General features: G+C 36.5%; 1 protein-coding gene and 1 non-coding gene across 2 annotated transcripts; one reads left to right on the top strand and one right to left on the bottom strand.

Moving 5' to 3' along the window:
- Positions 1-36102: 36102 nt before the first annotated feature.
- Positions 36103-36207, bottom strand: LOC134477109 (U6 spliceosomal RNA). The gene has a single exon (XR_010049003.1). It is a non-coding gene; the product is annotated as a U6 spliceosomal RNA (small nuclear RNA).
- A 3046-nt stretch (positions 36208-39253) lies between these two features.
- On the top strand, positions 39254-40192 carry LOC134476714 (vomeronasal type-1 receptor 4-like). The gene has a single exon (XM_063252404.1). It carries the CDS (start codon positions 39254-39256, stop codon positions 40190-40192), a length of 939 nt encoding a protein of 312 aa, XP_063108474.1.
- Positions 40193-72089: the final 31897 nt, after the last annotated feature.

Raw genomic sequence — 72089 nt, 5'->3', positions numbered from 1 at the left:
ATTATATGCGTGGGTGTAGGTGGATGGAGTTCTGTATGCCTCATACATCTGAATATCATTTCCTTTTCCTATGCTTGGGAAGTTTTCCTTAATTATTTCCATGAATAGCCTTTGTAGTTCCTTTGTTTGTAACCCTGCTTCTTCATTCACATTCTTTATTCTTAAGTTATAAATCCTCTTGTTGTGTTCTAGCCTTTATATTATTACTGCCTGTTTCCTTGTCATTTTTGAGAAACTTTTCCTTTTATGTTTCTACATTGCAAACCTATCCTCCAGTTTTGATAATCTATCCTGGTTTCTTCCAAGCAGTTTTGCCAGCTTTCAATGGAGTTTTAAATTTCCTGGTTATCTCTTTGAACCTGCTTTATGTATTCCATGTTTTCTTTATATTCTTCATCAAACATTTCTCTCCTTTTTTTGTGCTCCTCCAGTCTTCCATCTGTGTCTTCTTGCGAAGTGCTTAGCATTTATTAATCTACTTATATATTGCATTACTTTGTGAACTATTTCACTTTTGAACTCATCTATGAGGCCCCAAAGGTGTCTCTTTATGTGCACTAATGCTGTTTCTGATATCACATATTTGCTGTCCTCAATCTTTTTTGTATTTACCTCTCTTGGATCAATGGTCTCAGGGTTTGGGGCTGAGGAATTTTTCTTGTTACCTCCTCTTCTCATATTTTTTGTTTCTTCCATACAGGTATATAAAGGAGGCCCCAGTTTCTTTCATTGTTGGTTATGGTTCTTCTGAAGTGTACTGTGTAGGTGATCCTGCCCCCTCCAGTGTGCTATTGTGGTTCAAACAGGTGTGGTGTGTGCTGGCCCCTATCCTCCAGGTCAATCAACCTGCATAGGCCCTCACTGTGTTAATGTGTGTCGTGTGTAGAGAATTGGTTTGGGACAACTTATTTGATCTTACCAGGGGTGTGACCCAGGCCAAGCACACCTCACCAATCCCATCTGGGAAGGGAACAACTGACTGAAGTCACTGCTGTGCCTTGTTCTTGCCAGTTCTGCCTGGTTCCAAGATGTGGTCTCTTTGGAATGACACCCTTTTCTGTGGAAGGGTTTTATTCCCAACACTCACCGCAGGTCAATGCAGGTCCCCCACCAACTCACCTCTGTGTTGGGCCCACTGACTCCAGACCTTGGTGTGACTGCAGTTCCAATGAGTTGAAATGGTGGGAATTCAACCAATTGCTAAGTCATGGCCCTGTGAGTTTGGGCACTGCAGGGGAGCACTGAATCTTTAGCTTTTCCAATAGTAGCACTGGGACTGCATGTTTGATTGGTTTTGCTTACCATTGTTTCTTCCTGGGTGGAGAGGATCCATATCCCTCTGTCCAGGACTCCCTATGCTGTGTTATTTTGGCATCTAAAATGACTATCTCAAGGAGAATCTGTAATCTGATGTTATCTATCCACCATCTTTACTGGAACCCCCTATAATAGCAGATTTCAGAGCAGAAATTCTATGGGTCAGAATACCATGAAGTGATGTATTTTATTCACTGAATGCAAATAACTGCAAAAATATGAAACTATTTATACTAAATTAAGCATCATAATCACAGAGAAAAGGGTTCTCAACAAACATCTAAAGTGAAACAATTCACATCCACTAAATGTAAATTACAGAATATATTAAAATGTTTTCTACACACAGATGGGGAGAAAGATAACCACAGTGGAAAGAGCACAGTGAAAGTATAATTTTCATCGAAGAAGAGATGAATGAGAAGTACAAAAGAATGAAATACAATACTTTCAATAAAGCATGCAAAGTGTAAAATGGGTAAGGAGAAAATGAACGTAAATTATTCAAAATGAATCCAAGAAAATGAACCCTAAAAATGACTAGAAATAGGGTACATCTTTCAAATAAACCCTAAATGTAAATGCTTTCAGTTCTTCAGTTAATGGATGAAGAGTAGCTGATTAAATTATAAAAAGAAAAAGAAAAAATTCTTTGGTTTGTGTGGTGGATTAAAAATTCTTCATCTTGTAATCGTCACCTGCTGAATTGAGTCAGTGTGGTTCTGTGTGTGGAAGTCCAGATGAGGATTATTGCCAACACCATAAATAGAGAACTGGAGAGAAAGATTAAGCACAGTTGATTTTCCTGGAAAAGCTTGTCACATTGGGCTTCCTGCTATGAACTCAGCTGTTCTTGTCACTGGAGCAGCAGTCATCATCCCTGTCTCTGGAGATGGCTGTGGTTTTTTTCAGGGGAGCTCTGGTCATTACTTTGAGCATGGCTTCCAGGCTCCAGTGCAGATCCCTCAGCTTGCTGGCACAGATTCTTCAACCAACTGGCACTAACTCTCTAGCTTCCACCACTGGCCTTTGGGCCTTCACAGTGTAGATTCTTATACAGACTTGCAAGAGACATTTTTATGGTATGGAGAACCACTTAGAATGCTTCAAAGCTTAGGAGTGTCTAAAGGACATATGATACCACAGGCAATTCTGGGCAACAAAGGCAAGGCAGGAAACATCATAATCCTTGACTTGAAATTATACTTCAAAGTGTTAAAATCAACATGACACTGGCAAAGAAACAGACCTGAGGACCAGTAGAAATGATTAGAAGATGCAGACACAACCACAAACACACTCAGACAACTTAATCTTGGACAAAGTGGCCAAACATGTTCACTGAAGAAAGATACCCTCTTTGGTAAATGTTGCTGGAAAAAATGGCTCTCTACATTCTTAAGCCTAAAATTAGACCCATGTCTACCACCATGAACAAATACACATAAAAATGCACCAAAGATATGAATATTAAAACACAAACACTAAGTCAACTGAAAGAGAAAATAGAAAGAAATCCTTGAAGACATAGGTGTGCACAGAGAGTACATGAACAACAAGCAGTATGCACGGGAAACAATCCAAAGAATCAACAAATATGATTGTATCTTATTAAAATGCTTTTGCTTAGCAAGAGATATCACCAACCAAGTGATAAGACAACTCACAGAAAGGGAAAAACTTAGCCAATTGTAGCTCACACAATGGACGTCTATCTAGAACATGAAAAGAACTAAAATGTTGAGACTGCCTCCAAATTCAAAGACCCTATCCAAAAATCGAACATCTGATATGAATACACCTTCCTCAGATGAAGAAATTCACATGGAAAATAAATACATGAAAAAACAGCATTGGTCATCTGAGTGATGCAAATTAAAACAACACTGAGCTTCCATCTTACTACTTAAAAAATGACTATCATCAAGAAATCAACCCTAACAAATGCTGGTTGAGCTTTGGAGAAAAAAGAACCCTTCTCCACTGTAGGTGGGAGTATAGACTGGTACAATGATGTTGGAAATCAGTATAGAGATTCCTAAAACCATGAGAATTACAGTTCTCATTTGACCCATTATTTCACTTTCACTTGGGTATCTTCCCAGAAGTTTTAAAACATCACATGACAGCAACATATGTGTATCCTTGTTTTTAGCAGCACAGTTTATCATAGGTAAATCTTGGAATCAAATCAAATGTCCATCAACAAAAGAATGGATAAAAAAGAGGTGACATTTTTATATGATGCAATACTATAAATACTATCAGCTATAAATCTATAAAGATAGAAGACATATTGAGTCTTCTATAAATTAATGAATGCGAATTGAGAACATATTCTTAAGTGAAGTAAGTCAACCTCACATACGTAAATACTATATTGTCTCATTAGTGTAAGAAACTGAAAGAGTAAAAATGATACAAAGTCTTCAGTAAATATTGTTAAAGAGTGAGGAACTGCTCATGAGGAAAACATAACTCATATAGGGAAAAAGAAAAAAGAAAGAAGAGAAATGAAATAAGATATAAATTTGTATATATACATATAAGAATACTAAGATGACTGTGCTACTAATTCTGTTAGTTCTTGGAACAAAACATAACATCCTTAGGATTAGATAACTTTTTAATAACTATATCTGGTAATTCAAATAAGATTTATGAAGATAATTACGCAAAAAACAAAAATTGGTATGTTCCTACTACCTTGTTTGGGAAATCCTACATTGTTATTGTTTTGGGATCTTAGATATAGTTACTTATTTGTTGTTTTGTTTTTTCCTCTAATACAGGAGGGATAGCTGTATGTGTATATGCTTATACATGCCTAGAACTTCTCCTAAAGATTTTACAAGAATTGATCTCAGTGTATGTCGTAGTATGAACAACTACACTGAAGAAAATAGAACACCATGGTAGCCATTGGTGATTTCTTATCCTTTTGATTCAAAAGCCAATAATGCTTTTGTTCTTGGTTTTAATTGGTTTTAGTGTGTTTTCAATAATTTGATTGCAATACGTATGAAGATACGGACTGCTATTTTGAAGAAAACAAGACACATTATGGTAGCCATTATTGACTTCCTAGTGTCTGATTTTGAAAGTTCTTAAGGCTTTCATTCTCGTGTTTTCATTGCTCTTATACTATTTTGATGTGTATTAACTTACTGTGTGTGAAAGTAGGGAGAACTATTTTGAAATAAGCAGGAGACACTATGGTAGCCACCGTTGATTTCCTGCTATGTTCTTCTGAAATCCTGTGTTATTTTTATTGTTTGACTCTGCTCTACTTTGTTCTGTTTTGCTTTGTTTTGTTTCATACTCTTTAAAATGAAAAAACAGGAAGTTAAGGGCATTTGCAAGGAGGTGAGTAGGGAAAAGAGGAATCAAGATATATCACGTACAGGTACAAATTCCATATGGTAATTATCAGTATATATATATATCTAAATTGTACTTAAATTTCATAAAAAATGAAAAAGAAGACAATTGGAATGATCACAAGAAATTATTTGACTTTTTGAAGTGTTTCCAAACACTAGAGATCTCATCAATCAGAGCCTGCACACATATGAAGCCATACTTAACAGGACTGAGCAATCAATGTGTTGTGTGTAAATGTAATTTGCATCCTAATGATTTTGCCATTATGATGCTTGTATATTAGTCATTTACTGAGTGCATATTTAGGTACCCCCATGCAACATATGTTTCCACAATGCTCAGTAAGTGAATTGAAGGCTTGTTGAGTTTAACAAAGGTAGCACTGAAGATTCTGCGCAGGCAAAGAAGCTGCAATACCTTGTGGACCCTTGGTTCACATTATTGGTCCCCTTGGTCTGGATGAAATGTCATTTTGGCTTGTGCAGGTACATAGATGTTGCCGAGTTTTCTTGTTACCTCAGCCTTTTGAATCTCAGTTCTCTATATTTGTGTATACTACTTTTCACAGTGCATGTTTCTTTCACAGATGAGTTTCCTTCTTGCCATTTGAAGCACCTTCTGGGCAGACAATGCTCAGTATGTGAGTTTAAGCCTTGCTGAGATTGAAGCTTTCTTTCCCTGGAGCTTTATCTTCAGCCTGGTGAAATATTTTCACTGTTTCTTAAAGGTTTCTGGCACAGCAAGAACCTTCTTTCTCATTTCTTTGCCACCTTCCATGGTTCCAGTTGCAAGAGAGGATGCATGTTTATTTTGTGAAAAATGTTATGCTTCAGCATTTAATAATTGAAATGCTGCCTATATTTATTTAAAGTATAATTTGTATTTCTGAATGTTCCTTATATTTTTCCTAGTCAGAACTCAAAACACAACCTTATGCCTGTGGCACATAATTTTCCTCTTATTGAATACTAGGAATATTCTTCTCTTACAGAAATAAGATGTGTAGTTGTAGTCACTGGATACTGTAGGAGAATAGATCATTATCATTATAAAACAGTATACTTGGGAAAATAGTTTATTATTTTTTACCAGCAAAAGGGACCCTATGAGTGTTAAGTGTCCTTTTCCAAGAACTAATAAATTAGTATTATAGTTTCCTTAGCGGCCTTAAATATATGTAAAAGTATATGACTTTTTTCTTGTCTCTTCATTCTTTCTACTTTTCCTGTCTGAGACAAGTGTCCCTTTTGAATGGTTTCTTTCACTTCAACAATATTTACTGAAGGTTTTGGATCTTATTTACTGTTTCAGCTTCTTACACTAGGTATACAATATTTATGCATGTGTGTCTGATTTATTGCACTCATGAGTAACATATTAAAGTGCATCCATTTACCTATAGAAAGCTTGATTAAATTTTTCTATGTAGCTGAAGAGTACTGCATTGTATAAGTCACCACATATTTTTACCCTTTCCTCAGTTGAAGGAAATTGGGGTTGTTTCCAAGATTGGGCTGTTGCAAACTGTGCTGCTATAACCATGTGCACACAGATATCACTGTGGTATTTCATGTGAATTCTTTCATCGATGTGCCCAGAAGCAAGATAACTGGGTCAAATTGAATCTCTAATACAAACTTCTTGAGGAATATCCACGTGGATTTCCACAGTGGTTACACCAGTTAATACTCACATCAACATGTAGAAACATTCTTTCATTGCCACATGCCCTACTGCATTTGCTATTGGTTGATTTCTTGATCCGGGGCATTCTTTTTGGAGTGGGAAGGAATCTCAGTGTTACTGCCATTTTCATTTCTCTAAGAATAAATGATGTTCACATTTATTCATATATTTATTTGCCATTTCCCCTTCTTCATCCTAGACGTTTGTATCCCTCTCAGAAGCCTCATTTTGAATTGCATTTTTGAAATTTTGGAATTGACTTTTAACAATTTTTTATATTCTGGATACGGGTTCTTTGTCTTAAAACAGTTGACTAATATTTTTTTCCTGATTCCTGGGTTTTTCCCACTTTGTTCGAGAATTCTCTTGACATGCAAAAATTTTTTTAATAAGATGAGACCCAGTTGGTGATTCTGGGAAATAATTCTTGTGCACTTTGATTTTTTTCATGACCTTTCTGCCTGCCTTTTTAAAAATTTTTATTTTACTTTATTGAGATTAAGACAAAAGAGGACACAAGAAATCAGATCAGAGCAGAACAGTGTAAACAACACTGTATTTCACCACAAGACAACCCGTAATTAAGAGTAAATACCATTAAGTCTCTTTCTTTGAAATAGTTCAGCATAACTTCATGTATAATAATACCAACCATAAGAAAATAATATAAAACCATTCAAGAGAATAAAAGTATTGCAAGGCATTCAGAAGCAAATAACAGTATGAACAATGGTTACTATATTATCGCATTTTCCACAGAAAATTTGTTTTTACTATCACACATCATAAAATCCAATAAGATACAATATGATAGAACCAATGGAAACAGAAGGCCAAAAGCATGGTAGGACTTCAGAGTAAGATTATATTAAATTGGCATTGATTATTATAATATCTTATTTTCTTCAAAGCAGCTGTTCATATTATCACAGATAATAAAATCAAAGAAACCAGGATAAAATATTCTGACTAATGAATGTAGACAATTTAAGGCTTAAAAGCAATGTAATGAGGAATTATGACTATCATAAAATCATATGCTCTCTTACTATTTCTTACACTATGGAGACTATACGGTATTTATACATGTGAGTTGGATTTATTTTGCTTATGATTATGATCTCAGGTTGCATCCATTTATTTATAAATATCTCAATGTGGTCATTCTTTATAGCTGGGTAGTACTCCATTGTATAAAAATACCACAACTTTTTATCCATTTCTCAGTTGATGGACACTTAGGTGGTTTCCAAGATCTAGCTATTACAAATTGTGCTGTTGTATGCATGAATGCACATTTATCACTGTGGTATGATGTTTTCAGTTCTTCTAGGACTATGGCTAGAAGTGGAATAGCTGGGTCAAATGGGACTTCCAAGGTTTTTGAGGAATCTCCAGACTGATTTCCACAGTGGTTGCACCAGTCTACACTCCTACCAACAGTGCAGGAGGGTTCCTTTTTCCCCACAGCCTTTCCAGCATTTGTTTTTGGTAGCTTTCTTGATCTTGGCCATACTTTCAGGAGTGAGACGATATCTCAGTGTTGTTTTACTTTGCATTTCTCTAATGACTAATGATGATAAAGATTTTTTCATGAATTTATTTGCCATTTGTATTTCTTCACCTTAGAACTGTGTATTCATCTCAGATGTCCATTTTTGGATTGGGTCCTTGAATTTCAGGGGTCTGATGTTTTTTAATTCTTTATGTGTTTTAGACTGAATTACTTTGTCTAAGGGACAGTTCACTAACATTTTTTCGCTGTTTATGGGTTTTATTCTCACTATGCTGTGGATTTCTTTTGACATGCATAAACTTTTTAATAAGACGTGATCCCAGCTACTGATTCTGGGAAGTAGTTCCCATCTGGTTTGATTCCAGTTCATCAATTCTCTAGCTACCCCCACATCTTCAAGAGTTTTACCTACTTTGTCTTCCAGCAGATTTAGTGTTTCTGTTTTAATATTCAGATCTTTGATCCATTTTGATTTTAGGTTAGTATATTGTAGTAGACATGGGTAGTTTTAGTTTTTGGCATATGTAGAGCCAATTTTTCCAGCACCATTTATTAAAGAGTCTTTTGTTCTTACAGTGAACATTTTTGGCTGCTTCATCAAAGATGAAGTGGTTGAGTGTGTTGAGTTATGGTTGTATCTTCTAATCTATTTCATTGATCTTCAGATCTGTATTTATTCCAGTACCATGTTGATTTTATTACAGAAGCTTTGTAATATAACTTCAAGTCAGGGATTGTGATGCCACTTGCCTTGCCTTTGCTGCCTAGAATTGTTTTTGCTAGTCTAGGTCTCTTCTGGTTCCAGATGAAGTTTAGGAGTGATTTCTCTAGGTCTATGAGGTATATTGATATTTTCATTGGAATTGCATTGAATATGTATAACAATTTTGGGAGAATGGCCATTTTCACTATATTTATTTTCTTTATCCACGAACAATGAATATCTTTCCATTTTCAGACTTCATCTTCAATTTATTTTTTCCTCTTTGCCTGGGAGCCAGGCTCCTCTGGCTCTCTGTTGGTCTGGTAAGACCAGCAGAGGCAGGGAACACCGCCCTAAGCCTGCAAACTGTTTTCTTTGCCTGGGGCAAAGGATCCAGCTTCCTGTCTAAATCAGTGAGTAAGGAGGGAGCAGGGACTTCTGTCTCAACCTGGCTGACCTCTCTAGTTCACTTGGAACAACACTTAAAGCGCAAAAATATAGGAAAATGAGAAAACAAAAGACCAAAATGCAGCCTCAAACATTCAGCCCATCCCAAGAAAGTCTAGGAGCCATGTGGATAGAAGAAAATATATGCCACATACCTGAAATGCCTGAAATAATACTAACTGAAATAAAGAAGCAACTCTGGGAAGCCTTAAAGGAAATCAAACCAGAAATAATATCCCAGGTAAAAGAAGAAATGATAAAAGAAATGAAGGAGATGTTGAATATATCTAAAGAAGACAGTTAAAAACTTGAAGAGATAAACAAAAAGATAGAATCCCTGGATGAATAATGTAAGAAACAAACAGAATATACAAAGCAGATGCAAAAAGATATACAGGAAATCAAAAAGTCCATCGAAAGTTGTAAAAACCGCCTCAGTGAATGTGAAGATAGAATTTCAGACCTCAAAGACAACATTGCAGCCAGTGAACAGGAAAGGAAAGATCTTTTAAAAATAACAAGAAATCAGGAAATAACATTTCAACACCTGCAAGATGACACAAAAAGGAACAACATAAGGTTAATAGGGATAAATGAAAAAGAAGGGAACAACATAAAGGATGTCAAGAGGTAATCTAGAGAAGTAATAGCTGAAAATTTCCCAAACATGAGACTGGAAACTGATATCAAGATCAGTGAAGCATATAGAGCTCCAAATAGCCATAATCAAAATAAAACTACACCCAGACACATAGCAATGGCCATCCCAGAAATCGAACAAAAGAATAGAATATTAAAAGCTGTAAGAGAGAAAAGACAGATCACCTATAAAGGAAAACTTATCAGAATCACAGCAGACTTCTCAGCACAAACAATAAAGTCAAGAAGAACATGGAGTGAAGTATTTCAGATTCTAAAGGAAAATGATTTCCAACCTAGTCTGATGTATCTTGCAAAACTGTCCTTCAAAATGGATGGAAAATAAGATACTTCCATGACAAAGAACAGCTGATAAACTTCATGATCACCAAGCCAACCCTGCAAAGAATACTGAAAGACAGCCTAGATGCATCGAGGAAAAAACCACTAAACAAAGAAGACAATTAAACAGAATCGAAAGACAAAGATGCAACAGTAGAAAGATAACATGTCAACAATAAACCAATATATAACAGTTATAACCATTAATGTAAATGGTCTCAATGCTCCAATTAAAAGAAACAGACTGACAGAATGGGTCAAGAAACAAAATCGAACCATATGCTGTCTACAAGAAAGCCATATAACACAAAAGGATACCCACAGACTGAAAGTCAAAGGATGGGAAACAATACTTCATGCAACAGGAACCCAAAAAAAGCAGGGGTGGCTATTCTGTTTGCAGACAATGTGAACTTCAAGCCAATAACGATCAGAAGGGATAAAGAAGGTCACTACATACTGGTTAGGGGAAAACTCCAAGAGGAAGAGATAACTATCTTAAATATATATGCCCCAATTCCAGAGCACCCAGTTATATAAAACAAATACTAACAGAAATGAAAAACCAAGTTAACAGTGACACAATTCTAACAGGAAATCTTAACACACCATTGACACCAATGGACAGATCAACCAGACAGAAAATCAGCAAAGAAATGAAAGAACTGAATTGCACTTGTGAACAAATGGACTTAAGATACATATACAGAGTATTCCACCCAACAACAACAGAATACACATTCTTCTCAGCAGTACATGGGTCATTTTCTAAAACTGGCCATATATTAATTCACAAAACATATCTAAATAAATGCAAAAGGGTTGAAATCATCTCTTACATGCTATCAGACCATAATGCTATGAAATTAGAAATTAAAGATAAAAGATACTACAAAACTCCCACAAACCTATGGAAACTGAATAACACACTCTTGAGTAATCAGTGGGTCACAGAGGAAATCAAAGAAGAAATTAAACACTACCTACAAAAATTGAAAACACAAATACAACTTACCGGGATCTGTGGGATGCAATGAAAGCTGTCCTCAGAGGAAAATTTATAGCACTGAGTTCACACTTCAGGAAAACAGAACAAATACAAATAAATAACCTGATGTTACACCTCAAACATCTAGAAAAAGAAGAGCAAGTCAAGCCCAAAGCCAAAAGAAGAGAAGAAATTATAAAAATCAGAGCAGAAATCAATCCAATAGAGACAAAAAAAAAAAATCAATGAATCAACGATTTGGTTCTTTGAAAGAATAAATAAAATTCCGGTGTCATGGCCTCTATTGCGTGGTTTGGGGTAGAGCGAGATATTTGCTTGAGTGCATTTTCTTACTTCTATTTTCTGTGGACTGCTTAGAAAGGACCTGGGAGACCTCTGAGCAACACAATGGTCTTGGCTCCAGTACTGATCATTCAGCCTGGTTGCACAGATCCTGCACCTCAATGGCATGGACTTCCTACCTTCCAATACTGAACTTTGGCTCCTCCGAGTTCACAGGCTTGATAGAAACTTGCATGAGACATTGGCAGTGCCTACAGACAGTGTGTAACAATGCCCTGTCTCTATGCTCAGCAGACCATCATGTCTTTGTTGCAAGCCCTCAATGCTAGTTAAATATTTTCTGGATAACTTCTTTTTGTCACTCTAGGGAGGAAGAGCAGAGATGGCAGATAGATAACAACTGGCTACGGAAGCTCCCTGAGATAGTAAACTTAGAATTCAACATAATACAGAGTGGGGAGCCTCAAATTGAGAGAGATGAATTCTCTAGTTCCAAGAAGAAATTAAGGTGACTTGCCAATCATCTGAAGTCCCACTGTGACTGGCCGACTCAGTGACTTTCTGGCGCCCCTGTTGACATGTGCTGAGAGGTCCTGCCATGACTTGCCAAGGCCCTGCTGTGACTGGCTGTGTTCTCACCGTGACTTGCCAGGGTCCCACTGTGACTGGCCGGGTTCCCACCGCAACTTGCCAGGGTCCTGCCATGACTGGTCGGGTTCCTGCCATGACTGGCTGAGTAATCCGATGTCCTGCACCTTTGACTCACTGGAGATGCATTTACATTGAGTTTGGGTGTCAGCAAGCCAAATGGAGGGCTGAGTTGGAAGGGATCCTACATCAACCTGTGGTTAATGATGGGAGTGGAGCCATTCTATAAATAGGGAGTCCTGGCAGACAGCATTCTGTGATTGGGCAGAACTGACAAGTACAAGGGGCAGCAGTTACTTCAGTAAATTGTTCCCTTCCTGAATGGGATTGGTGTAGTGAGCTAGGCCTGGAACACATGACTCTTCTTAGATCCAATAGGTTATCCAAGGTCAAGTCCCTGTAGCAGTGGCACACACTAACCACACTGGCCTAGTAGGGCCTCAGAGGTTTGGCTGATCTGGAGGGAGGTAGCACAAAGTAATACAGTAGTGCAGGCAATAGCAGCTTGACTAATCTGAGGGGGGAGGTGCCAGCATACACTGTCCCTGTATGCAATTCACTAATACCCTAAGTGTGAAGAAGGGTCATCTAGCCAGCGTGTTTCAGAAGAATTGTAACCAACAAAGAAAGAAACAGGGACCTCCTGGAAGAAGCAAAAATGTTGGGAAGAGGAAGCAACAACAAAAATTCCCCGAGCTCCAACCCTGCGAATATTGACCCAGGACAGGTAAATACAAAGGAGAATGAGAACAGCAAACATACAATATCAGACACAGCACTAGTGGACATAAAGAAATATATTTGGGACCTCATAGACAAGTTCAAAAGTGAGATATTTAGCCAAATAAAGCAAAATATAAGATTAATAAAAGAGATACTAAGCACCCCTCAAGCAGACAAAGACATAAGAATGGAGGAACTCAAACACAGGAGAGAACCATTTGGTGAAGAATATAAAAAAAATATAGAATACATGAAGCAGATTCAAAGAGATCACCAGGAAATTAAAAACTCTATGAAAAGATGGCAAAGCAGCTTGAAAAAAACTAAGGACAGATTATCCAAACTGGAGGCCAATTTTGCAATGTGAGAGTATGAAAGGGAAAACTTTTAAAAAATAACAAGGAAACAAGCAGTAACAATACAAAGGCTAGAAGATGACAAAAGAATCTACAACTTGAGAATAAAGAATGTAAATGAAGAAGCTGGGATACAAACAAAGGAACTACAAAGATTATTCACAGAAATAAATGAAAACTTCCCAAACATAGGAAAAGGAAATGATATTCTGATACATGAAGCATACAGAACTCCAGCCACCACAACCAAAACAGAGCTACACCCAGACATATAATAATCAATATCCCAGAAATTCAATATAAGAACAGAATATTAAAAGCTGTTAGAGACAAGAAACAGATAACCTACAGAGGAAGGCCCATCACAATAACAGCAAACTTCTCTCCACAAACCATCAAGTCAAGACCAGCCTGGAGCAAAATATTCCAAGCCCTAAAAGATAATAACCTCCATCTCAGATTGATATACCTACTAAACTGTCTCTAGAAATTAATGGAGAAACAAGATGCTTTCAAAACAAAGAGGAACTTGGGAAATTTGCAACCACTAATCCAACTCTACAGAAAATACTCCAGGGCATTCTAGAGAGAGAGAAAAGTACTAGAATTCCAGGAACAGTGGCAGAGAGGCCACAATGAATGGAGCAGTAAACAGAATGAAGAAGATAAGCAGACAACCGATGGCAAAAAAAGAGCATCACAATAATGAGACAGAGAAGATTTTATTCAAAACTGATTTGACTGATAGTATCAAGTCAGAGACTATAGGCAACTACACTGAAGATCACAAGACTTAAGGATACACATTCTGGTTTGATAACTGCCAGTTTTTGAAGTTCTTTACTATATGCAATGTTGTGTTTTTAAAATATTGTTATGTACTGACATATTCAATTATACTATGTCTGATGATACAGCCAATTCTAATGGAGATAACAAGAGACAACACAGGAACCATGATAGATTGATTTGTACAATGGTCTTATATGTTTATTTCATTTCATGTGTTTATAGGAATATGTTTTGTTTTGCCTTGCTTTGTTTTGTTTCTCCCTCTAATGTATAAATAATAGAAATACATGTTAAGACTCATGCATGAGTAGAATCTATAAGTAGCTTATGAGAACTGATCATATGACACATGATAAAATGAACAGATACTTTGAAGAAAAAGAGACACTAAAATACCCAGTGCTGATCCTGAGTGTCATAATGTGAACCCCAGCAATAATATTATTCCTTGTTCAGAGTGATATTAGGCTACTTGGGTTTATTCAGTCTCAGCATAATTGAAGGCATGGATAACTGCATGCATGTTTAAGTGTATAGGATCGATAACCATATTTCTAAGTTTTTGTTGGATAGTTGAACAGAACTGGTTGCAATCTCACTATTTGAATCCCAACTTTATAAGCTCCACTTTAGAATGTTGAATAACCATTTATAAGAAGACAATCTGTAATCATCAACTATGATTACTTACTGGTTTTTCGAAATTATGTATTATTTTGACCCATTTTCTGTTTTGTTGAAACTCTCTTCAAATTAAATTTTTAAAAAAAGACATCACAGGAATATTTCTGCAAGCAGGGAGGGATCCCGGTTCCTGAGGCACCTCGGCCTGTGCCCAGCCGCGCCTAGCCATCAGCGTGCAGAGGAGGAGCTGTGTGGATCTGGAGTGCCTGCAGAAGCCCCTTCCTTTGTCTGGAGGAGTGAATATTTCTGCAAGCAGGGAGGGATCCCGGTTCCTGAGGCACCTCGGCCTGTGCCCAGCCACGCATAGACATCGGCGTGCAGAGGAGGAGCTGTGTGGATCTGGAGTGCCTGCAGAAGCCCCTTCCTTTGTCTGGAGGAGTGAATATTTCTGCAAGCAGGGAGGGATCCCAGTTCCTGAGGCACCTCGGCCTGCGCCCAGCCGCGCCTAGCCATCAGCGTGCAGAGGACGAGCTGGGCGGATCCGGAGTGCCTGCAGAAGCCCCTTCCTTTGTCTGGAGGAGTGAATATTTCTGCAAGCAGGGAGGGATCCCAGTTCCTGAGGCACCTCGGCCTGTGCCCAGCCGCGCCTAGCCATCAGCGTGCAGAGGACGAGCTGGGCGGATCCAGAGTGCCTGCAGAAGCCCCTTCCTTTGTCTGGAGGAGTGAATATTTCTGCAAGCAGGGAGGGATCCCAGTTCCTTAGGCACCTCGGCCTGTGCCCAGCCGCACCTAGCCATCAGCATGCAGAGGAGGAGCTGGGCGGATCCGGAGTGCCTGCAGAAGCCCCTTCCTTTGTCTGGAGGAGTGAATATTTCTGCAAGCAGGGAGGGATCCCAGTTCCTTAGGCACCTCGGCCTGTGCCCAGCCGCACCTAGCCATCAGCATGCAGAGGAGGAGCTGGGCGGATCCGGAGTGCCTGCAGAAGCCCCTTCCTTTGTCTGGAGGAGTGAATATTTCTGCAAGCAGGGAGGGATCCCAGGTTCCTGAGGCACCTCCGCCTGTGGTGAGTGGCCAGCACAGTCTGCCCAAATCTCAGCCTGTTCCGGACCCCCCAGGCTTCTGGGTGCAGTGAAGTGGAGCAGTGGGTTAGAGGCCACTACAGCCGCCTCCCCATCCCGGCTACACCTGGAGGTCTGCGGAGCTCACCTGATGGGTGGGCCTACACTATCCCCTGAGCCCAGCCACGCCTAGCCATCTGTGTGCAGAGGAGGAGCTGGGCAGATCCAGAGTGCCCGCAGAAGGCCCTTCCTTTGTCTGGAGGACTGTGGATATCTCTGCAAGCAGGGAGGGATCACAGGCTCCTGAGGCACTGTGACCTGTGGTTAGTACCCTAAGCCGGCTGCGATTCAAGAGCTGTGGATCTACCAAGGGGAGGTGGACGCACAGTGTCCCTGAGGCCCAGCTTGTCTGGAACCGCGGAGTTCTGAACAAGCAGAGGAGGGCGATTGGTTCTGCAGGCCCAAAGGCCTGGGGTAGAGTGGTGCCAGAGTCTCAGTAGCTGCAAACATAGAAGGGGATTTTCAACAGATCCTGAGGAAGCTTTCAAATAACACTTGAAACACAGAAATATAGGAAAATGACAAAACGAAAGACCAAATTACAACCTCAAACCTCCAGCCCATCTCAGCAAACCCTAGGAGGAATGTATTTAGAAGAAAATATATCCCATCCTCCTCATATATCAGACACAATAGCTACTGAAGTTGACAAGCAACTCCAGGAAGCTTTAAAGAAATTCAAACTCGAAATAATCTCCCAGATAAAAGAAGAAATGATAAAAGAAATGAAAGAGATTCTAAATATATCTAAAGAAAACACAGATAAAAAATTGGAGGAACTGAACAAAAAGATAGAATCCCTAGACGAGCAATATAAGAAACAAACAGAATACATAATGCAGATGCACAGAGATATACAGGAAATAAAAAAGTCCACTGAAAGTTGTAAAAACCGCCTTAATGAAAGTGAAGATAGAATTTCAGACCTTGAAGACAGGACTGCAGCTAGTGAACAGGAAAGGAAAGATCTTTTAAAAATAACAAGGAATCAGGAAACAACAATTCAACAACTGCAAGATGATGCAAAGAAGAATAACATAAGAATGATAGGGATTAATGAAAAAGAAGGAGACAACATAAAGGATATCAAGAGGATATTTAGAGAAGTAATAGCTGAAAACTTCCCAAGCATGAGATCAGAAACTGACATCAGGATCAGTGAAGCATATAGAACTCCAAATAGTCATAACCAAAATAAAACTACACCCAGACATATAATAATCACCATCCCAGAAATCCAACACAAGAATAGATTATTAAAAGCTGTCAGAGAGAAAAGACAGATCACTTATAAAGGAAAACCTATCAGAATCACAGCAGACCTCTCATCACAAACAATAAAGTCAAGAAGAGCATGGAGTGAAGTATTCCAGATCCTAAAGCAAAATGATTTCCAACCTAGACTGATATATCCTGCAAAACTATCATTTAAAATAGATGGTGAAATACGATACTTCCATGACAAAGAACAGCTGAAGAACTTCATGAACACCAAACCAACACTGCAAAAAATATTGAAAGACAGTTTAGATACACAAAGGAAAAAACCACTAAGCAAAGCAAATAATTAAACGGAACAGAAAGATAAAGATGCAACAGCAGAGAGATAAGATTCCTACAATTAACCAACATTTCACAGTAATAAGCACTAATGTGAATGGTCTCAATGCACCAACCAAAAGAAACAGACTAGCAGAATGGATTAAGAAACAAAATCCAACCATATACTGGCCACAGGTCTGCAGAGGAGGAGCTGGGCAGATCTGGGGTGCCCTCACCGGCCTCTCTGCGTGTCTGGAGGACTCTGGATATCTCCGCCCAGACTGCTGGAGTTCCCCCAGGCTTCCAGGTGCAGTGAAGGAGAGAGGTCGGTTTGAGGCTTCCATATCAGCCTCCCCATTCCGGCTTCACTTGGAGACCTGCTGAGCTGCGGACGGATGGGCGGGCCCACACTATCAGCCTAGCCCAGCCTGTTTAGCTGCAGCGCCTGGCCATAGGCCTGCAGAGGAGGAGCTGGGCAGATCTGGGGTGCCCTCACCGGCCTCTCTGCGTGTCTGGAGGACTCTGGATATCTCCGCCCAGACTGCTTGAGTTCCCCCAGACTTCCAGGTGCAGTGAAGGGGAGAGGTGGGTTTGAGGCTTCCACATCAGCCTCCCCATCCCGGCTTCACTTGGAGACCTGCTGAGCTCCCGATAGGTGGGCTGGCCCACACTACCAGCCTAGCCCAGCCTGTTTAGCTGCTGCGCCTGGCCATAGGTCTGCAGAGGAGGAGCTGGGCAGATCTGGGGTGCCCTCACAGGCCTCTCTGCATGTCTGGAGGACTCTGGATATCTCCGCCCAGACTGCTGGAGTTCCCCCAGGCTTCCAGGTGCAGTGAAGGGGAGAGGTGGGTTTGAGGCTTCCACATCAGCCTCCCCATTCCGGCTTCACTTGGAGACCTGCTGAGCTGTGGACAGATGGGCGGGCCCACACTATCAGCCTAGCCCAGCCTGTTTAGCTGCTGCGCCTGGCCATAGGTCTGCAGAGGAGGAGCTGGGCAGATCTGGGGTGCCCTCACCGGGCTCTCTGTGTGTCTGGAGGACTCTGGATATCTCTGCAACGAGGGAGGGTCCACAGGTTCCTGAACCACTGCGGCCTGTGGTGAGTACCCTAACCGGGCTGCGATTGAAGAACTGTGGAGCTTCCAAGGGGCAGGTGGGTGCACAGTGTCCCTGAGGCCCAGCTTGTCTGGAACTGCAGAGTTCTGAGCAGGCAGAGGAGGGCCACTGGTTCTGTAGGCCCAATGGCTTGGGGTAGTGCGGTGCCAGAGTCTCAGTAGCTCCAAACATAGAAGGGGATTTTCAACAGATCCTGAGGAAGCTTTCAAATAACACTTGAAACACAGAAATATAGGAAAATGACAAAACGAATGACCAAATTACAACCTCAAACCTCAAGCCTATCTCAAGAAACCCTAGGAGGAATGTATTTAGAAGAAAATATTATCCCATCCACCTCATATATCGGACACAATAGCCACTGAAATTGACAAGCAACTCCAGGAAGCTTTAAAGAAATTCAAACTCGAAATAATCTCCCATATAAAAGAAGAAATGATAAAAGAAATGAAAGAGATTCTAAATATATCTAAAGAAAACACAGATAAAAAATTGGGGGAACTAAACAAAAAGATAGAATCCCTAGATGAACAATATAAGAAACAAACAGAATACATAATGCAGATGCACAGAGATATACAGGAAATAAAAAAGTCCACTGAAAGTTGTAAAAACCGCCTTAATGAAAGTGAAGATAGAATTTCAGACCTTGAAGACAGGATTGCAGCTAGTGAACAGGAAAGGAAAGATCTTTTGAAAATAACAAGGAATCAGGAAACAACAATTCAACAAATGCAAGACGATGCAAAGAAGAATAACATAAGAATGATAGGGATTAATGAAAGAGAGGGAGACAACATGAAGTATGTCAGGAGGATATTTAGAGAAGTAATAGCTGAAAATTTCCCAAGCATGAGATCAGAAACTGACATCAGGATCAGTGAAGCATACAGAACTCCAAACATTCATAACCAAAATAAAACTACACCCAGACATATAATAATCACCATCCCAGAAATCCAACACAAGAATAGATTATTAAAAGCTGTCAGAGAGAAAAGACAGATCACTTATAAAGGAAAACCTATCAGAATCACAGCAGACTTCTCAGCACAAACGATAAAGTCAAGAAGAGCATGGAGTGAAGTATTCCAGATCCTAAAGCAAAATGATTTCCAACCTAGACTGATATATCCTGCAAAACTATCATTCAAAATAGATGGTGCAATACGATACTTCCATGACAAAGAACAGCTGAAGAACTTCATGAACACCAAACCAACCCTGCAAAAAATATTGAAAACAGTTTAGATACACAAAGGAAAAAACCACTAAGCAAAGCAAATAATTAAACAGAACAGAAAGATAAAGATGCAACAGCAAAGAGATAACATTCCTACAATTAACCAGCATTTAACAGTAATAACCATTAATGTAAATGGTCTCAATACACCAATCAAAAGAAACAGACTAGCAGAATGGATCAAGAAACAAAATCCAACCATATGCTGTTTACAGGAAACCCATCTAACCCAGAAGGATACTCACAGACTGAAAGTCAAAGGATGGAAAACAATTCTCCATGCAGCAGGAGTCCAAAAAAGGCAGGAGTAGCCATTCTGTTTGCAGACAATGTGAACTTTAAACCAACAATGACCATAAAGGACAAAGAAGGTCACTACATACTCGTAAGGGGAAAACTCCAAGAGGAAGAGATAACTATCTTAAATATATATGCACCAAACTCCAGAGCACCCAGTTATATAAAACAATTATTAACAGAAATGAAAACTCAAATTATCAGTAAAACAATTGCAACAGGAGACCTTAATACACCACTGAAACCAAGGGACAGATCAACCAGATAGAAAATGAGCAAAGAAATAACAGAACTGAATCACACCTGTGAACAAATGGGTTTGATAGACATATACAGAATGTTCCACCCAACAACATCAGAATACACATTCTTCTCAGCAGTACATGGATCATTTTCTAAAATAGACCATATATTAGCTCACAAAACATATTTAAGCAAATGCAAAAAAGTTGAAATCATCCTTTGCATATTATCGGATCATAGCGCTCTGAAATTAGAAATTAATGACAAAAGATACTGCAAAAATTCCACAAACACATGGAAACTAAATAACACACTCTTGAGTAATCAGTGGGTCACAGAAGAAATTAAAGAAGAAATTAAACAATACCTAAAATAAAATGAAAATGCAGATACAACTTACCGGAATCTGTGGGATGCAATGAAAGCCGTTCTGAGAGGAAAATTTATTGCACTGAGTTCCCACATCAGGAAAACAGAACGAATACAAATAAATAACTTGATGCTACACCTCAAACAGCTAGAAAAAGAAGAGCAAGTCAAGCCCAAAGCCAAAAGAAGAGAGGAAATTATAAAAATCAGAGCAGAAATCAATGCAATAGAGACTAAGAAAACAATCCAAAGAATCAACGAATCAAAGAGTTGGTTCTTTCAAAGAATAAATAAAATCGATAAGCCCCTAGCCAACCTTATTTTAAAAAAGGGAAGAAAAAGCTCAAATTCATGCAATAAGAAATGAAAAAGGAGAAATCACTACAGACCCAATAGAAATACAGAGGATCATCAACACCTATTTCGAAAACCTCTACTCTCAAAAGTTTGATAACACAGAAGAAATAGACAGATTCTTAGAAGCATATGAAGTACCAAAGCTAGATCAAGAGGATATAAAACTGTTGAATAACCCAATCTCTGCTAATGAACTTGAAAATGTAATTAAGGCCTTACCCACCAAGAAGAGCCCAGGCCCAGATGGATTCACTGCAGAATTCCACAAGAAATATAAAGAAGACCTAATGCCGACACTCCTCAAACTATTCAATGAAATTGAAAGGGAAGCAATCCTTCCTAAGTCATTCCTGGAAGCAAATATTACTCTAGTACCAAAACCTGAGAAAGAGCCAACTATAAAAGAGAACTATAGACCGATCTCCCTAATGAACACAGATGCAAAAATCCTCAATAAAATATTGGCAAATAGGATCCAGCAAATCATCAAGAAGATTATACACCATGACCAAGTGAGATTCATCCCAGGAATGCAAGGATGGTTCAACATACGCAAATCAATAAATGTAATCCACCATATCAATAAAGCCAAAAATAAGAATCACATGGTCATCTCTATAGATGCAGAAAAAGCCTTTGATAAGGTCCAACACTTATTCATGATAAGAACTTTGCAGAAAATTGGAATAAATGGTCTTTACCTCAATACAATAAAGGCCATTTATGACAAACCAACAGCCAGCATCATACTAAATGGCCAAAAATTGAAAGCCTTTACTTTAAAATTGGGTACAAGACAAGGATGTCCTTTATCACCACTCCTATTTAATATAGTACTGGAAGTACTAGCCAGAGCAATCAGGCAAGAAAGAGAAATAAAAGTGGTAAAGATAGGAAAAGAAGAAGTTAAATTATCATTGTTTGCAGATGACATGATACTCTACATAGAAGACCCCCTAAGCTCCATTGAAAGACTCTTAGATACAATAAATAAATTTAGTAATGTGGCTGCATACAAAATCAATACTCAGAAATCAATAGCATTCCTATACACAAACAACAAAATCACAGAGAGGGAAATAAGGGAAACTGGACTATTCACATTAGTAAGCAAAAAAAAAATGAAATATTTAGGAATTACTCTTACGAAAGAAGTGAAAGACTTATACAGTGAAAACTATAATACACTGAAAAAGGAAATTGAAGATGATCTCAGAAAATGGAAAGACATCCCTTGCTCATGGATAGGAAGAACAAACATTGTGAAGATGGCCATTCTCCCAAAACTCTTATACATATTCAATGCAATTCCAATAGAAATACCATCAACATAACTTATAGATCTAGAGAAATCACTCCTAAATTTCATCTGGAACCAGAAGAGACCTAGAATCGCAAAAGCAATTCTAAGCAGCAAAGACAAAGCAGGAGGCATCACAATCCCTGACTTGAAATTATACTACAAAGCAACAGTAGTAAAATCAACATGGTATTGGAATCAAAACAGAGCTGAAGATCAATGGAATAGATTAGAAGATACAACCACAACTACAAACACACTCAACCACCTTATCTTTGGTAAAGGAGCCAAGCAGGTTCACTGGAAGAACGACAGTCTCTTTAATAAATGGTGCTGGAAAAACTGGCTCTCCATTTGCCGAAAACTAAAGGTAGACCCATGTCTATCACCATGTACTAAATTAAAATCTAAATGGGTCAAAGATCTGAATATTAAAACAGAAACACTAAATCTATTGGAAGACAAATAGGGTAGAAACCTTGGAGACATAGGAGTAGGTAGAGAATTCATTAACAGGACCCAAACCGCATGGGAAATACTTCCCAGAATCAATAACTGGGACCATTTCTTATTTAAAAGTTTCTGCATGTCAAAAGAAATCTCCAGCATAGTGAAAAGAAAACCCACAAACTGGGAAGAGATTTTAGTGAACTCTCTCTCAGACAAGGGACTCTTGTCTAAAACATATAAAGAATTAAAAAAACTCAGACCTCCAAAATTCAAAGATCCAATCCAAAAATGGGCATCTGAGATGAATACGCAATTCTCAGATGAAGAAATGCAAATGGCAAATAAATACATGAAAAAATGCTCATCATCATTGGTCATTAGAGAAATGCAAATTAAAACCACACTGAGATACCATCTCACTCCTGAAAGAATGGCCAGGATCAAGAAAACCAACAACAACAAATGCTGGAGAGGCTGTGGGGAAAAAGGAACTCCCCTGCACTGTTGGTGGGAGTGTAGACTGCTACAGCCTTTGTGGAGGTCTGTCTGGAGGTTTCTCAAAAACTTGGGATTGGAAATCCCATTTATTCCAGCTATTCCACTTCTAGGCATATTCCCAGAAGAACTGAAAGCATCATACCACAGGGATATATGTGCACCTATGTTTATAGCAGCACAATTTGTAATCACCCGATCTTGGAAACAACCCAAGTGTCCATCAACTGAGGAATGGATAAAAAGTTGTGGTATTTCTATACAATGGAGTATTATTCAGCTATAAAGAAGGATCGCATTGAGATATTTATCAATAAATAGGCGCAGCCTGAGACCATACTCATAAGTGAAATAAATCAATCTCGCATGTATGAATACCGAATAGTTTCCCTAATGTAAGTAATGATTCAAATATATAAAAATATGTGATAATCATGATTCCTCATTATGTGGCCTTGAAGCCTTATAAAATTTTCACTTATTAATTAGAAAGGCTTTATTCTGGGCTTCTTCATATGGAAATATTGAAGCTATAGTGTATGAAGTTTTATCCAAATATTTTAAGGAAAAAGACAGACACTATGGTAACTACTATTCTTTAAAAATTATTTAGCTATTTCTTATGTTTATTTTAATTAAGGGAAAAATTTAAAAAATTAGGATATATAATAGTAACTCTTTTCGATCTCCTATTAACTTGTTTTGAAGTCCTGTAATACTCCCACAATCTTGTTTTGACTGATTAGACTCTGTTCCATTCTGTGCGATAGTAGCAAGTCTGAGGGTACAGGCAACTAATTTGAAGGCAATAAGATTCACAAAGATGCCCATTCTGGTTTGACTATTGTCTCCTTTGGAAGTCCTGTAATGTTCACAATGCCTAAGTTTTATTGGTCTTGTTCTCTACTGTTTTTTCCAACTTTATAATATCTAATGAGATAGACAATTCCATTTAAGGAAACAAGAGACAACGTTGATAACCATTGTTAATAACCTTGTACTCTGTTCTACATCATGTGCTATGTCTATCCTTAGTTTTGACTTACAGCTTTGTTTTGCCATATTTGACTTTATTCTCTTCCCCCCCAAAAAGTAATAAGAACTAAGGAGTAATAAAATCCGAAATGTGTAAATTTTGTTGTAAAAAAGAGAGGGAGGAAAAAAAAAAGAGCTCTAACGGATATAACAGCAATTGTGTTTAGGGGTGTTAAATAGCTGACTATATTAATGTTTTTGGATCATTGAACACAGCTGTTTGCAGTCTCTCTGTTTGAATGTCTACTTTGTATTCTTTGATACTGTGATTTGAGCAGCTATTTCCAAGATGATAATGTGTAGTCTATTAACGGGTGATTTCTTACTGCAATGTTTTTTTTTTTTTTTTTTGTAGTTCTGTATTATGTGTAACCTTACACTGCTTTGTTTTGTTTTGTGTTTTTCTCTTTTTCCTCTTAAAAAAAAAGACATCACAGTACCCAGTGCTGATCATGGAGTGTCATGATATGAAATCCAGCCATACTATTATTCTTTGTTCAGAATGATTTTAACCTGCATTAGTTTGTTTAATCTAAACATAAATGAAGCTATGGATAACTGCATGTTTATTTAAGTGTATAGGATATTACTTAGGTTTTATTAGATAGTTAAACAGAACTTTTTTGCAGTCTCACTGTTTGAATTTCCACTTTACAAGATACATTTTTGTATCCTGAACAACTATTTGTAAAATGACAATATGTAAACATCAACTAGTGATCTCTTACTATTCATCTTTTTCTCTGAACATATGTATCATTACTACCTATTTTCTGTTTTGTTTAGTCTTTCTTTAAGTAAAAATTTAACAAAAAGAAAGACTAAATAAAATTGATATGCCCCTTTTCAACCTTATTAAAAAAAAGGGAAGGAAAAGCTCAAATTCATGAAATAAGGAATGAAAAAGGATAAATCAATACAGATCCTATAGAAATACAGAAAATCATCAACACTTATTTCAAAATCCTCTACTCTCCAAGGTTTGATAACACAGAGGAAATGAACAGATTCCTAGAAGCATACAAAGTACCAAACTTAGGTCATGAAGATGTAAAACTACTGAAAAACCCAATTTCTATTAGTGCAATTGAAAACGTAATTAAATCGTTACCTACAAAGAAGAGTCCAGGCCCGGATTCAGTGCAGGATTCTACAAGAAATACAGAGAAGACCTAATGCCAACACTCCTCAAACTCTTCAATGAAGCTGAAAGGAAAGCAATCCTTTCTAAGTCATTCCTGGAAGCAAATATTACTCTAGTACCAAATCCTGAGAAAGACCCAACTAAAAAAGAGAACTACAGACCAATCTTCCTAATGAACACAGACGCAAAGATCCTCAATAAAATATTGGCAAATAGGATGCAGCAAATCATCAAGAAGATCATAAACCATGACCAAGTGGGATTCATCCCAGGCTTGCAGAGATGGTTCAATATACGTAAATCAATAAATGTTATACACCATTTCAATAGAGCCAAAAGTAAGAATCACATGATCATTTATATAGATGCAGAAAAAGCTTTTGATAAGGTCCAACATTCATTCATGATAAGAACACTGCAGAAAATGGGAATAGATGGTCTTTACCTCAATATAATAAAGGCCATCTATGAAAACCAACAGCCAATATCATACTAAATGGCCAAATTTGAAGGCCTTTACTTTAAAATCAGGCACAAGACAAGGATGTCCCTTGTCACTGCTCGTATTTAATACAGTACTAGAAGTACTCGCCAGAACAATTAGACAAGAGAGAGAAATAAAAGGCACAAAGATAGGTAAAGAAGAAGTTAAGCTATCAATATTTGCAGATGACATGATACTCTACATAGAAGATCCCCAAAAATCCATTGAAAGACTTCTAGATATAACAAATAAATTTAGTAATATTGCTGGTTATAAAATCAATATTCAAAAATCAATAGCATTCCTATACACTAACAAGAAAGTTACAGAAAGAAAAACAAGAAAAGCCACACCCTTCACACTGCAACCCAAAAAATGAAATATCTAAGAATTAGTCTCACAAAAGAAGTGAAAGACCTATACAGGGAAAATTATATTACACTGAAAAACGAAATTGAAGATGATCTCAGAAAATGAAAGAACATCCCTTGCTCATGGTCTTTACCTCAATATAATAAAGGCCATCTATGGCAAGAATAAATATTGTGAAAATGGCCATTCTCCCAAAACTGTTATATAGATTCAATGCAATCCCGATAAAAATACCATCAACATACCTCATAGAACCCAAGAAATCACTCCTAAAATTTATCTGGAGTGAGAAGGGACTTAGAGTAGCAAGGACAGTTCTAAGCAACAAAGGCAAGTCAGGAGCTATCACAATCCCTGACTTGAAATTATACTACAAAGCAACTGTAGTAAAATCAACATGGTACTGGAACTAAAACAGAGCTGAAGATCAGTGGAATACATTAGAAGATATAACCAGAACTGCAAGCACATTCAACCACCATATCTTCGATAAAGGGGCCAAACATGTTCCCTGGGTGTATGACAGTCTCTTTAATAAATGGTGCTGGAAAAACTAGCTCTCCATATGTCAAAAAGTAAAACTAGACCCATGCCTACCACCATGTAGTAAAATAAAATCTAAGTAGATCAAAGATCTAAATATTAAAACAGAAACACTAAATCTATTGGAAGACAAATTGGTTAAAAAACTTGAAGATATAGGAGTAGGTAGAGAATTCATGAACAGGACTCAAACCACATGGGAAATACTTCCCAGAATGAATAACTGGGATCACTTCTTATTAAAAAGTTTCTGCACATCAAAAGAAGTCTCCAGCATGGTGAGAAAAAATCCCACAAACTGGGAAAAAATCTTAATGAACTGCCCCTCAGACAAAGGACTTCTGTCTAAAACATACAAAGAATTTAAAAAAATCAGACCTCCAAAATTCAAAGACCCAATCCAAAAATTGGCATCTGAGATGAATAAACAATTCTCCAATGAAGAAATACGAATGGCAAATAAATATATGAAAAAATGTTCATCATCATTGGTCATTAGAGAAATGCAGATCAAAACCACACTGAGATTTCATCTCACTCCTGAAACAATGACCAAGATCAAGAAAACCAACAACAACAAATGCTGGAGAGGCTGTGGGGGAAAAGGAACTCTCCTGCACTGTTGGTGGGTGTGTAGACTAGTGCAAGCATTGTGGAGGTCAGTCTGGAGAATTCTCAGAAAACTGGGACTGGAAGCCCCATATGACCCAGCTATGCTACTTCTCGGCATATTCCCCGAAGAACTGAAAGCATCATACCATAGTGATATATGTACACCCATTGTTTATAGCAGCACAGCTTGTAATAGCCAGATCTTGGAAACAACCTAATTGTCCATTGACTGAAGAATGGATATAAAAGTTATGGTATTTTTATACAATGGAGTACTACTCAGCTATGAAGAATGACCGCATTGAGACATTTATAAATAAATGGACGCACCTTGAGACCATACTCCTAAGTGAAATAAACCAAACTCACATGTATAAATACCGAATAGTTTCCCTAGTGTAAGAAATGAGAAGAATATATAGAAGTATGTGGTAATCATGATTCCCAATCATATTGGCTTGAAGCCATGTTTTCACTCATTAACCGCAATGGTTTTAACCTGGGTTGTTCGATTTTAGTATCTATGATAGCACGAATAGCTCTTTTAAAGAAAGCAACACAACATACAAGCTATTGCTGGTTTAATATCATTGTTTTAAAGTCCCATCAAGCTGTAGTACATCTGTTTCCACTGCTTTTAACATGTTGTATCTTACTATATTTCACTCTATGCTATCATATAAACAAAACTCTTCATAGGCAAAGAGAGAATATAGAAACCATTGTTTGTTTTCTATTAGCAGATTCTAAATACCCTGTAATTCTTTTTTTTTTTAGCCCCACCCTCCAGATCAATACCCTGTAATTCTTGCATTCTCTTGAAAGGCTTGATATTATAGCATGCGAAGTTACACTCAAATAATTTAAGGAAAGAGGCACTACGGTGAGTACTATTATGTTAGATTATCTGGTGGTGAAACACAATGATGCTTGAATTGCTCTGTTCTGCCCTGCATTGCTCTATTACAATATCCTCTCTTATCTCAATCTTCCCCCTATTTTAAAATTAATCTATTTTCTCTCTTTTTTTAATTAAGGGAAAACTAAATTAAAGAATGACTATAAAGAATATTATAGTAACTCTTTTGTTGTCGTATTAACCTGACTTGAACCCCAGTATTGCTCTCCCCATCTTGTTCTGTCTATTATATATTCTATTTTGTTTGATAGTATCAAGTTTGAGGGTCTAGGCAATCACTTTGAAGGCAATAAAATATACTATGATGCCCAATATGGATTGACTATCATCCTTCTTTTTTTGAAGTCCTGTAAGGTCCTCAGTGTAGATTTTATTGGTTTTGTTCAATATTGTTTTGATCAATTCTATTATACTTGATGATATAGACAACTCAATTTGAAAATAGCAAGAGGCACAATGGTAACCACTTTTGATCACCTGGTATTCTATTTTTGCATCACCTGCTATGCCCATCCTTCTGTTCTAACTGACTCTGTTTTGCTCAGTCACATTTGTTTTTATTCTCTTCAAAAAAGTAATAAGAACCGTGAGAGTAATAAAACCCTAAAAGTCTAATTGTTACTGTAAAAAAGAGAGGAAAGTAAGGTGGATTAAAGGATATAACCATAGGTATGTTCGAGAGTGTAAGACATAAAACCATATAAGTGAGCTTTTGTTGGATCATTGAACAGAACTGTCTCCAATTCCACTGAATGAATGTTCAGTTTATATGCTTTAATTTAGTGATATGGGCAGCTGTTTCTGGGAAGATAATGTGTAGCCTGTTAACTGGTGATTTTGTACTGTATATATATTTTTTCTAGAAATACTGTATTATTTGTACCCTTTTATGGCATTGTTTTTTATGTCCTTTTTCTCTTCTCTCCTTAAATACAAAAAAAGAATGAGAAATGTAGTTCAAACACACTATGAGTGCAGGAGATAATCTCATCTCCAGTGGAAAAGCATCTGCATGTATTCACTAGTGTCAGGTGCCATATTTAGGCTGATGCTGGGGATGTGGCAATTTTCATATGCTGTGTGAAAGTTTAACAACTTTCTCGATCCTAAAGTTTACTTTTTAAAAAATTTTATTTAAAAGACAACGAGAAAAAACAAAACAAAACAAAGCAGTGTAAGGGTACAATTAATACAGTATTACAAAAAAAGTAAGAAATCACCAGTTAATAAATTACACATTATCATCTTAGAGATAGCTGCTCAAGTCACAGTATCAAAGCATACAAAGTGGACATTCAAACAGAGAGACTGCAAACCGTTGTGTTCAATGATCCAACCAAAAACATTAATATGGTCAGCTATTTAACACAACTAAAGACACTTGCAGTTGTATACTTTAGAGTACTTTTTTCCTATCTTTTTTACAACAAAATGTACACATTTTGGTTTTGGTTACTCTTTAGTTATTATTACTTTTTTTGGAAGAGAATAAAGTCAAATATGGCAAAACCAAGCTGTCAGTCAAAACCAAGGATAGACATAGCACATGATGTAAAAAAAGTACAAGGTTATCGACAATGGTTACCGTAATGCCTCTTGCTTCCTTAAAAAGAATTGTCTATCTCATTAGGTATTATAAAAAAAATAAAGTTGAACTAACAGTAGAGAACAAGACCAATAAAACCTAAACATTGTAAACACTACAGGACTTCCAAAGAAGATAATAGTCAAACCAGAATGGGCATCATAGTGAATCTTATTGCCTTCAAAGTAGTTTCCTATACCTTCAAAATGGATTCTATCATACAGAGCGGAACAGAGTTTAATCAGTCAAAACAACATAGTGGGAATATTACAGGACTTCAAATCAAGTTAATAGGAAATCAAATAAGTTATTATAATATATCCTGCTAAGTTTTTGATTTTTCCCCTTAATTATAAAATCATAAAAAATAACTAAATAATTTTTTAATGAATAAGGAAGAGATTGAGATAAAAGAGGACATAACATCATAACAGTACAGGTCAAAGCATGACAGTTTCAGCAACCTAGTGCTTCACCACCAAATAACCTGTTTTAATAGTAGTTACCATAGTGTTTTTTTCCTTGAAATATTTGAATATAAATTCATATACTATAGCTTCAAACATATCAAGTCATTGTAAAACCATTCAAGTGGATCAAAGCATGGTAGGGTTTTTAGAACCAACTAACAGAAAATAAACAATGGTTTCTATATTATTTCTTTGCCTATAACAATTTTTGTTCATAGCATCAAATATAATAAAATCCAGCAAGATACATCATGATAAAACCAATGGAGACAGAAGAGCCATACTTTGGTGGGGCTTCAAAACAAGATGAGAGTAAATCAGCACTAGCTATTATGATGACTTATTTTCTTCAAAATAGCTGTTCATTTCATCACAGGGAATAATATCAAGCAGCCCAGAATAAAGCTTTTCCAATTAATAATTAAAAACTTCATAAGGCTTCAAGGCCACATAATGGGGAATCATAAGTACCACATACATTTATATATTTGAATCATTACTTACATTAGGGAAATTATTATGTATCCACACATGTGACATTGATTTATTTCACTTATGAGTATGGTCTCAAGCTGCACCCATTTATTGATAAATATGTCAATGTGATCATTCTTTATAGCTGAGTAATACTCCATTGTATAGAAATACCACAACATTTTTATCCATTCCTCAGTTGATGGACACTTGGGTTATTTCCAAGATCGGGAGATTACAAATTGTGCTGCTATAAACCTAGGTGCACATATATCACTGTGGTCTGATGCTTTCAGCTCTTCTGGGAGTATGCCTAGAAGTGGAATAGCTGGAACCAATGGGACTTACAATCCCTGCTTTTTGAGAAATCTCCAGACTGACCTCCACAAAGGTTGTACCAGTCTACACTCCCACCAACAGTGTAGGAGAGTTCCTTTTTCCCCCACAGCCTCTCCAGCATTTGTTGTCATTGGTTTTCTTGATCCTGGCCATTCTTTCAGGAGTGAGATGAAATCTCAGTGTGGTTTTAATTTGCATTTCTCTAATGACCAATGATGATGAACATTTTTTCATGTATTTATTTGTCATTTGTATTTCTTTATTTGAGAATTGCATATTCATCTCAGATGCCCATTTTTGGATTGGATCTTTGAATTTTGGGGGTCTGAGTTTTTTTAATTCTTTATATGTTTTAGACAAATGTCCCTTGTCTCAGGGGGACTTCACTAAGATCTTTTCCCAGTTTGTGGGTTTTCTTTTCACTATGCTGGAGATTCCTTTTGACATGCAGAAACTTTTTAATAAAGGTGGTCCCAATTATTGATTCTGGGAAGTATTTCCCGTGTGGTTTGTGTCCTGTTCATGAATTCTCTACCTACCCCTAGATGTTCAAGGTTTCTACCCAATTTGATTTCAAATAGATTTAGTGTTTTTGTTTTAATATTTAGATCTTTGATTGATTTAGATTGTAATTTAGTACATGGTGATAGGCATGCATCTAGCTTTAGTTTTTGGCAAATGGAGAGCCAGTTTTTCAGCACCATTTATTAAAGAGACTATTGTTCTTCCAGTGAACCTGCTTGGCTCCTTTCTCAAAGATAAGGTGGTTGAGTTTGTTTGTAGTTGTGGTTGTATCTTCTAATCCTTTCCATTGATCTTTGGCTCTGTTTGGATTCCAGTACCATGCTGATTTTACTACTGTTGCTTTGTAGTATAACTTAAAGTCAGGGATTGTGATGCCTCCTGCCTTGCCTTTGCCGCTTAGAATTGCCTTTGCTATTCTAGGTTTCTGCTCGTTCCAGGTAAATTTTAGGAGTGATTTCTCTAGATTTATAAGGTATTTTGATGGTATTTTTATTGAGATTGCATTGAATCTGTATAATAGCTTTGGGACAATGGCCATTTTCACAATGTTTGTTCTTCCTATCCATGAGCAAGGGAAGTCTTTCCATTTTCTGAGATAATCTTCAATTTCTTTTTTCAGTGTATTATAATTTTCCCTGTATAGGTCTTTCACTTCTTTCATAAGAGTAATTCCTAAATATTTCAATTTTTTGCTTACTAGTGTGAAGAGTGTGGTTTCTCTTATTTCCCTCTCTGTGATTTTGTTAGTGTATAGGAATGCTATTGATTTCTGAGTATTGATTTTGTATCCAGCTATATTACTGAATTTATTTATTATATCTAAGAGTCTTTCAATGGGGTTTAGGGGGTCTTCTATGTAGAGTATCATGTCATCTGCAAACAATGATAATTTAACTTCTTCTTTTCCTATCTTTACCCGTTTTATTTATGTCTCTTGTCAAATTGCTTTGGCTAGTACTTCTAGTACTATATTAAATAGGAATGGTGATAAAGGACATCCTTGTCTTGTGCCTGATTTTAAAGTAAAAACTTTCAATTTTTGGCCACTATTATGATGCTGGTTGTTGGTTTGTCATAAATGGCCTTTATTGTATTGAGGTAAAGACCATCTATTCCAATTTTTTGTAAAGTTCTTATCATGAATGAATGTTGGACCTTATCAAATGCTTTTTCTGTGTCTATATAAATGATCATGTGATTCTTACTTTTGGCTTTATTGAGATGGTGAATTACATTTATTGATTTATTGTTAAACCATCCTTGCATGCCTGGGATGAATCCCACTTGATCATGGTGTATGATCTTCTAGATGATTTGCTGCATCCTATTTGCCAATATTTTATTGAGGATTTTTGCATCTGTGTTCATTAGTGAGATTGGTCTATAGTTCTCTTTTTTAGTTGGGTCTTTCTCAGGATTTGGTACTAGAGTAATATTTGCTTCCAGGAATGACTTAGGAAGGATTGCTTTCCTTTCAACTTCATTGAATAGTTTGAGGAGTGTCAGCATTAGGTCTTCTTTGTATTTCTTGTAGAATTCTGCAGTGAATCCATCTGGGCCTGGGCTCTTCTTTGTAGGTAAGGACTTAATTACATTTTCAATTTCATTCACAGAGATTGGGTTATTCAGCAGTTTTACATCTTCTTGATCTAGCTTTGGTATTTCATGTGTTTCTGAGAATCTATTTCTTCTGTTATCAAACCTTTGAGAGTAGAGGTTTTTGAAATAGGTGTTGAAATTTCATTTATAGAAATGTATATAAATAAATAAAAATACAGATCTTCTGTATTTCTGTAGAGTCTGTAGTGATTTCACCTTTTTCATTTCTTATTGCATGAATTTGAGCTTTTCTTCCCCTTTTTAAATAAGGTTGGCTAGCGGCTTATCGATTTTATTTATTCTTTCAAAGAACCACCTGTTTGATTTGTTGATTCTTTGGATTGTGTTCTTAGTTTGTATTGCGTTGCTTTCTGCTCTAATTTTTATAATTTCCTCCCTTCTTTTGGTTTTCGGCTTGACTTGCTCTTCTTTTTCTAGCTCTTTGAGATGTAGCATCATGTTATTTATTTGTACTCGTTCTGTTTTCCAGATGTGGGAACTCAGTGCAATAAATTTTCCTCTGAGGACAGCTTTCATTGCATCCCAGAGATTCTGGTAAGTTGTGTCTGTATTTTCATTTTCTTGTAGGTATTGCTAAAGTTTACTTTTTGATTTGATTCCACTTGGAAAATGTAGGTCATTAAACCAAGTCTTGGAACACTTATTTTGTCACAGTTACACCTTCAACAGAAGATTAATTTTACATCTGGGGGTAATTTCTATCTGGGTTACTTTGTTTCACCCCTGGGTGCATCAAAATGGAACAGTAAACAAGGTTACTGAGACAATGGGTAAGAGATAATTAATGTCCATTGGGAGGAGGCAGCTTCTCACTCCAGCACTGATACAACCACTGCTGCTTATAGGCACTCTTTCCAGGAGACTCACTGACCCAGGGAAGCCAGCTACCTTGAGAGAAGATCCCACACACTGAGCACTTAGGGTGAGAGAGAGATACAAGGATATCTTCCACATTCCCATTTCCCCATCTGTGCTTTTGTGGAGTTACCTGTGTTTCAGATTTACCTTTCTCATATCTCTTCCTTTGTTAATGTTCCTAAAAATTCTTCTCTGAATTTTATTGATAGTGCTTGTGCTTTTCCTATGATTTATTATTTTCACTCTTTTACCTCTTTTACTATCAATACATGTTGTACTCTGAAAATCTGTTATTTTTCTCATTGAATTTTGTTTAATAGCATATTTCCTTGTATGTACATTGGTCTAGTAATATAATGTTAATATTCACAAAATTTTTTGATTCCTTGTATAAAAGTTATATCTCTAACATTTTGACTTTATTAATAATATTCTCTTGAGTTCTAATACCTCAATCAATATTTACTTGTGGTGCAAATATTTACATTCAATATTTTAATTTCCAATATTTTAATCTCTACATGTTATAAGCATGTATTGTTAGTATCTTGTATGTCTTATTGGTCTAAATGTACATCATCTACTCTATATTTGTGACTACTTCAGAATAGAATGAGGTCATTGATGGTGGTATGAATGTAGACTCTGTTACCATTTTAAGTTGGTGAGCATGTTTTATTTACAATGCTGAGTCATGATCATTCTGTTTGGTGACATCCTCTCTAAGTGGAGGCTTCACACAGTTCATCATATATTAATTTTGCAGGTGACTTTATTTTATGCTACTTAAATTTTGTAGTTCTTTTTGATTTTTTTATATTTGATTACTGCGCATTAATTTTATGTAAATAGTAGGATTTGTTTTTCAAGTAGGCTGTGTAAATGCAGTTAACATATTCTACACTCCAGATTTCTCTTTTTCTAGTTATTCTTTTCCAGAAATGCTGTCATTTTTGTATGGTAATTTGAAACTAATTTTTCATGAAAAAGAGATAGCTAAGTGCTTATTGTTTTGACATTGCTCCTAATAATCATAACAATTTCTGAAACATCCAATGAGTTAGTATTCTTGCTCTTCAAACTTTGTATATTGTCAGGCTGGGCTAGCTTCTTCAAATTACTTTGGATTTTGCTCTTGTTAATCATAGTGATGTCTGTGTAAAATCAAGAGGAGAGACATAAAGAAAGCATGTATGTTTGCTTGCATCATTTTTCCAAAACGAAACAAAATGATCAATCTTTAACAACATGTAATTTATTGCTTAAATTTTTGGTACCATATAAAAACAACAAATCACTTTGTGTTTCTTAGTAAAATTCATTCTGATGTATGTTCTCTTTTATCATGTATGATGCCTCAGTTGGAGTGACTATATATATATTTTTTGCTGGTTATAATATTAAAATCACTTGTGTCTTTGGATATTGTCTTGCTCTGTTGATTTGATCATCCATTTTTAGATTCATTGTTAGAAATATTTTGCACCAATAATTCTATTTTTAGACATGTAAATGGGTATTATTTTTTCCAGTATTTGTTCTTTATTGATTTCTTGATGATGCCATTTTTTCTGGAGTGAGATGGACCGTCAGGATTATCTTAATTTGCATCTCTCAATATTTCAAGCTCTTTCAGAAATGTGAGGTGCTGAGTGCCTTTGGAGTCCTTTTTGCATCTTCCAATCAGATCTGATCCTAAGGTCCATTTTGTTGCCAGTAGCATAGTTTATTGACACAATGTCTTCATAGTATAATTTCAAGTAAGGGTTTCTCAAAGCTGACACTAATGGTTTTCTGGAATTCTGAAGAATCCACTGGAGATTTCAGCTTTTCATTCTTAACTGTATGAATTTGAGTCTTTTCTTTCATGAGTTTTATAAAATTGTTTTAATTTCTTGGTATTGGTTGATCTGTGGTCCCCCTCATCTCCTTGTAAAAATATCTCATTGCATTTTGGAGAGTTGGCTTCCTTATCGTGAATTTATTCCTTTATTCTTTCTCATGGAAGTGTCTTATTTCTCCAGTGACTTAGAAAGTTAATTTTTTTCTGTTTAATCAATTTTAGTTGCAGCTTATTTTCTTTTAGGGCATGCAATATGTTACTCCAACGTCTCTTTGAGTTGGAAAAATATGGAACACTTGATGAATTACGTGTGATTCTTGTGCACTGGCCATGGTAATCTTCTCTGTGTAGTTTCAATTGTATATCTATGTTGCCATACAGAACACTCTTATTTCTCATTTTATTTTACTCCTAAGTCTTTTAACTTGTTTACTACTGCTAAAGAGCTTTATCTGTCTTATCTTTACTAGGTTTTTTATTGTTTTCAATTCATTGTTTAGTTCATGTTTGCATTTATTATATTGTTTTATATAGACACACTGCACATCTTAATGCCATTCTATTTTCTTATAGCATCTTTTATGTTTGGTACCAGTGATTGAACTTATGATTCTGCAGTTGCCAGGCAGGTTCTTACACTGCTGAGCTAAATCCTGGACCTCCCCTAATATCTTAAACCCCTTTGCCTTTCAGAAAAATCCAGATGCCTTCTCCCTTTATCTTATTTTATTTTACTCTTTTTTATACTCTGAGCTTCTTGTGAATAAATGAAGCAGCATTTAAGGGTTTTTTTTGTTATTTCACTTAACTTTGTGGTCCCAAGGTACATTAATGTCTTATAATGACTCATGTTTATCTTTCCTCATGCACAGCACTTTACTACTGTATAAAAATAAAAATAAAAATTTATATCCATCCATCTATTGTATTCACATACACATGGCTTCTGATTATTAGCTGTCTAGAATGTGTAAAAAATGAGACTGATGTATTATAAAAAGCCAAATCCTCCCTTTTCCATGAACATACATTTTTCTTGCTATTATTCTAGTTCTTTCTGCAACTTCTCACTCTCCCTCAAACAGCTTATATCTTAGAGTTACGACATTATCTATTTTCCTATTAGATATTTAACAAGTACTTTAAATATCATGTAACTAGGACAAATTTCATACAACAGTATGTAAACTACAATGTATGAAGATACCGTAAGATGAATGAACAACTCAAAGACACAATGATAGAATCTATTGTTCATTTTGTAGAGTCAACTTTTCTGTTTTGTTTGTGTTCTCTAGGGTTAGTTACACCTATAGGATTGAAAACATGCTTTCACTATACTAATTAGTTTGTAAGTGCAGGTGAGTACATACAGTGTAGAGCTTGACATGACCATAGCAGTTGTGGCTATAAAAACAATTTTTCCTGCCAGGCAATCCTGGCACATTCAAAACCTTTTGCAAAAGCAAAATCATTAACAGTCCAAAGATTTCTACTTCTGCAAAAGTGTGGATTTTCTTTTTGCTGATATTTTGTTTCCTCTTAATTATTTATCAAACCCACATATATTCTGAGGATACCAGGTGTGGTGGTATTGTTGTCTGCTGCCTACTCTTGTGAATTTAGCACTTTTATCCTTTACTTTGCCTCCAGGTACAAGGATCTTCATGTCCTGCTACTCAGTCACTTCCTACCTTCAAGTCCCTAAAAGGTCACACATTGTTCATTCTTCACTTTCTAGTCAAATTCAGTAACCTACTTTCCAAAACTAATGGTGAAAGAACTCTGTTTCTTGAGGACACACAATGGAAAAAAGGAGTGGAGATACCTGGGCATGTAATCCTGACTACAGGAAGATGATGCAAAGCCTCCTCTTAGCAAAACCTGAGCAACCATGAATGTCAACCTGAAACAATAAAATCACATTAAAAAGAGGAAATGTGCTTTAAAACTGAAAAAAATGCATCTGTCACATAGGTACCAAAACTTCCAGGAATATTACTGCTAATACCAAATTACAAATTTTGTACAAGGAACAAATGACATTGTACAGAAATCACACATTTACATCACCGAGTTCAGGAAATTATTTCAATGTATATATACATGTCACTACATAACATGGATATATTTATTCTACAGTATGTTTGGAAATGAAAGTATGAAGTTGTGAATCACAGAAAATACTGTGTAGTTATTTTAGAAGACTTTCTTGACCTTGTTGAGTAGGAAGGAAACATAGAATTTCCCCAAATCACAAAAGGGATTGAAGATGACATTGCATGCACAAGAAAGACCTGTTCTATGGAAGGATGATACAGAAGAAAATTAATTCAGAATCCCTTGGTGAGTTGAAATTTTGACCTTAGAATTTTCAGTGTCAACATTATTATAACAGTTATTTTTTGCTTTCTGATTATATTTAAAAATCTAATTAATCTCTTTGTACCAAGAGCACAATGTAATGTTCAGACAAAATGTGAATCAACTTTTGGTATCAAAATAGTTGTTAGTTTTAGTTTATCATCCATGATGTGAATGTCAATTATTTTATATCAATTGCCTTGTGGAATATTTATCACACTGGAATATTTTACTCTGGGCTTTTTAGCTTTATCCAGTGCATATCAATAATTTTGTCACAAATTGTAAGAAACAAATATGTCTCAAACCATTTCTGGTCTTCCTTTGGGTTAGGAGAGTGGGTAGCAATATCTGCTGGTGAACTTCATTTTAGATAAGTACTTAATGATTACCGAGCACTTAATGATTATTGAAGCATTGGGTATCAATCAAAATTGAAAACAAAGTCAAATGTCTACTTTTGATATGTCAGAAAAAAATTCTCTTTAGAGAGCTTAGTATTTTAAAATGGGTTACAGATGAAATACATTTCAACACTGTGAAGAGAAATACCTCAAAAAAGGCAAATTTGTCTTTCTCATGGCCATCAGGCCCTGCTTTTAGTTTTGTAGGATGGAGGGTGTGTCCATTTTTTTCTCTCTGTTCACAATACCTAGTTCTGCACTGTAAGATTCTGAAGAATCCCATGGAATCCAGTTACTGATGGAGCCACATCTGCTTGGGAAGTTGGATATACCATTATCTCCTCAAATCCTGAACTATTTTTGTATGTAATACCCCATAGACATCATTTTGAAATTCTGTATTTTTCTTATATTTTTTCAGTATATAACAATTACTTTCTTCTTTGGATGTTGGAACATCCTTTATCAATTTTATTTTCATCCTCCCTTCTTTCCTACATCCATGTCCACTAATTCCTCTCCTATGTGCATGAACCCTACTCCCTTGGTTCTTATTATTTCTTTATTTTGTAGAAGCAGAACTTTTTTACAAAATTCATGAAACATTTTATTTTTCAATTTAGGTTGGCTAATATAATTCAACTATCAAAATATCATTTATAAAATGTTTCCCAGTGCAGTATATTTTGGCTTTTTCCTCATATCACAGGTTTGTATTGGTGTCCTTTCAAACTCCTCACTGTTTATGGCATTGATGCATACCTTATTATCTCAATTTCATCTTATGAGACCTATAGACTTCCTTATGATTCACCTGACAGTGGTGAATAATTTGACTATCATAGTCACACTTATACCATATATCATGGTATCTTTTGGAATAAGACACTTTTTGGATGATACTGGATGCAAAGTAATTTTGTATGCACGCAGAGTTACCCGTGGTGTTTCCATCTGTACTACCTCACTTATGAGTACATTTCAAGCCATCACTATCAGCTCTGTTAATTCCAAGTGGGCACTGTTGAAGCCTAAACTCTCTGCAATGATTATGCCTTCTTTGCTTATCTTCTGGATCAACAACTTGCTTATTTATATCAATGTTATTCCACATGTAAGAGCAATTGGAAATTTTTCTCTTGTTGGTCGTGGGTATTCTCATGCATATTGTCAAACTGGACAGATGAAAACCATTGATTCATGGTTATATATAATTGTCATATTAGCCCAAGATCTTGTATTTTTGACCCTCATGCTCTGCACCAGCCTCTACATGGTGAGTCTCCTATACCGACACCACAGGATAGCTAAATATGTCCATAGATGCTCCTCCCAGACACCTGCAGAAATCAGAGCAACTCAAAACATTGTTTTGGTGGTGAGTTGCTTTGCTTTTTTCTATTGCTCAAATAACTTTTTCACTTTTTACTCTTTGTCTGTACATGAGAAAATTCCTGCTTTAGAGGCAATTAGTGCAGTGTTATCATCATGTTTTCCAATCATCAGTCCTTTCTTTTTGATGAGAAATAATAAATTATTTTCTAAATATTTCTGTTTTACAGTGATGAGGTTTATCTGCCCTCACACTCTCTTTAGTGGCTAAGTTAGTGTCACACATACGTTATGTTTTGCAACAGAGGATTATCTCTATTGATCCATGTAAGATGAAAATATGCACCACTGGACATGGCTGTGTTTTGAAATCTCATATGTAAAATATGTAAGGAACAACTAGAGTAGATATTATGTAAACAATGTAAATGTAAATATATACCATGTGAATTGTTAAATGTTAAATAATAATATATTGTTAAACAATAATAATTTTTTTTAGAAAAATAAATGCCTCTGATTTGTATTGTCATTAGTTTGTCTGAGTTTTTCTTCTGTCCGGAATCACCTTATTCATAAATCTCTATGTGAATTATGTCATGTTTGTGTTAAACTTCAGCATACTTGGTTTTGTATTTGTGCATTCAACAAATATATGCTGCTCATACTATATTCCACACAATTTGTTGGACTCTACACTCAGATCTATGCCTGAAAAATACAGCATAATGATGAAATGTTTCTATAACATATTTAGGTAATGCAAAAATAACAGTATATATATAAATACTGCTAAAAATTAATGTGATTATTATGTTTGGGAGGAATTCCAGATTCATTCCATAATATATAATAAGATAAAGTTGTGTTTCTTATAATGTCTTCATGACTCTATGCCCAGGGATAAGCCTACATATGTCATCCTGATCAAATTTTAGACACAGCTTGTAATACTTTCAATTAAGATAGTTTTTTCTCATCAACAATTTTTATCTGAAATGCTAAGAGACTTCCTAAATTGTAGCCCATTGATTTAAGCATTTTGTTTGGGCTGAGGCTATATATATATATATATGGTTATTGTTAAAGTTTTTATATATATATGGTTATTGTTGTTTTGCAGAATGCATTGCAGAGCACCATCCACTTCACTATTGTCTTTCCCTAATGTGAAGTCCTTTATATGTTTTACTGGGTGGCTTATAAAGTGCTAGGGAGACTAATGAGAATTAAGTTTGAACCATCACGTGCATTTTTGTTTTTTGAACAATTTTTAAATATTTTAATGAGGGTAAAACAAAACACAACAAAGATGATCAGAAGAAAACAATGTAAGTGACACAAATTTCAAGGCAAGACAACAGGAAATCAACAGTAGCTATCACAATGTCTCTTGCCTTCTTCTAAATAGTTATTTCCATTGTCACACACAAATGAATTCATAAAAAACAAAATAGTACAAAACTGAGCAAAACAGAATAATGAAGGTAATACAGGCCTTAAGAACCAGACAATAGCAAAATCAACAATGGCTACAGTAATGCCGCTTCTTCTCTTCAAAACAGCTGTCCATCATGTACATTCTTTTGCACTGAGGTTGATGTATTCTGTATACAGTGATAAACTTTTTCACTTCATTATTGGTTATGGGAAAAAAGTTGGGAAAGTTGTGCAATAAAAGTAAAATTTATGTGATTTTGTGACAGAGAAGATTTATCACAACTTTTAAAAACAAAATATTATTTCAAAGATCTTGTGCTTGAAAAAAAGGCATTGGCCTGGAAAAGAAAATAAAAATGTTGAATGAAGGAATATCTTTGCAGATTCTGAAACAACTCCTGGCACTTCCCACTGTTTGATTGTTTAGAAGTCAGCTCAACTCATACGATGTTTAAGGATGCCTTGTGACACCCATTCCCGGGAAAACTGGGAACTCTCAAGTTGAAAAGCAATGCTGGACCCACATGTGTCACATTATTAAAGTTAAGGATCAAAAACTTTAAAATTTTTACATGAATGTTTTGTTGGTTATTAAAATATGTATGAAAGTTGAAGATCTGGGTATTGGTGAAAAGCATGTGAACAGAAGCCAAACTTCACAAGAAAGAAAAAAGAAGCTACAAATGTGGTTACTTTAAGTAAAATATTTTATGCAGCAACAAAACCAGCCAAAAATATTAAAATAAACAAACAGGATACTAAAGAGATACAGAAAAGAGAAATTATCAACTTCTTGGACAGAGTAATAATATTTCCTGTGTGGGAATAACTCAAAAATTAGATACTCCTAATTATAGACAAAAAACAATAATGAGCAATTATAAAGGCAAGTTTTGACAATACTTTTTGTGAAAATCAACCTGTCTACATCATTCATGAGATTATGAACTATTACAATCTTTGTGGGAATCAATGTAAAAAATGTATACAATGCAAATAAAATGCTCTGGAAAGGGCAGTTGAAGTGCATATCAGAAAATAGAAAAATATGCCTGGCTCATGGTTAGGAAGAACAAGCATACTGAAAATGACCACAAACTGCTATACAGATTTAATGGAATCCCAATGAAAATACCATTTACATGCCTCACAAAACTACAGAAAACACTCCTAAAATTCATTTGGAACCATAAGAGACCTAGAATAGCAAAAGTAATTCCAGGTAACAGAGACATATCAGGGAGCATCACAGTCCTTGCCTTGAAATTATGCTATAAGCTATTGTGATAAAATCAGCATGGTATTTGCAGAAAAAAAACAAGGAAAATAAAACCAAACAAGCAAACAAACAACCAAGAAAACCCTAAAAAAAAAAAAAAAAAAAAAAAAAAAAACATGACCAACAAAGTGAAAAGGAAACTCGTAGAGTAGGAAAGTTGTTTTTGACAAATTGTCCCCAGAGTCTTACATCTCAAACATATAAAAAATTGGAAAAAATGAGACTGTCTAATTAAAATACCCAGTTAAAAATGTGTATCTGAAATGAATATGCACAGTTCCCTGATGAAATACATATGGCAAAGTAAAATATATATATATATAAAAGTTCAACATCATTTGTCGTTTGAGAAACACAAATTAAAACAACACTGTCATTGCATCTCATACAATAAAGAATGGCTATGTACATGAAATCATCCAATAGCAAATGCTTATTGGGCCGTGATGAAAAAAAATACTTCTCCACTCTTGGTGGAAGTGCAGATTGGTGTAACCATTGTAGAAACTAGTGTGTAGACTCCTCAATGTTGGGTTTAGAGATCTTATTTGACCTAGCTATTCCCCTTCAGTGAAGAATTCTGAAAAGAATTAAAAACAGCATACCATCGAAGTATATATGCACTCATGTTTGTAGCAGCACAGTTTTCTTTTCTTTGTTTATTTAAAGAGAAAGAAACAAAAATGGAGAAAAAACAAGGGTAGAAATTATACAGAACTACAGAAAAATAAAAAGTAAGAAATCACCAGTTGATAAGTTACATATTGTCATCTTAGAAATAGTTGTTCAGGTTACAAAATTAAAGTATGTAAAGTGGCATTCAAATAGTGACACTGCCAACAGTTCTGCTCAACAATCCAACAAAAACTTAGCAATATGGTTATCAGTCCTGCACACTTGTTTTTTACCTTAAAAAGTGTAAGATTAAACATATCAAAACAGTTTAAAAAAACAATTTAATAAAATACAGATTTCAAAACAAGTCCACTGGAGACCTTCGTGTCTATCTTCTTGTCTCTAGTTTTCTTCCAAATAGTTGTCCCCATCTTCACACACATTGAATATTATAGAATATAATGCTATATATTATACTGCATATTATAGAACTAATCAAATCATTACAGGATGATGAAGGCTTTTTAGGTTTTCAAGATCTGACATTTGAGAAGACAATAATGACTACCATAGTGTCTCTCATTCTCTTCATAGTAGCTGTCCTTATCTTGACATATGCTGAAATTGAACTTAAGAGACTAGACTAATATCACTCTGAACAGTGAATAATAGTATTGCAAGGTTTTATATCATAATCCTACAGAATTAGCATTGGGTTTCTTAGTGTCTCTTCTTCTTCAGAGTATCTGTTCATTATATCTTGCATTATATAATCTGTCCCCATGAATAGTTTGAAAATTTCTTCCAATGTGTGAATTTCTACATGTATATCTATCCTCGCTGTATCATAGGGAAAAACAAATCATAATAAGACAGTGAAACAAATTCCTAGAAAAACATGCAATGAAAAAGACACATAAGACCACAATATTAGGTGATCTACCATAGTTACTATGCTTTCTCTTGTTCACATCATCAGGCTTAATATAGTTGAGCATAGTATTACATAGCTATTTTTATAAATAGACTTGTCCACATCATCAGGCTTAATATAGTTAAGCATAGTATTACATAGCTATTTTTAGAAAAACAAAACTTTGAAAACATTGTAGGACTTGAGAGCAGTTAATAATCCAAACAGGTATCTTTTACCTCTATATCTTTTATATCTTGTCATGTTCAGAGTAGTTGCCCTCTAATTTTAGACTTGATACTATCAGGCATACCAAATTCATATAAAATCAGCCAAGGCAAAACTATGGTCTAACAAACCAGATTCAAATAAGAGCAGTCATAGTATGACAATATAAGTAATACAGGGTTTCAGTTTAAGTTAATAGGAAATTAAGGATAGTTACCATGGTATAACCTGCTATTTTTGGGTTAGATGTCTGCCCTCAAATCTAATATGAGTAGACAGACTGGAACAAAATAAATTCAAACTAAACAGAGCGATAAGACTACTGTGACTTTTAAATCCTGATACACTATTAACAATGACCTCTGCCTTCCCTTTTTAGGCTATTTTTCACCTTTCCCCTTCTCAGGATGCTTTGTATATTTTGGGTCTCACTAGCCCTTTTAGTTTTTAGATTAGGGGGCCAGGCTGCTGTCTATCTGAGTGTTGCTGAACTTTTCTACCCTTGTGCTTGATCTTGAGCTGTACTCCTTTACTCACGAAAATCATAGGGTTTTTCTTCCTTCCAGCTATGTAGTTCTACACTGCCCAAAAGCGTCATAGTTTTCTAATCTGTCTGCAGCTGCTGCATGAGTTGTCCCTATTTCTCTCTGGTTTCCTGTTGCATATAGCTTTGCTTTCTTCGTCTTTGACTTTCAATTTATTAACCCTCATTTGAGTTGAGTATATTTCCCATTCAGAGCATCTCGATGGAGCCTGTTTCCTAATCTTCTCTGCCTGTTTTTTTTTATTTTAGTGTATCAGGGCTATCTATATTTAAGATTATAGCTTACCATCTCTGCCTCATGTCTGCTACTCCACTTTTACAGCTATAATTTGTCCACCTTACTCCCCTGTTAAACTGTCTGCCCCATTCATTGAGGACCCTCTGCCACTGTTGCTCAAATCCTGGTATCTCTTCCTCTCTCTCTCTGGAATATACTTCAGCATTCTCTGTAGGGTTGTGTTGGTGGCCATGAACTCCCACAGTACCTCCTTGTCTTGGAAATATCTTATTTCTCCTTTAATTTTGAGAGAGAATTTTTCTGTATACATCAGTCTTGGTTGCAAGTGATTTTCTTTCAGGGCTTGTATAATTTCTCCCCAGGCTCTTCTCAATTTGAGAATTTGTGTTGAAAAGTCTGTTGTTATTTTGATAATTTTCCCATTGTATGTAATCTCCTTCTTTTCCCTGGCTGCTTTTAGTATTGTGTTCCTTTGATGGATTTCTGGAATCTTGATTATTATATGTCTAGGTATAGATCTGTTTTGGTTGTAGGTGGCTGGAGTTCAGTATGCCTCGTTTACCTGGATATCATTTCTTTTTCCTATGTTTGGGAAGTTTTCCTTCAATATATCTGTATATATTCTTTGTAGTTCATTTTTGTTTACTCCTGCTTCCTCAATTACATGCTTTATTCTTAAGTTATGTTTCCTTCTGTTGTCTTCTAGCCTTTGAATTGTTTCTTTGTGGTTCCTTAAGAGGTCTTTTCTTTCACAATCATATATCATAAATCTCTCTTCAAGTTTCAAAAGGCTAACTTTAGTTTCTGTCAAGGCATTTTGCTAGCTTTCAATGGAGTTTTTAGTTTCCTGATAATCTCTTTGGATCGGTTTCATGTATTCTAGGTTATGTTTAAATTCTTTATCACAGGTTTCTCTTTCTTTTCTGATTTCCTCCGTTTTTCCACCTGTGTTCTCTTGGGAGAAGCTTATTATTTCTTTAATTAATCTCTTTATATCTTGTCTCACTTGGGATCAAAAGTATAGTTTTAAATTCATCTATGAGGTCATGAAGGTATTTCTTTATATCTGCTGATGCTGTGTCTAGTATAGGATGGTTACTGTGCTGGTTCTCTTCTGTATTTACTTTTCCTGGGCTTATTTTCTCAGGTTCTTCAGTTGGAGATTATTTTTTTTTATTTCTAGCTCTTGCCATATTCCTGGTTTCTTTCTTTCATATTTCTGGTTTCTTTCAGACTGGTGTGTCCTGGGGGTCTCTGGAACTCTCCATATTGCTTAGAGTCTTTCTGAATTGTGCTGACTGGAGTTTTTGCTGCCCTCCCCAACTTGCTGTTATCTGAGGTACAGGCAGGGATGCAGGGACAGTGCAGGCTAGTCTTCAGCCTCTGTGCCAGTCAATCTGCAAGTTAGGTTGTACCTTGTTGATGTCACAGAGTCACAACAATTTGGTGTTTGCTTATTGGATCCCATAAATGGTTTTGGATCCCATAGAGGTCATAAATGGCCTTTATTATATTGAGGTAAAGACCATCTATTCCAATTTTATGTAAAGTTCTTATCATAAATAAATGTTGGACCTTATGGAAGGCCTTTTCTGCATCTATAGAAATGATCATGTGATTCTTATTTTTGGCTTTATTGATATGGTGGATTACATTTATTGATTTGTGTATGTTGAACCATCCTTGCATTCCTGGGATGAATCCCACTTGGTCATGGTGTATGATCTTCTTGATGATTTGCTGGATCCTATTTGCCAATATTTTATTGAGGATTTTTGCATCTGTGTTCATTAGGGAGATCGGTCTACAGTTCTCCTTTTTAGTTGGGTCTTTCTCAGGTTTTGGTATTAGAGTAATATTTGCTTACAGGAATGACTTAGGAAGGATTGCTTCCCTTTCAATTTCATTGAATAATTTGAGGAGTGTCGGCATTAGGTCTTCTTTGTATTTCTTGTAGAATTCTGCAGTGAATCCATCTGGGCCTGGTCTCTTGGTGGGTAAGGACTTAATTACATTTTCAATTTCATTAACCGAGATTGGGTTATTCAACAGTTTTACATCCTCTTGATCTAGCTTTGGCACTTCATATGCTTCTAGGAATCTGTCTATTTCTTCTGTGTTATCACACTTTTGAGAGTAGAGGTTTTCGAAATAGGTGTTGATGATCTTCTGTATTTCTATTGGGTCTGTAGTGATTTCTCCTTTTTCATTTCTTATTGCATGAATTTGAGCTTTTTCTTCCCTTTCTTTTAAAATAATGTTGGCTAGGGGCTTATCAATTTTATTTATTCTTTCAAAGAACCAACTCTTTTATTCGTTGATTCTTTGGATTGTTTTCTTAGTCTCTATTGCATCAATTTCTGCTCTGATTTTTATAATTTACTCTCTTCTTTTGGCTTTGGTCTTGACTTGCTCTTCTTTTTCTAGCTGTTTGAGGAGTAGCCTCAAGTTATTTATTTGTATTCGTTCTGTTTTCTTGATGTGGGATCTCAGTGCAATAAGTTTTCCTCTGAGGACGGCTTTCATTGCATCCCACAGATTCTGGTAAGTTGTATCTGCATTTTCATTTTCTTTTAGGTATTGTTTAATTTCTTCTGTGACCCACTGATTACTCAAGAGTGTGTTATTCAGTTTCCATGTGTTTGTGGGATTTTTGCAGTATCTTTTATCATTAATTTCTAATTTCACAGCGCTATGATCCAATAACGTGCAAGGGATGATTTCAGGTCTTTTGAACTTGTTTAAATATGTTCTGTGAGCTAATATATGGTCTATTTTAGAAAATGATCCATGTACTGCTGAGAAGAATGTGTATTCTGATGTTGTTGGGTGGAACATTCTGTATATGACTATCAAACCCATTTGTTCACAGGTATGATTCAGTTCTCTTATTTCTTTGCTCATTTTCTGTCTGGTTGATCTGTCCCTTGGTGTCAATGGCGTATTAAGGTCTCCTGTTACAATTGTTTTACTGATAATTTGAGTTTTCATTTCTGTTACTAATTGTTTTATATAACTGGGTGCTCTGGAGTTTGGTGCGTATATATTTAAGATAGTTATCTCTTCCTCTCGAGTTTTCCCCTTACGAGTATGTAGTGACCTTCTTTGTCCTTTATGGTCATTGTTGGTTTAAAGTTCACGTTGTCTGCAAACAGAATGGCTACTCCTGCCTTTTTTTTGGATTCCTGCTGCATGAAGAATTGTTTTCCATCCTTTGACTTTCAGTCTGTGAGTATCCTTCTGGGTTAGATGGCTTTCCTGTAAATAGTATATGGTTGGATTTTGTTTCTTGATCCATTCTGCTAGTCTGTTACTTTTGATTGGTGCATTGAGACCATTTACATTAATGGTTATTACTGTTAAATGCTGGTTAATTGTAGGAATGTTATCTCTCTGCTGTTGCATCTTTATCTTTCTGTTCTGTTTAATTATTTGCTTTGCTTAGTGGTTTTTTCCTTTGTGTATCTAAACTGTCTTTCAATATTTTTGCAGGGTTGGTTTGGTGTTCATGAAGTTCTTCAGCTGTTCTTTGTCATGGAAGTATCGTATTTCACCATCTATTTTGAATGATAGTTTTGCAGGATGTATCAGTCTAGCTTGGAAATCATTTTGCTTTAGGATCTGGAATACTTCACTCCATGCTCTTCTTGACTTTATCTTTTGTGCTGAGAAGTCTGCTGTGATTCTGATAGGTTTTCCTTTATAATTGATCTGTCTTTTCTCTCTGACAGCTTTTAATAATCTATTCTTGTGTTGGATTTCTGGGATGGTGATTATTGTTTGTCTGGGTGTAGTTTTATTTTGGTTATGACTATTTGGAGTTCTATATGCTTCACTGATCCTGATGTCGGTTTCTGATCTCATGCTTGGGAAATTTTCAGCTATTACTTCTCTAAATATCCTCTTGATATCCTTTATGTTGTCTCTCTCTTTTTCATTAATCCCTATCATTCTTATGTTATTCTTCTTTGTATCATCTTACAGTTGTTGAATTGTTGTTTCCTGATTCCTTATTATTTTTAAAAGATCTTTCCTTTCCTGTTCACTAGCTGCAATCCTGTCTTCAAGGTCTGAAATTCTATCTTCATTTTCATTTAGGCGGTTTTTACAACTTTTAGTGGAGTTTTTTATTTCCTGTATATCTCTGTGCCTCTGCATTATGTATTCTTTTGTTTCTTATATTGCTCGTCTAGGGATTCTATCTTTTTGTTTAGTTCTTCCAGTTTTTTTATCTGTGTTTTCTTTAGATATATTTAGAATCTCTTTCATTTCCTTTATCATTTCTTCTTTTATCTGGGAGATTATTTCGAGTTTGAATTTCTTTAAAGCTTCCTGGAGTTGCTTGTCACTTTCAGTAGCTATTCTGTCTGATATATGAGGTGGATGGGATATATTTTCTTCTAAATACATTCCTCCTAGGGTTTCTTGAGATAGGCTTGAGGTTTGAGGTTGTAATTTGGTCTTTCGTTTTGTCATTTTCCTATATTTCTGTGTTTCAAGTGTTATTTGAAAGCTTCCTCAGGTTCTGTTGAAAATCCCCTTCTATGTTTGCAGCTACTGAGACTCTGGCACCACACTACCCCAAGCCATTGGGCCTGCAGAACCAATGGCCCTCCTCTACCTGCTCAGAACTCCACAGTTCCAGACAAGCTGGGCCTCAGGGACACTGTGCGCCCACCTGCCCCTTGGAAGCTCCACAGCTCTTCAATTGCAGCCGGGTTAGGGTACTCATCACAGTCCGCGGTGCCTCAGGAGCCTGTGATCCCTCCCTGCTTGCAGAGATATCCACAGTCCTCCAGATAAAGGAAGGCATGGCAGCAAAACAGCCTGGGCTCGGGGGGATAGTGTGGGCCTGCCCACCCCTCAGGAGCTCAGCAGACCTCCAAGTGCAGCTGGGATGGGGAGGTGGATGTAGTGGTCTCTAACCCGCTGCTCCACTTCACTGCACCGGGAAGCCTGGGGGGTCCAGAACAGTCTGCGATTTGGGCAGAGTGTGCTGAGCACTCACCACAGGCTGAGGTGCCTCAGGAACCTGCGATCCCTCCCTGCTTGCAGAGATATTCACAGTCCTCCAGACAAAGGAAGGGGCTGATGCAGGCACTCCAGATTCGCCCAGCTCATCCTCTGCCAATCCCAGCTTTTTGAGAAATCTCCAGACTGACCTCCACAAACGTTGCACCAGTCTACACTCCCACCAATAGTGTAGGAGAGTTCCTTTTTCCCCTCAGCCTCTCCAGCATTTGTTGTCATTCGTTTTCTTGATCCTGGCCATCCTTTCAGGAGTGAGATGGTATCTCAGTGTGGTTTTAATTTGCATTTCTCTAATGACCAACGATGTTGAACATTTTTTCATGTATTTATTTGCCATTTGCATTTCTTCATCTGAGAATTGCATATTCATCTCAGATGCCCATTTTTGGATTGGATCTTTGAATTTTGGAGGTCTGAATTTTTTTTAATTCTTTATATGTTTTAGACAAGAGTCCCTTGTCTGAGAGAGAGTTCACTAAAATCTTTTCCCAGTTTGTGGGTTTTCTTTTCACTATGCTGGAGATTTCTTTTGACATACAGAAACTTTTTAATAACAAGTGGTCCCAGTTATTGATTCTGGGAAGTATTTCCTGTGCGGTTTGAATCCTGTTCATGAATTCTCTACCTACCCTTATGTCTTCAAAGTTTCTACCCAATTTGTCTTCCAATAGAGTTAGTGTTTCTGTTTTAATATTCAGATCTTTGACCAATTTAGATTTTAATTTAGTACATGGTGATAGGTATGGGTCTAGTTTTAGTTTTCAGAAAATGGAGAGTCAATTTTTCCAGCACCATTTATTAAAGAGACTGTCATTCTTCCAGTAAACCTGCTTGGATCCTTTATCAAAGATAAGGTAGTTGAGTGTGTTTGTAGTAGTGGTTGTATATTCTAATCTATTCCATTGATCTTGGGCTCTGTCTTGATTCCAATACCATGTTGATTTTACTACAGTTGCTTTGTAGTATAAGTTCAAGTCACAGATTCTGATGCTTCTGCCTTGCCTTTGCTGCTTAGAATTGCATTTGCTATTCTAAGTCTATTCTGGTTCCAGATGAATTTTAGGAGTGATTTCTCTAGATCTATAATGTATGTTGATGGTATTTTTATTGGGATTGTATTGAATCTGTGTAACAGTTTTGGGAGAATGGCCATTTTCACAATGTTTGTTCTTCCTATCCATGAGCAAGGGATGTCTTTCCATTTTCTGAGATCATCTTTAATTTCTTTTTTCAGTGTATTATAATTTTCCCTGTATAGGTCTTTCACTTCTCTCATAAGGGTAATTCCTAAATACTTCATTTTTTTTTTTTGCTTGCTAATGTGAAGAGTGTAGTTTCTCTTATTTCCCTGTCTGTGATTTTGTTGTTCGTGTATAGGAATGCTATTGATTTCTGAGTATTGATTTTGTATCCAGCCACATTACTGAATTTAGTTATTGTATCTAAGAGTCTTTCAATGGAGTTTCTATGTAGAGTATCATGTCATCTGCAAACAATGATAATTTAATTTCTTTTCCTATCTTTACCCCTTTTATTTCTCTCACTTGCCTAATTGCTCTGGCTAGTACTTCCAGTACTATATTAAATAAGAGTGGTGATAAAGGACATCCTTGTCTTGTGCCTGATTTTAAAGTAAAGCCTTTCAATTTTTGGCCATTTAGTATGATGCTGGCTGTTGGTTTGTCATAAATGGCCTTTATTATATTGAGGTAAAGACCATCTATTCCAATTTTCTGTAAAGTTCTTATCATGAATAAATGTTGGACCTTATTGAAGGCTTTTTCTGCATCTATAGAAATGATCATGTGATTCTTACTTTTGGCTTTATTGATACGGTGGATTACATTTATTGATTTATGTATGTTGAACCATCCTTGCATGCCTGGGATGAATCCCACTTGGTCATGGTGTATGATCTTCTTGATGATTTGCTGTATCCTATTTGCCAATATTTTATTGAAGATTTTTGCATCTGTGTTCATTAGGGAGATCAGTCTACAGTTCTCTTTTTTAGTTGGGTCTTTCTCAGGTTTTGGTACTAGAGTAATATTTGCTTCCAGGAATGACTTAGGATGGATTGCTTCTCTTTCAATTTCATTGATGAGTTTGAGGAGTGTTGGCATTATGTCTTTTTTATATTTCTTGTAGAATTCTGCAGTGTATCCATCTGGGCCTGGGCTCTTCTTTGTAGGTAAGGACTTAATTACATTTTCAATTTCATTAACAGAGATTGGGTTATTCAACAGTTTTACATCCTCTTGATCTAGCTTTGGTACTTTATATGTTTCTAAGAATCTATTTCTTCTGTGTTATGAAGCTTTTGAGAGTAGAGGTTTTCGAAATAGGTGTTGATGATCTTCTGTATTTCTATTGGGTCTGTAGTGATTTAAACTTTTTCATATCTTATTGCATGAATTTGAGCTTTTTCTTCCCTTTTTTAAAAAAAGGTTGGCTAGGGGCTTGTCAATTTTATTTATTCTTTCAAAGAACCAACTGTTTGATTCGTTGATTCTTTGGATTGTTTTCTTAGTCTCTATTGCATCGATTTCTGCTCTGATTTTTATAATTTACTCTCTTCTTTTGGCTTTGGCCTTGACTTGCTCTTCTTTTTCTAGCTGTTTTAGCTTTAGCATCAAGTTATTAATTTGTATACGTTCTGTTTTCCTGATGTGGGAACTCAGTGCAATAAATTTTCCTCTGAGGACGGCTTTCATTGCATCCCACAAATTCCGGTAAGTGGTATCTGCATTTTCATTTTCTTTTAGGTATTCTTTAATTTCTTCTTTAATTTCTTCTGTGACTCACTGATTACTCAAGAGTGTGTCATTCAGTTTCCATGTGTTTGCGGAATTTTTGCAGTATCTTTTATCATTAATTTCTAATTTCAAAGTGCTATGATCCAATAACATGCAAGGGATGATTTCAACTCTTTTGCGTTTGTTTAAATATATTGTGTGAGATAATATATGGTCTGTTTTAAAGAATGATCCATGTTCTGCTGAATAGAATGTGTATTCTGATGTTGTTGGGTAGAACATTCTGTATATGACTATCAAATCCATTTGTTCACAGGTGTGATTCAGTTCTGTTATTTCTTTGCTCATTTTCTGTCTGGTTGATCTGTTTCTTCGTGTCAATGGCATATTAAGGTCTCCTGTTACAATTGTGTTACTGATAATTTGAATTTTCATTTCTGTTAGTAGTTGTTTTACATAACTGGGTGCTCTGGAGTTTGGTGCATATATATTTAAGATAGTTATCTCTTCCTCTTGGAGTTTTCCCCTTACGAGTATGTAGTGACCTTCTTTGTCCTTTATGGTCATTGTTGGTTTAAAGTTCACGTTGTCTGCAAACAGAATGTCTACTCCTGATTTTTTTTGGATTCCTGCTGCATGAAGTATTGTTTTCCATCCTTTGACTTTTAGTCTGAAAGTATCCTTCTGCGTTAGATGGGTTACCTATAAACAGCATATGGTTGGATTTTGTTTCTTGATCCATTCTGCTAGTCTGTTACTTTTGATTGGTGCATTGAGACCATTTACATTAATGGTTCTTACTGCTAAATGCTGGTTTATTGTTGACATCTTATCTCTCTGCTGTTGCATCTTCATCTTTCTATTCTGTTTAATTTTCTGCTTTTCTTTGTGGTTTTTTCCTTTGTGTATCTAAACTATCTTTCAATATTTTTTGCAGGGTTGGTTTCGTGTTCATGAAGTTCTTCAGCTGTTCTTTCTCATGGAAGTATCATATTTAACCATCAATTTTGAATACTAGTTTTGCAGGATACATCAATCTAGTTTGGAAATCATTTTGCTTTAGGATCTGGAGTACTTCACTTCATGCTCTTCTTGACTTTATTGTTTGTCCTGAGAAGTCTGCTGTGATTCTGACAGGTTTTCCTTTATCAGTGGTCTGTCTTTTTTCTCTGACAGCTATTAATAATCTATTCTTGCGTTGGATTTCTGGGATGGTGATTATTATATGTCTGGGTGTAGTTTTATTTTGGTTATGTCTATTTGGAGTTCTATATGCTTCAGTTATCCTGATGTCAGATTCTGATCTCATGCTTGGGAAATTTTCAGCTATTACTTCTCTAAATATCCTCTTGACATCCTTTATGTTGTCTCCTTTTTCATTAATCCCTATCATTCTTATGTTATTTTTCTTTGCATCGTCTTGCAGTTGTTGAATTGTTGTTTCCTGATTCCTTGTTATTTTCAAAAGATCTTTCCTTTCCTGTTCACTAGCTGCAATCCTGTCTTCAAGGTCTGAAATTCTATCTTCACTTTCATTGAGGCGGTTTTTGCAACTTTCAGTGGAGTTTTTATTTCCTGTATATCTCTTTGCATTTGCATTATGTATTCTGTTTGTTCCTTATACTGCTGATGTAGGGATTCTATCTTTTTGTTTAGTTCCTCAAATTTTTAACTGTGTTTTCTTTAGATATATTCAGAGTCTCTTTCATTTCTTTTATTATTTCTTTTTTTACCTGGGAGATTATTTCACGTTTGAATTTCTTTAATGCTTCCTGGAGTTGCTTTTTAATTTCAGTAGCTATTGTGTCCGATATTTTAGGTGAATGACACATATTTTCCTCTATATACATTGCTCCTATCGTTTCGTGAGATGGGCTTGAGGTTTGAGGTTGTAATTTGGTCTTTTGTTTTGTCATTTTCTTATATTTCTGTGTTTCAAGTGTTATTTGAAAGCTTCCTGAGGGTCTGTTGGAAATCCCCTTCTATGTTCGCAGCTCCTGAGACTCTGGCACTCTGTTACCCCAAGCCACTGGGCCTGTAGAACCAATGGCCCTCTTCTGCCTGTTTAGAACTCCATAGTTCCAGGTAAGCTCTTCTTCAGGGAAACTGTGTTCCCACCTGCTTGTTGGAAACTCCACAGTTCTCCAAGCGCAGCCAGGAAGGGGAGGCAGATGTAGATGCCTCAAACCCACTTATCCACTTCACTGCACCCAGAAGCCTGGAGGGTCCCAAACAGTCTGGGCTTTGGGCAGAGTGTGCTGAGACTTATCACAGGCTGTGGGGCCTCTGGAAACTGTGAAGCTCCGCTTATTGTTGAGATATCCACAGTCCTCCAGACACACGGGGAGGCAGATGCAGGCACCCCAGATCCTAATAGCCCCTCCTCTGCACACCAATGGTGAGGTGCAGGAGTCCCAAATAGGCTGGGCTCCAGGGATAGTGTGCGCCAGCCTACTTGTTGGAAGCTCCACAGTTCTCCAAGCACAGCCGGGATAAGGAGACAGATGTAGATGCCTCAAACCCACTTATCCACTTCACTGCACCCGGAAGCCTGGAGGGTCCTGAACAGTCTGGGCTTTGGGCAGAGTGTGCTGAGACTTATCACAGGCCACGTGGCCTGTGGAACCTGCGATGCTCCCCCACTTGCTGAAATATCCACAGTCCTCCAGACATATGGGGAGGCAGATGCAGGCACCCCAGATCCCACTAGCCCCTCCTCTGTACACCGATGGTGAGGTGCAGGAGTCCCAAATTGGCTGGGCTCGGGGATAGCTGAGATAACTATCTTAAATACATATGCACCAAATTCCAAAGCACCCAGTTATATAAAACAAGTAATATCAGAAATTAAAAACCAAATTAGCAGGAATACAATTATAACAGGAGATTTTAACACACCATTGACACCAATGGACAGATCAATAAGACAAAAAATCAGTAAAGAGATAAAAGAACTGAGTCACACCTGTGAACAAATGGAATTGATAGACATATACAGAGTATTCCACCTAACCACAGCAGAATACACATTCTTCTCAGCAGCAAATGGGTCATTCTCTAAAACAGACGATATATTAACTTATAGATCATATTTAAAGTAACACAAAAGAGTTGAAATCATCCCCTGCATGTTATCAGATCATAGCACTATGAAATTAATAATTAATGATAAAAGACACTGCAAAAATCCCACAAACACATGGAAACTGAATAACACACTCGAGTAATCAGAGGGTCAGAGAGGAAATTAAAGAAGAAATTAAACAATATCTACAAATAAATGAAAACACAAATACAACTTACCAGAATCTGTGGGGTGCAATGAAAACCATCCTCAGAGGGAAATTTTTGGCACTGAGTTCCCACATCAGGAAAACAGAACGAATACAAATAATTAACTTGATGCTACACCTCAAGCATCTAGAAAAAGAAGAGCAACTCAAGACCAAAGCCAAAAGAAGAGAGGAAATAATAAAAATCAGAGCAGAAATCAATGCAATAGAGACTAAGAAAACAATACAAAGAATCAATGAATCGAAGAGGTGGTTCTTTGAAAGAATAAATAAAATTGATAAGCCCCTAGCCAACCTTACTTAAAAAAGGGAAGAAAAAGCTCAAATTCATGCAATAAGGAATGAAAAAAGGTGAAATCACTAGAGACCCAACAGAAATACAGAAGATCGTTAACATCTATATCAAAAACCTCTACTCTCAAAGGTTTGGTAATACAGAAGAAATAGACAGATTTCTAGAAGCATATGACGTACCAAAGCTAGGTCAAGAAGATGTAAAACTGCTGAATAACCCAATTTCTATTAATGAAATAAAAAATGTTATTAAGTCCTTACCTACAAAGAAGAGCCCAGGCCCAGATGAATTCACTGCAGAATTCTACATGAAATACAAAGAGGACCTAATGCTGACACTCCTCAAATTTTTCAATGAAATTGAAAGGGAAGCAATCCTTCCAAAGTCATTCCTCGAAGCAAATATTACTCTAGTACCAAAACCTCAGAAAGACCCAAGTGAAAAAGAGAGCTACATACCAATCTCCCTATTGAACACCGATGCAAAGATTCTCAATAAAATATTGGCAAATAGGATGCAGCAAGTCATCAAGAAGGTTATACATCATGACCAAGTGTGATTCATCCCAGGTATGCAGAGATGCTTCAATATATGTAAATCAATAAATGTAACCCACCATATCAATAGAGTCAAAAGTAAGAATCACATGATCATTTCTATAGGTGCAGAAAAAGCTTTTGATAAGGTACAACATATATTTATGATAAGAACCTTGCAGAAAATTGGAATAGATGGTCTTTACTTCAACATAATAAAGGCCTTCTATGACAAACCAACAGCCAGTATCCTATTAAATGGCCAAAAATTGAAGGCCTTTACTTTAAAATCAAACACAAACCAAGGATGTCCCCTGTTACCACTCCTATTTAATATAGTACTGGAAATACCAGCCAGAGCAATTAGACATGAAAGAGAAAGAAAAGGGGTAAAGATAGGAAAAGAAGAAGTTAAATTATCACTATTTGCAGATGATATGATACTCTACATAGAATACCCCCAAAACTTCATTGAAAGACTACTAGATATAATGAATAAATTCAGCAATATGGCTGGATACAAAATCAATACTCAATAATCAATGGCATTCTTATACACTGACAACAAAATCACAGAGAGTGAAGTAAGAGAGGCTGCACCCTTCACACTAGCAACCAAGAAAATGAAATACTTAGGAATTACTCTTCAGAAAGAAGTGAAAGATCTATACACGGAAAATCATAATACACTGAAGAAAGAAATTGAAGATGATCTCAGAAAATGGAAAGACATCCCTTGCTCATGGATAGGAAGAATAAATATTGTGAAAATGGCCATTCTCCCAAAACTGTTATACAGATTCAATACAATCCCAATAAAAATATCATCAACATACCTCATAGATCTTGAGAAATCAATCCTAAAATTCATCTGGAGTGAGAAGAGACCTAGAATAGCAAAGACAGTTCTAAGCAGCAAAGGCAAGGCAGGAGGCATCACAATGCCTGACTTGAAGTTATACTACAAAGCAACTGTAGTAAAATCAACATGGTACTGGAGTCAAAACAGAGCTGAAGACCAATGGAATAGATTAGAAAATACAACCACAACTACAAGCACACTCAACCACCTTATCTTTGATAAAGGGGCCAAATATGTTCACTGGAAAAATGACAGTCTCTTTAATAAATGGTGTTGGAAAAACTGGCTCTCCATATGCCGAAAACTAAAACTAGACCCATGCCTATCACCATATACTAAAATAAAATCTAAATGGATCAAAGATCTAAATATTAAAACAGAAATTCTAAATCTATTGGAAGACAAATTGGGTAAAAACCTTGAAGACATAGGGGTAGGTAGCGAATTCATGAACAAGACTCAAACCACATGGGAAATACTTTCCAGAATCAATAACTGGGATCACATCTTATTTAAAAGTTTCTGTACACTGAAAGAACTTTCTAACACAGTGAAAAAAAACCCCAAAATGGGGAAAAAATCCTAGTGAATTGCCCCTCAGAAAAAGGACTTTTGTCTAAAACATACAAAGAATTTAAAAAAAATCAGACCCTCAAAATTCAAAGACTCCAGGTCCTAAAATGGCAGCTTGCTAGGGGATTGGGCGGAGAGTCTCTCTGGAGAAATCATATTAGATACTAGAATATAACAACATGGAGAGGGCCAGACAAATGAATAATGATTCTTTTGACAGCGCAGCTGGAGGATTAAAGTCGTACTGAGACTTCAAAGGCTGATAACGGGAGGCTGCAAATTCTGCACCTTTAATGCAGCAAATTGACCTGAGGACCCAACAGGAAGAGCTGTGTTGGCTTTTGGTGACTGCTGGAAATTGAGACCCGGGACCCCGAGAAGCAGCCAGGACTGCCCCGCTGCACCAAGGAGATTGTGAAAGGCTCTGGAGCTCTGAAGCTGAATGCTGTGCAGTTTTCTGACCATTCCATGCTGTGCCGGGAGTGCAATGAGGGCACATGGCGTGGTGTGCAGTAGACTCAAGAGGAGGACCTGCACCGAGCCCTGGTGAGTACTGGGGACTGGGTCCCATGGCTGCTGGGGTTGGCCAAAGAACATCTTGGAACTGGCCAGAGCCCGCCACCACAGGGACATCAATAACACAGAGAGTCTGGCAGAAGACATCCTAGAGTTGGGAAGAACCTTCAGCTTGGTGACATCACCGAGTTGCTACTGTAGAGAGGTCTGGTGGAGGATATCTTGAAATTGGGCAGATCCTGATGCTGTGTTGGCTTCAGCGTCATACAGAGAACTAGTGGAAGACATTTTGGAATTGGGCAGACCCGCTGTCCTGGTGCTCCTGTCACAGAGAGGGCTGGAAGAGAACAGCTGGGATTTGGGCAGAACCCTGTGCCATGGTGACATTAGTCAGCTGCTTCTGGCACAGAGAGAACTGGAAGGATCTGCTGGGGCTGAACCAAGCCTCTGCTTGGGGCCCAATAAGCAGATACAAAATAGTCACAACTCAGTGACATCCAGAAAGTACAGCCTAATTTATGGATTGACTGGCACAGAGGCTGGAGGCTAGCCTGTACTGTCCCTGCATCCCAGCCTACCCCACATAACAGCAAATTGGGGAGGACAGCAAAAACTCAAGTCAGTATGCTTCTGAAAGGCCCCAAGCAATACGGAGAGGGCCAGAGACACCCAGGACACTCCAGTCTGAAAGAATCCAGAAGCATGACAAAAGATAAAAAAAAAATCTTCAGCTGCCTAACATGAGAAAATAAGCCCAGGAGAAGTAAACACTGAAGAGAACAAGCACAGTAATCATCCAATACTGGACACAGCATTAGCCAAAATTAAAAAATACTTCCATGACCTCATAGATGAATTTAAAGCTGTACTCCTGATCCAAGTGAGGCAAGATATAAAGAGATTAATTAAAGAAATGACAAGCCCCACCCAAGAGAAGACAGATGGAAGAACTGAGGAAATCAGAAAAGAAAAACTTCTGAAGAAGAATTGAAACATAACTTACAATACATGAAACAGATTCAAAGAGATTACCAGGAAACTAAAAACTCCATTGAACACTGGCAAAATATCTTGACAGAAACTAAAGACAGCCTTCTGAAACTTGAAGAGAGATTTATGACATATGATCGTGAAAGAAAAAGCCTCTTAAAAATAACAAGGAACCAGAAAAAAACAATTCAAGGACTAGAAGATGACAAAAAGATACATAACTTAAGAATAAAGAATGTGAGTGAGGAAGCAGGAGCAACCAAAAATGAAATACAAAGAATATTCACAGATATATTAAAGCAAAATGTCCCATGTATAGCAAAAAGAAATGATATCCAGATAAAAGAGGCATACAACCAAAACAGATCTACGCCTAGAGATATAATAATCAAGATTCCAGAAATCCACCAAAAGAACAGAATATTAAAAGCAGACAGAGAAAAGAAGCAGATTACCTACAATGGGAAAATTATCAAAATAACAACAGACTTATCAACACAAACTCTTAAGTCAAGAAGGGAATGGGGAGAAATATTCCAAGTCCTGAAAGAAAATAATATGCAACCAAGGCTCATATACCTGTCAAAACTCTCTCTCAAAATTAATGGAGAAATAAGATGCTTCCAAGACAAGGAGGAACTGTGGGAGCTCGTGGCCACCAATCCAACCCTACAGAGAGTGCTGAAGGACATTCCAGAGAAAGAGAGGAAGGGATACCAGGATTCCATCAACAGTGGCAGAGAGGCCTCAATGAACAGGGAAGACAGTGGAATGAGGGAATAAGGTGGACAAATTATAGCAGAAAATTGGAGTAGCAGACATGAGGCAGAGATGGTAAGCTATAGTCTTTAGTATAGACAGCTCTGAAACACTAAAAAAAGCAGAGGTCATTGTTAATAGTGTATCTGGATTTAAAAGACACAGTAGTCTTATCGCCATATTTAGTTTGAATTTAATTTGTTCTGGTCTGTCCACTCATGTCAGATTTGAGGGCACAGACATCTGACCCAAAAATAGCAGGTTATACCAAGGTAACTATCTTTACTTTCCTATTAACTTAAACTGAAATCCTGTATTATTTACATTGTCTTACTATGACTGATCTTAATTGAATCTGATTCATAAGACTATGGGTTGGCCTGGCTGATTTTATTTGAATTTGATATTATTCTTACTATCAACCCTAAAAGTAGAGGCAACTCTACTCTGAAGATGACAAGATGTAAAGGATATCCATACTGCTATTAACTATTAACAGCTCTCAAATCCTACAATGCTTTCAAAGTTGTGTTTTTATAAAAATAGGTAACACTATGTTTAACTATATTAAGTCGATGTTGTGGACAAATCTATTGAAAATAACAAGAGAAAACGTAGTAACTATGGAAGATCATCTATATTGTGGTCTTATATGTCTTATCTGTTGCATGTTTTTCTAGGGATTTGTTTTGCTGTCTTGTTACAACTTGGTTTTCCCTATAATACAGAGAGGGTAGCTATATATGTAGAAATTCACACATGAGTTTTTTAAAAAAATTATTTATGGGAACAGATTATATAATGCAAGGTGTAATGAACAGATACTCTGAAGAAGAGACTCTAAGAAACCCAATGCTAATTTTGTAGCATTATGATATAAATTCTAGCAATACTATTGTTTGCTGATTAGAATGACATTGGTCTGAGTTCAATTTCAACTTATGTAGAGATGGGGATGGCTACCACGAAGAGAGTGAGAGATGCGATGGTAGTTATTATTGTCTTCCCTAACGTGGGATCTTGAAGACCTAAACATCGTTCATCATCCTGTAATGATTTGATTAGTTCTATAATATGCAATAAGTATATAAAGTGGGTGAAGATGGGGACATCTATTTTTAAGAAACTAGAGACAGTTAGATAGACAATGAAGGTCTCCAGTGGACTTGCTTTGAGTCTGTATTTCTTTAAATTGTTTTTTTAACTGTTTTGTTCTGTTTTGATATTTTAATCTTAGACTTTCTGAGTAAGAAAACAAGTGTGTAGAACTGATAACCATATTACTGAGTTTTTGTTTGATCATTGAGCAGAACTGTTTGTAGTGTCACTTTTTGAATGTCATTCTAAATACTTTAATTTTGTAACCTGAACAGCTATTTCTAAGATGACAATATGTAACTTATCTACCAGTGGTTTCTTACCATTTCTTTTTCTGTAATTTTGTATTATTTCTACCTTTTTTATCTCCATGTATTTTTTTGTTTCCTTTTCTTTAAATAAAAAAAATTCAAAGACCCCATCCAAAACGGGCATCTCAGATGAATAAACAATTTTCAGATGAAGAAATACAAACGGCAAATAAATATATGAAAAAATGTTCAGCATCACTAGTCATTAGAGAAATGCAAATTAAAACCACACTGAGATTTCATCTCACTCCTGAAAGAATGGCCAAGATCAGTAAAACCACCAACAAAAAATGCTGGAGAGGCTGTGGGGAAAAAGGTACTCTCCTGCACGGTTGGTGGAAGTGTAGACTGGTGCATCCATTGTGGAGGTGAGTCTGGAGATTTCTCAGAAAGCTGAGATTGGAAGCACCATTTGACTCAGCTTCTAGGCATATTCCAAGAAGAACTGAAAGCATCATTGCACAGTGATATATGTGCACCCATGTTTATAGTAGCACAATTTGTAATAGCCAGATCTTGGAAACAACCTAAGTGTACATCAACTGAGGAATGGATAAAAAAGTTGTGGTATTTTTATACAATTTTGTACTACTCAGGTATAAAGAATGATCACATTGAGACATTTATAAATAAATGGACACAGCTTAAGACCATACTCATACGTGAAATAAATCAAACTCACATGTATAAATACGGAATAGTTTACCTAGTGTAAGAAACGATAAGAATACATGAAAGTACGTGGTAATTATGATTCCCAGTCACACTAGTTTGAAGCCATATAATGTTTTCACTCATTAATTGGAATGGTTTTAATCTGGGTTCTTTTGTTTTATTGTCTGTGATACTACAAATAACTATTTTGAAGAAAATAAGAGTGTAATAGCTAGCACTGATTAAATATCATCATGTTTTGAAGCCCCATCAAGTTGTTGTTCATTTGTTTCCATTGGTTCTAACATGTTGTATCTCATTATATCTTAATGTATGCAATAGTATAAGCAAATTTTTTATAGACAAAGAGATAATATAGAAATTGATGTTTGGTTTCTGCTACCTGGTTTTAAATACCCTGCAACAATTTCATTCTCTTGAACGGTTTCACACTGTCTTGATATGTTTGATGCTATAGTATACGAAGTTAGACTCAAATATTTCAAGGAAAGAGTCACTATGTTAACTACCATTAATGTCAGGCTATCTGGGGTTGAAACACAATGATGATTAAATCGGTTCTGACTGGTGTTGTTCTATTGATATGTTCTTTTTTATCTCAATCCCCCGCTTTTCTTTCCTTTTTTAAAAATTAATTTATTTCTTAGTATATTTTAACTAAGGGAAAACTAAATTAAAAATAGTGCAATAGATTATAGTAACTTTTTTGTTTCCCTATTAACCTGATTTGAACCCCTGTATTGTTCTCCACATTTTGTTCTGACTGATTTTATTATATTCTGTTTTGCTTAATAGTATCAAGTTTGAGGGTATAGGCAATCATTTGGAAGGCAACCAGATATTTTATGATGCCCGTTATTGTTTGACTATTATCTTCTTTGGAATCCTGTAAGCTCTCCAGTGTGGGTTTTATTGGTCTTCTGTACAGTTTTGTTCAATTCTTTTATACCAGCTGATATAGGCTACTCTTTTTAGGATAACAAGAGGCATAATGGTAACCATTGTTGATTGCCTAGTAATCCTTTTTTTTTCATTATATACTATGTCCATCCTCCTGATCTAACTGACTGTGTTTTGTTTTGTCACATTGGGTTTTTCTTTGATCTGTCTTGTTTTGTTTTTTGTTGTTTGGCTTTTTAAAAAATCTTTTTTCTTTTCCTCTTCAAAGAAAAAGTTATAAAAACTGTGGGACTAATGGAAACTAAAATGTGTGATTGTTAGCCTAAAAAAGAGGAAAGAAAGTGATCTAAAGGATATAACTGCAAGTATATTTAAATGTGTAGGTTAGAGAACCATATTGCTGAGTTTTTCTTGTATCATTGAACAGAACTGACTGCAATCTCACTGTAATAATGTCCACTTTGTATGCTTTAACTTTGTAAGCTGGACAACTGTTTCTAAGATGACAATATGTGATATATTAACTAGTAAATTCTTACTGTATATTTTTTTGTCTTGAAATTCTGTATTACTTCTAGCCTTTTACTGTTTTGCTTTGTTTAGTTTTGTTTTTCTCTTTAAATAAAAAAAGAAATTGAAAAAACTGCATAAATACATGGCAGTTAATAAGTTTTTGAACAACCAGTGGGCTACAGATGAAATTAAAGAAGAAATAAAGCAATACCTACAATTTAATGAAAATGAGGAGTCGATATACTGTAATCTGTGGGATGAAATGAAAGCAGTCCTAAGAGGGAAATATATAGCAAGAAACTGTCATATCAAGAAAACAAAATGAGCACAAATACATAACCTAATGCTTCACCTCAAGGTTTTAGAAAAAGAAGAGCAACGTACACCCAAATCTCATAGAATAGATGAAATTGTAAAGATTAGAGCAGAAATCAATGCAATTGAAACTAAAAAAGCAATAGAAAGAATTAATGAATCAAAAGCTGGTTTTTGGAGAGAATAAACAAAATTGACAAACCTTTAGCTAACCACATAAAGAAAAAGCAAGAAAAAAACACAAGTCCATGCAATAAGGACTGAAAATGGGGAAATTATTACAGATCCCATGGAAATTCAAAAGATCATGAATATTTACTTTGATAATTTCTACTCACATAGAGTGGAGAACACAGAGGGAATAGAGAGATTTCTAGAAACGTGAACTACCAAGGTTCCACCAAGAAGATATAGCAATTTTGATTTTTATTTTGAAAGCAGTAAAATACAACAGAACAAGACAGAATAAGGCCAACTGAGACCGCATAGTGAAATTGGGACAGAACTTCACAGGTTACCAGGATAACAGTAATAGGTGTTACAGTATGTCTCATTATCTTCACGATATTTGTTCTTTCAATCACGTATATCAACAAAAATAAAATACAGAACATTACAGAACTTATCAAAACAGAATATTGAATAGAGCAGTACCATTAATCAGAATAAAGCAAAACAGTAATGAAAATATTTGCCTTCAAAGAGATGGTAGAAGGAAATCCCCCTTATTTGCTACGGTCAACCTCCCAAGAGATGCTCATATCTCTGGTTCCCATAGGCTAATGGGAGACACAGTAAGGGGGTAGTGGGGTGGGGTAGGGGAAGTGGGATGTTTGACTCTCAGCCCATGCACCAGTAGGCTCACTATTGCTTAGCATGGAGGCTGGCTGGTTGCTTGGTTTCCCGGCGTCCTAAGGTCCAACATGGTGTGGATCTCAGGAGCAACTGTTGGTTTTCCCACTGGAGGGGCCACAGCCTGCCACATCACAGCCACTTACCAGTGAGGTGAGCTGCTTGTTTGGTTTCCCAGTACCCTAAGTTCCAACATGGTGCAGATCTCAGGAGATGCTGGTGGTTTTCCCACTGAAGGGGCTGCAACATGCCACACCACAGCCACTTACCAATCAGAGGAGATGCTTGCTTGGTTTCCTAGCGCCCTAAGTTCCAACATGGTGCAGATCTCAGGAGTTGCTGGTGGTTTGTCCCCGGAGGATCTGCAGCCTGCCACCCTACAACCACTTACTAGGGAGGGGAGCTGCTTGCTTGGTTTTCCAGCACCCTAAGTTCCAACATGGTGTGGATCTCAGAAGATGCTGGTGCTTCTCCCCCTGGAGGGACCACAGCCTGCCACACCAAAGACGCTTACCAGGGAGGTGAGCTGCTTGTTTGATTTCCCAGCATCTGAAGTTCCAATGTGGTGCAGATCACAGGAGATGCTGGTGGTTTGATATAGCAATTTTGAATAACCCAATATAACCCAATTTCATAACCCAATTTCAATAACCCTATTGAAATTGAAAACATAAATTAAAATTTACCAACCAAGAAAATCCCAGGTCCTGATGGATTCATGCTGAATTCTACAAGACATTTAGAGAAGATTCGATGCCAATACTCCTTAAAATCTTCAACGAAATTTCAAAGGAAGCAAACTTCCCTAAATCATTCTTTGAGGCATGTATCACTCTAATACCAAAAGCAGAGAAAGACCTGACCAAAAAAGGGCAGCTATAGACCAGTCTCACTAAAGAACATTGATACAAAGTTTCCTAATAAAATACTGGCAAGTATAATGCAGCAAATCATCAAGAAGATTATACATAATGACTAAGTGGGATTTATTCCAGGGTTAACATATGCAAATCAATAAATGTAATACACCACACCAACAGAGCCAAAAACAAAAACCACATGGTCATCTGAATAGATGCAGAAAAGCTTTTGATAAAGTGTAACACATGTCCATGATAAAAGCCCTTCAGAAACTCAGAATACACTGTGTCTAACTCAATTTTATGAAGGCCATCCTAATAAACCAACAGCCAATATTATACTAAATGGACAAAACTGAAAGCTTTCACTCTAAAATCAGCAACGAGACAAGAATGTCCACTATCACTTCTCCTATTCAACATAGATCTGGAAACACTAGCCAGGGCAATCAGGTAACAGAAATAAATGAAATAAACATAGGAAAGAAAGATATTAAATTATCATTATTTTCAGATGAAATGATACCCTATAAAGAAGATCCAAAAACGAAAGTTTACTAGAGGTAATAAACAAATTTAGCAGTGTAGTTGGGTAAAAAGTCAACTAAAAAATCAATAGCATTCCTGTAACCAAAAAACTCACCAAGAGAGAAATTATGGAAATATTATTCTTCACAATAGCATCAAAAAAATGAAATACTTAGGAATCAACCTAACTAAGAATGTAAAAGACCTACATGCTGAAAATTATGCTATGCTAAAAAAGGGGGATTGATAAGGATATTAGAAAATGGAAGGTTAATCTATACTTTTGGCTAGGAAGAACTAACATTGTGAAAATGGCCATACTCCCAAAACTGTTATACAGATGTAATGCAATCCCAATCAAAACACCATTAACATACCTCACAGATCTAGAGAAAGCATTCCTAAAATTCATTTGGAAACAAAGAAACTTAGAATACCAATGGCAGTTCTGAGCAAGAAAGGCAAGGCAGGAGGCATCTCAATTCTCAACTTGAAGATAAACTACAAGGCCACAGTGAGAAAAACAGCATGGTACTGGCAAATAAATAGACCTGAGGATCAATGGAATGGATTAGATGATGCAAGAACTACAAAGACTCTCAGCCAGCTGATATTTGACAAAAGAGCTAAACATGTTCACTGTAAGAAGGACAGCCTCTTTAATAATTGGTGTTGGAAAAATTGGCTCTCCACATGCTGAAGACTGAAACTAGATCCATGCCTACCACCATGCACAAAACTAAAGTCTAAATGGATCAAATAACTAAATATTAAAACAAAAACATTAAACCTTCTATAAGACAAGGTAGGCATAAGTCTTTGAGACATAGAGGTAAGGCAGAGAATTCATGAACAAAACACAAACTGCACGGGAAATATTTCAAAGAATCAACAATTGGGATCTCATATTCTTGAAGTGTTTGTGCACTTCAAAAGAAATTACCAACAGAGTGAAAAGAAATCCCACAGAATGGGAAAGAATTTTAGCCAGCAACCTCTCAGGCAAATACCTTATATCCAGAACATATAAAGAACTGAAAAACATAAAGTCCCTTAAATTCAAAGACCCTCTCCAAAATGGGTATCTGAGATGAAACAGAGTTCTCAGATGAAGATATACCAATGGCAAATAAATACATGTAGAAATGTTTGCCATCAATGGTCATTAGAAAAATGCACATTAAAACAGCATTGATATTTCATCTCACTCTGGAAAGAATAGCTACCATCAAGAAATCAACTGATAACAAATGTTGGTGATGATGTGAAGAAAAAGGAACACTGATCCACTGTTGGTGGGAGTGTAGACTGGTTCAACCACTATGGAAATCAGTATGGAGAATTCTAGAAGACTAGGATTGGAAGTTCCATTCATTCCAGCTATTCCCATCCTGGGTTTCTTACCAGAAAAACTGAAAAGGTCTTATCACAGTGAGATATGTGCACACATGTCCATAGCCGCACAATTTCTTATAGTTAAATCTTGGAAACAACCAAGATACCCATCAACTGCAGAGTCCATGAAAAAGATGTGATATTATTATACAATGGAATATTACTCAGCTATAAAAAGATGATTGAGGCCTGCACAGGTAAATAGAGACACCTTGAGACTATTCTCATTAGTGAAATAAATAACAATCATATTTATAAAGATCACATTGTGTCTCTAGAGTAAAAAGTAATGAGAAATGTAGGAGCAATAAAACCCAAAATGTATAATTGGTATTATAAAAAGAGAGGAAAAGACAGTGCTCTAAGGGATATAACTGCATTTACGTTTAAGGGTGTAGGATTGATAACTATGTTACTAGGTGTTCATTGGATCATTAAACAGAACTGCTTGCAGTCTCGCTGTTTGAATGTCCATTTTGTATGCTTTACTTATGTAACTTGAGCAACTATTTCTAAGAAGACAATATTTAATTTATCAACGAGGAGGTTTTACTGTTTATTTTTCTTAAAATTGTGTATTATTTCTACCCTTTTACTGTTTTGTTTTTTCTTTTTCTTTTTTTTATTTAAAGAAAGACAAAACAAAACAGAAAATGGGCAGAAATAGTACATACTTTCAAAGAAAAGAAATAGTAGCAAATTACTAGCTGATGTATACATATTGTCCCCCTATAAATAGTTGTTCAAGGTACACAAGTGGAACATATAAATGAGATTTCAACCAGGGAGACTGCAAACAGTTCTGTTCAACTATCCAACAAAAACTAAGTATTATGGCTATCAATCTTACATGCTTCGACATGTACGTGTTTATCCATATCTTCATTTATGTTGAGACCTAACACAGTTTATTAGATTAAAATCCTTCTGAACAAAGATTAATAATATTGCTGGATTTGAAATCATAACACTCCAGAATCAGGATTGGTTACTGCAGTGCCACTTTCATCCCTTCAAAGTTTTTGTTCATTTCATCATGTGTTATCAGATCAGTTCTCATAAACTGTTTATAGGTTTTACATAAGCATGAGTCTTAACGTGTGTTTCTATCCTTTCCATATTAGAGGGAGAAACATAACAAAGCAGAACAGAACAAAACTTTTTCCTATAGACATATAAAACTAAAAAGACATATAAATCTGCTGTATAAGGAGTTCTAGCCTGGTCACTGTGCTGTTTCTTGTTATCATCAACAGAATTGTCTATATCATCAGATAAAGTATAATTGAGCATATCAGTACATAACAGAATTAACAGAAATACAGCTATGTAGACAGTGTAGAGTTACACAAACAGGTAGTAATCAAATCAGAATGGATATCATAGTGAATCATTGTCATTTTCAATATAGTTGTCCATACTCTTCAACTTGTTACCACCAACCTTACAGTTTTGAATAAAATCTGTCAATAATAAGCAGCAATCAAACAAGTCAGATTTAACTAAGATCAGTCATGATACAACAGTATAAGTAATACATGGATCCTGATTGAGTTAATACGGAATTAAAGATGTCCCCTATGCTATTGACAGCTGTCTGTGTCCCTCACATCTAGTGCTTGTATACAAAGTAGGCCAGAACGAGTTCCAACCAAGCAGAGTGGTGCAAGTAATAGGGGTTTTAATTTCTGATACACTATTAGTTATATCTTCTGCTGGTTTTTTTTTGAGGACTATTCCTCCTCTTACTCCCCCAGAGTGAACTGTGTATTTTTGGGTCTCCCCAACACTCACGGTTTTGTATTGGGGGTGCAACTTATTATTTACCTAAGTGTTTCTGAACTTTCTCACTCCTGGGCTGGATTTCTAGTTATATTTCTTCAATTATTGAAGCCTATCTGTTCAACCTATCCATAAATACTGGTCTACTTACCCCTATTACTCTCTGGTTCCCTATCACATCGAGTTCCATTTTCTCATGTTTGATTTTGGCCCATATAACCTTCTTCAGGCTAATTATATTTTCTATAAAGAGCCTCGTGGTGCACCCTACCTCTTGATCCACTTTGCCTGCAGTTCTCTCTTTTTCCCTTAAGTTAGTGTGTCTAGGCCCTCTATATTAGAAATTATATCCAACCTTCTCGGCCTCATTTCTGTTGAGCTCTTTTTCTGTCATTAGTTGTCAGTTTGTCTTCTTCATTTCGGTTTCTGCTCCATTCATTGTGGCCTCTCTGCTACTGTTTGAGGAATCTTGTTATTTTTCTCTTTTAGAATGTCTTGTAGTACTCTCTGTAGAGTTAAATTTGTGGTTGCAATTTCCCCTAGTTCCTCTTTATCCTGGAAGCACCTTGTTCCTCCATTAATTTCTAGGGACAGTGGTGCAGGATATATCAATCTTGGCTGGAGGTTATTGTCTTTCAAAACTTGAATTATTTCTCCCCATGCTCTTCATGATTTGATGGTTTGTGCTGAGAAGTCTGCTGTAATTCTGATGGGTGTCCCCTTGTAAGTGATCTGTTTCTTGTCTCTGACAGCTTTTAATATTCTGTTCTTATATTGGATTTCTGGAATTTTGATTATCATATTCCTGGGTGTAGTTCTGTTTGGGTTGTTGGTGGCTGGGGTCCTGTATTCCTCATACATCTGAGTATCTTTACCTTTTCCTATATTAGGGAAATTCTCCTTGATCATTTCTGTGACTAGCCTTTGCAGTTCATTTCTTTGTATCCCTGTTTCTTCTTCATGTTCTTAATTCTTAAGTTATAGATACTCTTATCATCTTCTAGCCTTTGTATTGTTACTGCTTGTTTTCTTGTTATTTTTACTAAGTTTTTCCTTTCATGCTCCCACATTACAAATCTGTCCTCCAGTTCAGATAATCTATCCTTAGTTTCTTTCAAGCTGTCATGCCAACTTTCAATAGTGTTTTTAATTTCCTGGTAATCTCTTTGAACCTGCTTCATGTATTCTATGTTTCTCCATCACCATCTGTTTTTTTCTTGGGAGGTGCTTAGCATTTCTTTAACTATTCTACTTATATCTTGCTTTACTTGGTTAAATACTTCACTATTGAACTCGTCTATGAGGTCCTGCAGATATTTCTTTATGTTTATTGGTTCTGTATCTGATATTGCTCGTTTTCTGTTCTCATTCTGCTTTGCATTTACCTTTCCTGGGTCAGTGTTCTCAGGATTGGGGTCTCAGGACCCTTTTTGTTGCCTCCTCTTCTCATTTTTTGTTCCTTCCATACAGGCATATATGGGAGGCCCAGTTTCTTTCTTTGTGTGTTACAGTTTGTTTGAATCATGCCAGCTAGGTGTTCCCACCCACTGCATTGTACTAGGGAGATACAGCCTATGCCGTGCCTGCCCCTCCAGGTCAGTCAACCTGCTGAAGGCGCCACTGCATTAGGTTGCACTGCCAGGTGCAGGGACCTGGTTTGGGCTAGCCTACTGGTCTTAGTCTGTGGCATCACCCACGTCAAGCACTCCCTACTAATCCCACTTGAGAGGGGAATATGTGACTGAAGTCACTGCAGCATCCTGTTCTGGCTAGTCTATCTGGTCCTGGAATGTCCTCTGTTGGAGCTTCCTTATCTATGGAAGGGTCCCTGTTCCTCTTACTTACTGCAGGTCAATGCAGGGCTCCCCACCAGCTCTGCTCTCAATTTGGTTCACAGATTCCCACTCTCAGAGCTTTCATGTCTCTATCCCTGTTGTGCTGATTCAGATGCAGCAGGGGCAGGGGAATTCAAGATGTGGTTTCTAGAGGCACGGGTTCCTGTGGCGATGCTGAGACTTTAGCTGTCCCAGTCATACAACCAGGATTGCATTTCCAGTTGGTTTCTCTCAGC

The sequence above is a fragment of the Cavia porcellus genome, unplaced genomic scaffold (genome assembly GCF_034190915.1).
Source record: "Cavia porcellus strain 051 isolate PalLab524CR breed Dunkin Hartley unplaced genomic scaffold, mCavPor4.1 scaffold_7, whole genome shotgun sequence".
In the NCBI taxonomy this organism is placed as follows: domain Eukaryota; kingdom Metazoa; phylum Chordata; class Mammalia; order Rodentia; family Caviidae; genus Cavia; species Cavia porcellus.
Note: the sequence above shows the minus strand (reverse complement) of the source record. Positions and strands in the feature narration are given on the sequence as shown.

Excerpts from the sequence above, each read along its gene's own strand:
- LOC134476714 (XM_063252404.1), top strand. The coding sequence starts at position 39,254 with ATGTTTCCCAGTGCAGTATATTTTGGCTTTTTCCTCATATCACAGGTT.